Here is a 66809-nt window from a genome sequence, read left to right on the forward strand (position 1 = left end):
GACATCAACAATAAAGCTCGCACTTGCAAAACTTTCTAAACATTTGACAGCTTGACCTTGCTGTTTAATTGAGTGCTACTTATACATCGACGTTTATTGGAATATATCAATACCTTGACACGTTGGGTCATTCAGTCACTTTTTACGTACCTGCCTATATAGATAACTCAAGATTACGCTGACTGGCACAAAATCAATGCCCACCTTTGATCTTTGGAGAATTCGAGATATCTTTATCAACGAATATAGACGTTCACATTGCCTATACTTATTTGAAAAACTTGACTGTATTGTTTAGAATAATATCATGCAGACATTTATTTTACACTACCTTTTGCCCGCGGCTTCGCTCATGTCAAATTCGAAAATTGCGGAATGCTCCATACATACTTCCACCCCTCATTTTAGGGAAGTGGAGGATTAGAAAGAGACAAAAAGTAGCTTCTCCGTCCCTTCAACTATCTCCACTTAATAAATCACGATAATTTGTCTGTCTGTTTTGCTTTGAAAGACGGACAAACAAACAGACACACACACTTTCCCATTTATAATATTAGTATGGATTGACCTCCACATATGAAACGTGTTTTAAACCCAGAGGCAGTAATTTGAAAGTAATCTATTGTTTGACAAAAATATCAACAGACAATATAAGTTATCGAAGAGAATTTAGATGAGTTGAACAGAGTCGTAATAAAAAAAATAGCGAATATTTTCAATACTCCACGATACCTGAAATCGATTAAGTAAAGCACGCACGCCCTTATATTTATTAAGCCCCAAAGCTACGACCTTGAACATAAAGACTATAGTAGCTATAGTTACAGGATCCTTCGTAGGTACGGGTAGTGACAGTTATACCAATTAGTCATACCAACAAAGAAAATAAAAAATAAAATAACATGGTATATGGAGCCGAGACTTAATACGTCCCGATTCGAACTTTAAAAATTAACTCTACATACGATATTAGTTAAGTCACTTTTGACAATGACATATCCATTTATATCGTATCTCCATGGTGATATCAGCATACGATATTGATCGAATACATCTTCAAGACCGAGTGCGAAACGTCAAAATTAAAAGCTGCACTAAGATGGTAAGAATTCTTATTTACAAAAAAAAGTAATTTTTTGGTGATTGTCGCAACTGTTATTTAAGATTTCAGCAGCTGAGTTACCTAACTCAGAATGAAATTGGAACAGAATCGTGCGGGTATCCCAAATATTCCCGGACTCGCGCCACATATTGTTTAAAAAGAAAGATCGTATCTGACTGACTACTAAAAAATACTCCTCGTTACGGAGCGAAACATGTCGAGCGATCTTCGACAATTTTACGTGAGTTACCCGATTTTACATGTAACATAATATGTCCGTGTATCACGGTAGTTTTATTATTAAAAAAATACTCGACTATAAATTGAACCTTGCAATTCGGTTAGGCACCAACAATGTAATACACCACATACCACCGCATATGAGTCATGAATGACGTTAAATATAACTTCAAGTAGGTATTAAAGCATTGTGTATGGTAGTTATGGTACACCATAACTTTATAATACATACTCGTATATTGAAGGGAAAGTTTCGTAAATTTAATTAGCCATATCCAACTAGATTACTAAACTATTGTACTATAATATCACCTGGGGACCACAATTATAACCTCAAATACAAAACATAATAATGTTATGTAATTTACAATATATTATATACCTAGGTAGTATGATGTCAATGATGTGGATGTTCTTTAGTACAATAATAAAATAAAAATAAGTAACATATTAATTATTCAAAGATAGTCCGAAATAAAAATCAGGAAACATGTCAAATATTTATTTATATTAAACTGTAAACCGTCTTTTAAAGCAATGTAATTTAGTATAGCTCAGGAATTATACTACTGAAATTTTGATAAGAAGTATGTATAAGTTTGACCTGTTTGTTTGTGTGTCTATCTGTGGCAGCGTAGCTCCCGAACGGATGAACCGCTTTAGATTTAGTTTTTTTTTTGTTTGAAAGCTGAGTTAGTCGGGAGTTTTAGCCATTTTTCATGAAAATCGGTCCACTATGTCGGGGGTTTTTAAAATGTTAATTTTGTGGTTAGGTTATTAGTTGGTAGATCAGACTTATGTCATCATTCGCCTGCCCTTATTCCCAGTCTTACCAGTCATTTCAGTTTCCGGTTCATATCATCTTTCACACAGTCTAACCACCTCAGACTTACACTAGACCTAGATCAAACTTATGTGTAACAAAATGTGAGTGTGTTTAGTACAACGTCGAGATTTACTTGTATCTTTATATGAATAAACTGACAAAGCGACTTTATAGCAATCGACAAAGTGGGACGTTTTCCTGTGCATACTCAAATATTTTATAAACACGCTACAAGCCTAAAAATGTTAAATGTTATTTAGACTGATATATTCGAGGGAAACGGTTAAAATAAAATTACTAAAACAGGTTTTTTAAGTTTTATGAATAAGACGATACATGAAGATATAATTTCGCTTCCATAAACAGAAATCTACGAGTATTGCAAGTTGGTTGAGCGAGCCAGTGGCAAGCGTGCATTGTCCGCGCGGGCGGCAGTTAGGAAACAATCTGTCGCAAGCTCACCTATGACTCCAATGCTTTGAATGTACCTCATTTGGCCCATCATCTGTTAGGTGACAAGTTCTAGGCTACACGTCAATCTCGCGATATTTATTTAGGTGGGTTTCGATTTCTTACACTCGCACCTTATTATCAATTTACGTCATAGTATTTGACCTTAACGTTCATTTATTTTTACTTGTAGTATGCTACAATTGAATTGCCGATACATACTATTGCTTATAGTTTGGTCAAAGCAATGTCAAGCGTATCTGTGATGCAGGTAGTATTAGTAGAAAAGAGAACAGCCAAAAGCGAGCCTTAGTAATGTTAAGTTCTGTAAAAACTTTGAACCGATTGCCAGTTTTCCACTAATTAACCGGGGGCACTGTTCACATTTTCCGTACAATAAGTTTCACATTATCTTTTTGGTTCTCGTAGGTAAGTACGAGTAAATACATGCTTGCGCTGTTCACTTACTTTATACATACAATAATGTCGTTATCGAGTAACGTATTTATTAGTAACGTACACTCATGGCAGAGTCAGGAAGCCAAGTGATCTGATGTAGCAACGCAAGAATATTCGCTTCCTAGGGATGTTGTTCATGAGGATGAATTCTACGCTACGGTACGCATATTATGGAAATTGAATTTAAACACGATATAAAACTCTTAAGCTTATTAGTTCATACAATATTACTAGTAAAGGACTCCCACAGACATGACACCATATTAATGTTATGTGACGCAACACACGAGCAAGGGCTAGAACACTTGACATAGAGTAAAGTAGAAAAGCTGTCACGTCAGCGGACCGGCGTGACGTGCGACACATGCGCGACGGGACAGCAGCACCCCGGGCTCGCTCACCATCGTGTCGCCCGTATCGCTTTCACGTCGTGGTTATCGCCGCAATGATAATCTGCATAGTGCGAACCGTTATTGAAAGCCACGGTACTAGTTTGTGCGTGAAGGCTACAATAGCGGCACTTTAATCTGATATTTATTGGCCGAGAGACCGAATGAGGCTATGTGAGGTGACCCAAATCTGCAACTAATAATAATGTATGTAATGCGCTGCTCTAGTGAACTTCGCTAGCCTCGTGGACCTAGTCGAAATCTAGCCTGCTACCTCGGAGGCGTAAATTGCTTAACCAATAAATGTAATGTAGTATCGATTTCAAATGGAGCTTAGCTATAACTACTCCTGTGCCTGCGTATTTGCTTATTTACGCGTAAAACCAGTCGACGATTAAGGCTCTTAAAGTGATTACAATAACAGTAAAGTGAAGTTCAAATCCTTCGCCTGAATAGATACCATGTTATCTACGACTAAATTATCACTGCAGCCAATCAGACTACACTGAGTGACATTTCACAATGATTCACAAATATAGGTACATCTAATATACCTCTAAAGTTTGTGTAAATACAAAGGTTTTTGTAAAGTAATATAAAAATAAACTCTAGATTATTAATAGGGCATTATATATTTAGACTTCAAAAGAAGAAGCGCTGGTAGCTTAGTGGTAAGGGCGTGCGGCTTTCGATCCGGAGGTCGCGGGTTGGAACCCCGCCCCGACTCGTACCAATGAGTTTTTCGGAATATATGTGCGAAATGTCGATATTTGCCAGTCACTTTTCGGTGAAGGAAAACATCGTGAGGAAACTGGACTAATTCCAATAAGGACTAGTTACCCTTTGGGTTGGAAGGTTAGATGGCAGTCGCTTTCGTAAAACTAGTGCCTACGCCAAATCTTGGGATTAGTAGTCAAAGCGGACCCCAGGCTCCCATGAGCCGTGGAAAATGCCGGGTTAACGCAAGGAGGATGATGATGACCTATTTAGACTTCAAGTATTGAATGAATTTTAACGAGCAAACTAAAAATTAATTTCTACAGTTGTGCTTTTTAGTTTATTATCATGGACGTTGACACGAGTTTAACAAAATAATGCGTACTTGGTCCATTGAGTAATTATTACTTCGTATAGAGGAGCTATAGCAAACAACGAACGTGTCACAGCCTGTAAGCTGAAGGCGGGGCGAGGGGGCGGGGTGTGAACCAATGGCCTGCTTCCGTAACGTCGCAAGCGCTACGATTTTACTCGGCGCTTACGACCTTTCGGTCGCGATGATGAGCCCTGCATAGAGTGCATAGATTAGAAGTCGTAGTATAGAAGTGACATGGGTTTACATGGGCATTTTTTTAATTTATGACTTTCAATTAGCGTGAGTTGTTAACAAAAAACATAAATCGCTGTTAGTTTTGTAATGATAATCAAGCTTGAAATCTGTATTTAAAACTAAACTTTTTTCACGTTCTGAATTTAGATTATAGCTTAGTATAATTCACGATGTTTTTATTGAAATTCCATGCTTAATTATCGTTGCAAAACCGACAGCGATTTAACTTTTTTTAACAACTCTGTGAGTTCCAATTTTTTCAAATGCCCACATTTTTTAAAGCTGTATACGGACTGAGCGTACATGTGTACACGTAGCCGCAACTGGATATTAGTTATTTATGTGACATTTGCATAATGGTAGGCATTAAAAGATGAGTGTTGTTTTTGTTGTGTTAATAAGATAACATGAGTGTTTTAATGCCTAATTATACACATATAACTTTATCTACATCCATGTATGTATGGGCGCGGGTTTATCGTCCCATAGAAAATTTGAATTTCGCGCGTTTTTATACTCTCATAATTTGCTTGACCGTCTACCTACCCAAATTCATTAAGGCAGGTTAGGTACTGCACTTACATTTACATACTCACATGAAATTCGACACGCGTATTGAGAATCTGTTATAGACCGACATGTCGGAAAACTGTGCAATTCTGACAATAATAATTAAATAACCTTTTTTGCGTCGATAAATATATATAATTTAATGTATGATAGGAAACTTGAACTAACTTGCGATATTGTCACGTCTGCTTTTGTTGCATTTTTTACTCTTTGGTTTCAACGAAACATGGCCGCCGCAACATGGCGCTTCGGCATGAGTTTATATTGATACATTTTTTAAAAAGTAAGCGTGTTTAAACAAAAATGCAGTAAACCTACGTATGAAAAGTCACTCCTTAGCTTTTGTTAGATTTTCCTGAGCAGTTTGTGCAGTACCTCACTACACATGACGGCATATTTAGACGAAATATTTTTCATTGCGATACGTCAATCTACCACAGCCGTTCGGCACAGACTAAGCGCGTTTGTGCTGATCAGCTCTAAGTGTTGTTACACAAAATCAAGTTGAGGTGCCCTCTCTAGTTAACATAATTACTCAAAGTACTTGGTCAAATAAAATCGTGTGGCTTACGGGTGTTTGCTGTTGAAGTGCTAAAGAAGTATACTGCTATATATAAAGAGAATATTTTATATATTCCTGATCAATAAGTACCTACAAAAGAAATACAACCGCTATAACACTGCGAGGATGCGACACGTTCTGGGTGTTAACGAAATAAATTGCCAATTTTAAGGTACAAAGCTCTTGAAATTAAAAAAGAGTTAAGCATTGACGTTGGGCGTGGGCTGACGGCAGGGCGCTATCGATGAGCAATTTTGGTTCCGTTGAGATTATCTTTTGATCGGAGCAATTTCTCTCCGGTCTTGTTCTTGATAACATCAAGAGAACAACGGTTTGCATCGTTCTGCATAATTATAAACCAGGGATTAAATCCGTGAATTCATGCAACATATACGCTGGCGCTGCAAGCGCCATAAATATCGCTCTCTGTGCAGCCCAAAGGAATACGGATGGCAAACATATTTACATAAGGCAAAAATATTAACGGACTAGATCTGTGTTGTATGTTGTACCTAAGGTTTAAACATAATATTTCATCACAAGATACGCAAGCTTACAAAATATGTATTATGTAGGTACAGGTATTTCTATCACAGAATCCTTTCTGAAAATCCTTAGAGCGTTTTCACTTTTCACATTATCCAATCCAATCCGATGTCGGATGTAGGAAGGATGTCACCACGCGAAAAGTGAAATAGTCCTCAGAAAATTAAATTTTCCTTACAGGCAACAAATATAATTTGAGTAGATCTTGTTTGATCTTGCTAATTACGTAATATATATTTCGTAAATCTTACTATTACATTTTTTTTAAGGTATTAAAGAGTGGTTCGGACAAAAGTAGCAGCACAGAATGTAAATTATTCATTATGTTTTGTGATAATTTTAAAGCAATGCATTTTAAGGGTTCCGTAGTCAACTAGGAACCCTTATAGTTTCGCCATGTCTGTCTGTCCGTCCGTCCGTCCGTCCGTCCGCGGATAATCTCAGTAACCGTTATCACGAGAAAGCTGAAATTTGGTACCAATATGTATCTCAATCACGCCAGTTAAAGTGCAAAAATAAAAAATATTTTTTTTAGAATTTTATACCCCGTAGTTATAAAAATAGAGGGGGGGGACATACTTTTTACGACTTTGAGAGCTGATATCTCAAAAACCGTTCACTTTAAGAAAAATGTTTTTTAGAAAACTTTATATCATTTTAAAAGACCTTTCCATTGATACCCCACACGGGTATGTACATCGAAAAAAAATTTTCATCCCTCAGTTACATGTATGGGGGCCCCACCCCCAATTCTTTTTTTTTTTACTATTTAGTGTCATAATTTTGTAGCGGTTCATACAACACATATTCCCATCAAATTTCATCACTGTAGTACTTATAGTTTCCGAGTAAATCGGCTGTGACAGACGGACAGACGGACAGACGGACAGACGGACAGACGGACATGACGAAACTATAAGGGTTCCGTTTTTGCCATTTTGGCTACGGAACCCTAAAAATGGAAAAAAAATGTTTTATTAGGGTACCCCTACATGTAAATTGGGGGCTGATATTTTTTTTTTCATTCCAACCCCAACGTGTGATATATTGTTGGATAGGTATTTAAAAATGAATAAGTTTTAACTATAAAACTCCCGTGAGACTCATACATATTTAAAAATATATTTTAAGCGGGTTACTCACGTATTAAGTCGATATAGCGTTCGACATGTTTCGGCTCAATTTCGAGAGCCTTTCTCAAGAGTAGCGACACCCCGCCTTTACATGTCGAGAGCGCGACGCATACTGCGGGCGCTTGCTCGGTGCGCGCGGCTGCTGAGGACAGGCGCAGGGGGGGTCGGCGGCGCGGGCGACGTCACCGTGGCGAGATCGGAGCTACCCACTATGTTACTTTTGTCAAAAGCAGGATTGCACACAACACTTATTACGTCACTTGTTAAGGGTGCGTTTACACTGGGGACCGACGTAGTGCCTAGAACTGTTTTCCAACTCGGTGGCACCGACCAACCACTGTCACGATTGAAATTAGGATGACGACTAATTTCTATAGCTTCCCGTATTTTCCGCTGAACGAAGAACTTTTCTCGCGCCAGTACGGTTACCCTATCAAATCTTACATAGTGCGTCGTGTCCGAATCCAATACGTGTTCTGTCACCGCAGAGCTGTGGGTGTCCCGGCCCTTCATACTACGTATGTGTTCAGAAAGCCTTGTCGAGATGTTCCGGCCGGTCTCTCCAATGTATGACTTCCCACAGGAACACGGGATCCTGTACACCCCGGGAACATTTAAGGGCTCCTTGTCTTTTGGCGAACGCATCCATTTCCTGAGTTGCGTGTGAGGACGGAAGATCGTCTTGATGCTATATCTTCGGCGTAACAAGTGTCCGATCTTATCCGTCACTCCCTTGATGTACGGCAAGTACAAGGGCAGCCTTTCCACCGCCGGTGGTCGTGGTCGCGCGGATGCATTCGCAATTCGATTACTATGCCTCCAGTTGTAACCGTTACTTTCTAAAACACCCCTAACATGACTCAATTCCCGGTTTACGTGCTGAGGATCACACAAACTCAAGGCGCGGTTGATCAATGTTCTCGGTACAGACGACAAGTGAGACGGGTGGTGGTGTGAATCTGCCCTTAGGTATCTGTCAGTGTGAGTTGGTTTTCGATACACTGTAGTATGTAACCGTCCCCTGGGATCTCGCATGACCAATACATCCCGGTGTACAGGATCCCGTGTTCCTGTGGGAAGTCATACATTGGAGAGACCGGCCGGAACATCTCGACAAGGCTTTCTGAACACATACGTAGTATGAAGGGCCGGGACACCCACAGCTCTGCGGTGACAGAACACGTATTGGATTCGGACACGACGCACTATGTAAGATTTGATAGGGTAACCGTACTGGCGCGAGAAAAGTTCTTCGTTCAGCGGAAAATACGGGAAGCTATAGAAATTAGTCGTCATCCTAATTTCAATCGTGACAGTGGTTGGTCGGTGCCACCGAGTTGGAAAACAGTTCTAGGCACTACGTCGGTCCCCAGTGTAAACGCACCCTTAACAAGTGACGTAATAAGTGTTGTGTGCAATCCTGCTTTTGACAAAAGTAACATAGTGGGTAGCTCCGATCTCGCCACGGTGACGTCGCCCGCGCCGCCGACCCCCCTGCGCCTGTCCTCAGCAGCCGCGCGCACCGAGCAAGCGCCCGCAGTATGCGTCGCGCTCTCGACATGTAAAGGCGGGGTGTCGCTACTCTTGAGAAAGGCTCTCGAAATTGAGCCGAAACATGTCGAACGCTATATCGACTTAATACGTGAGTAACCCGCTTAAAATATATTTTTAAAAATGAATAAGTTGTTACTAATATCGTTTTTTGATAATATTAATATTTTCGGAAATAATCGCTCCTAAAGGAAAAAAAATGCGTCCCCCCACCCCTCTAACTTTTGAACCATATGTTTAAAAAATATGAAAAAAATCACAAAAGTAGAACTTTATACAGACTTTCTAGGAAAATTGTTTTGAACTTGATAGGTTCAGTAGTTTTTGAGAAAAATACGGAAAACTATGGAACCTTACACTAAGCGTGGCCCGACACGCTCTTGGCTGTAGATCCTTTCTGTATGAAAAAACCCCCGACCGCGACATAATTTTCATGTAAACATGGCTAAGATCCCGACTAACTCATTCAAACAAAAAAAACTAAATCGAAATCGGTTCAAAATCAAACTTAAACACCCCGTCGTTTTTGCGTCGGGGGTTAAAAATTAAATAGAATGTTATTTAAAGTAAAAGGGCGAATTCAAGTTTTCACCTTTTATATTACATACACATCACCCAAAGATTTTTGTCATTTTTGTACACGATCTTCTGGAAAATAAACTGTTTAACCCTTAAATGCATGAATTTTTCTTTTAACGAGATATTAATATATGTGATAGACAATGGTTTTCTGACTCTGGGAAAAATAATAAAAAAAATATTTAAGATCGATTTTTATACTAAATCAGTGTTAGCAGTTAAATAGGCCAAATCATATTTATATAAATATATCGTAATTGGTAAGTTTTATTGAAAAAAAATACTACTATTAAAAAGGTACACTATTTGTGAAACTTTTGTGATAAAATGTTTAAACATAAACTAATTACTAACTCCGAAAAAAAAACAGCCTAAATCACATACTAAAAATTGCCATCGTCCTGTTTTTTCACACTTTTCCGCCATTTCATCGTAATCCTTAAATAATAAATAGTAAATCATTATATTATTTAATTTATTTAATTGTATATTAAATAATAATAAATAATGAATAATAATAAAGCAAACTTTTTTTTACGAATTTACGTTACGACGTAGGACGTAGGGATCACAGTCAAGAAAGATCTGAACGGGCATGTAGGAAACACGTCCCAAACGCACAGGACAGTTCATGGGGGCTTTGGATTCGGAAGTGCAAACAAAGAAGGAGAACAAATCCTTGAATTCGCAACAAGACATGACCTGAGCATAGTCAACACAAACTTCCAGAAAAAGGCGGATCACTTGATTACGTACAGTAGCGGTGGGAAAAAGACACAAATTGATTATATTCTAGCCGACAACAAACGAAAAAAAGGTTTCAAGGATTGTAAAGTGATCCCTGGGGAGCCTCTCACGTCTCAGCATAGGATACTAGTAGGAATATACACACTGCCAAAACCTATTATACACAAAACTGATAAAACACCCAAAATCAAATGGAAGGAACTAACTAATGCAAGAGGTGATGCGCTCATTGAAGATCTAACAATCTACTTGGCGAAGGACATGAATAATAGCTATGACGGCTCAGAACAAATGTGGGAAAACTTTGAAAACTACTGCAGAAGCCAAGCTTCAACCCGGCTAGGTATCGCTAAAGGAGGTTTGAACATAGGGAAGGATCCTTCTTGGTGGAACCAGGAAGTCAAAGCGTGCATCGCAAACAAAAAGAACCTGTTTAAAAAGTGGCAAGACACAGGGCTGGAAGAAGACCTAATCGTGTATAAAACTGCAAAATCAAAGGCGAAGAAAACCGTAGCGCAGGCACGGGCCACTGTAAGGGATGAAACCTATAATAAAATCGAAAAAGCAGTTTCAGATAGCGAGATATTTAGGATTGCAAAAGTGAGATACAATTCAACACAGGATATCAAAACAAGTAAATTTATCAAAAGTAAAAACAACATATTACTAACAACGGATGATAGTATAACACATAGATGGCATGAATATTATAAGGAGCTAATGAATGAAGAATTCCCTAGCCTCCCTACAGACCCTCTCCCGCCAACCCAAGGACCTATACAGGAGAATCGACATTATTGAAGTCAAGGCCAGTGTAAAAAAGGCGAAGAAACATAAAGCCACCGGTCCCGATGAAATCCCGGCAGAGATTTGGAAATCTCTTGGCCCAATAGGGCTGGAATGGCTAACAAGACTCTTCAACCTCATCCTGCAAACTAAAATGATGCCGAACTCGTGGAGACTTAGCCATTTAATCCCGTTTTTCAAAAACAAAGGAGATGTGACGGATTGTAGCAACTATAGAGGGATTAAATTAACGTCACACACTTTCAAAATTTGGGAAAACATTATTAATAATCGCATCCGACTGCTTTCTACTATTTCACCAAATCAATTTGGCTTCACGTCCTCGAGGTCCACTACCGACGCCATACAAGCTGTTCGAATTACCACTGAAAAATACCGGCTGAACAAGGAAGATCTGCATCTTATATTTATAGATCTAGAAAAGGCATTCGACTGTGTACCACGCAGACTTGTATGGCGAGCGCTCAGAGCGCAACTTTTGCCGGAGATTTACGTGCAGCTAATACAGGACATGTATAGCCAAGTTCACACCAAAATAAAAAGCCCAGCAGGCCTCAGCGAAGCATTTGCCGTGGAGGTAGGGGTGCACCAAGGCTCTGCACTTAGTCCGCTACTATTCAACTTGGTGATGGATTTGATCACGAAAGGAATCCAAGCTCCACTTCCCATGAATCTCCTGTATGCGGACGACATAGTGCTGATTGCTAACACAGCAACTGAACTGCAAGGCTCCTTACATCGCTGGGTCAATGCTTTGGAAGAATCGGGCCTCAAAGTCAGTCGATCCAAAACGGAATACCTGCATTGTAGATTCAGCAAGAACAGCCAGCCATCCACTATTTGCTACTCTGACTTGAAACCAGTACCAAAGGTGAGGCAGTTTAAATATCTGGGATCACTTATCTCTGAGGATGGGAATATAGAAAAGGATGTAGCACATAGAGTAAATGTGGGTTGGCAAAAGTGGCGATCGTTGACCGGAGTCCTATGCGACGCTCACATGCCGGTTCGTACCAAAGGCACAGTATAAGGATAAATCAGTAGTTAATCTCCGGCAGCGGCGACGCGGTCGTTACTACTGCGCAAGGTCACGCAGGGTTGTACCTGTGCTACTGTCCTACTCGTAGTAACTGTGTATGGCGCTATGCTAGTACCAACGCTCTTTCTACCTTTTTATCTAATAAAGATTCAAGTACGTGTTTGTTTCTTAAATACTGACGAAATCGTATTTACATAAAATGTTTGAATAGATGTTTGCACAATATTTAAGTAGGTACCAAACTTTCGAGCTAGATAGATCGCAGCATCTACCTAAATGTCGTTACAGATAAATCCTTATTGATTTTAATGTGTCATTCTAGCTTTAAATCTCACTTTTACGCCATTTACGTAAGCAATAATGTACCTAACACTGCAAAAAATATAACAACCACTTACTTTTCTGGGTGTCTAGGAATTCTAAAGAACATTCTGACATTTCCGCATTTTGAGAACTGTTCTCCATACACCCATAAACACTACAGTAACGAAAATATGTCTTCGGTGCTGATGTCATTTTCTCCCGAACTCAACACGTCAACACAGCGCGCGAACGCGGCCCCGACTGTCCAGCCCAATACTTACCAGTTTCGCATGTATTCGGTGCATATGGAGAGTAGTTTTCGACACACCGCGCGGAGTGAAGTTTGTTAGAAGAGTTATTACTGCTTTATACTGTGCCAAAGGAAAAGTCTACAGGATGGCGGTAAGACCAGCGCTACTCTACGGATCGGAATGTTGGCCTGTGAACGTAGATAACGTGCAGAAACTTCACACGACGGAGATGAAGATGCTTAGATGGTCGGGAGGAGTCACGCGTCTAGACAGAGTCCGAAACGAGTACGTTCGTGGCAGCTTTAAGGTGGCTCCAATACCCGAAAAGCTTACAGAAAACCGTCTAAGGTGGTTTGGGCACGTGATGCGTAGGGATGATGAGTATGTCGTCAAAAGAGCTCTCGACCTGCCGGAGAAAAAGAGAGGCAGAGGACGCCCTCCGTCAACATGGTGGACCAGCATGGCCAAGCTCCTTAAAACCAATAATTTACCTGACCCGACAACCCTCGACAGAATGTCGTGGCGCACAGTAATTAGGAGAGCCGACCCCACTTAAAGTGGGAAAGAGCAAGGAAGAAGAAGAAGTGGTAGTCACATGAAATTTCTACTTTTGTCTATTTGCCATTTTTACATGTATTTGTATCCCATACCATACGTTTTCGAGAGAAACTACTCGAGTTACTTAAGAAAACACCGAAATCACTATATGCCTTTGTGCCTTTAAAAATTGACGAGTTCCCTCAACTCTTCATAGATCCCATCATCAGAACAGCTTCAGATTAATATGGGACCACCTTGGAGGTAGCTCCTTTTATTGAAATCGGACTACGGCTAATCGGTCAACAAGTATTGTTTAAGAAATCATCATCATTATCACCAAAACAATCAACATCATCAAGTCCACTTTCCACTTTATGAAAGTGCTCGTTTTCCAGAGAAACTGCTCAAGTTTGTCAAGGTAACACCGAAATCACCATACACGTGACTTTAAAATTTGAGGAGTTCCCTCAACTCTTCATCATCAGAACAGCTCCAGATTAATATGGGACCACCTTGGAGGTAGCTCCTTTCAAACAAAAAAAGAAATATTGAAATCGGACCACGGGTCTCAGAGTAATCAGGTAACATACATAAACAGAACCCGAATATATAACCTCCTTCTTTATTTTCAGTAAAGAAGTCGGTTAAAAAGTAATATACATATCACTACTTATTGTATTGTTTGTTAATTATATTTTAAAGTAAATAGTTCTACAAATAAGGTGGTTCCGTTACAACTTCTAGCTACACCAGAATTTGGATCACTGAGCTCGTAAGAACATTGGAACAATAAAAACGGGAACGCAAATCTCAAGAGGGCGCTTAGGAAGAGAGCGAGGGCAATCAGAAACAATTTTCTATTACTATTTTATCGTTGGACATATTCCGACAACAAACACGATCGTCCCGAGCCGTGGGAATGCCCCAGTCGAGTAACGGACGGACAAATGATGTTGGGCGATCTATTGCTCGTAATTGATGACGACTATTGTACGCTTTTGAAAGAGCCACGAATGTTTGTCTTCGTTCTGTTACCTTCTGTTTGTTGGCTCGATCCGACCTGTTATTGTATGGGGCAAACGAACTTAAGATTAATTCTTTCTCGGGTTAAGTACAGTTTACATTCTTCAGCGCCGACGATACACTTGACATCGGGTCATTGCGTAATCGCAGTAACAAGTAACCTCTTAGAGTTATTGGTTCAGATAGATCGGAACTTGTATACTTGAATAAATTGAGGTAAAGTAACCGCCGCGAAAGTTAGTATGTATAAGCGCATTGCCTCTTAAGTTTGTACACACAGAATTGGGTGTGCGTGTACTATACAGGGTGGCCCATTCAAATCGGTCAGTATGGGAAAGTCTGAAACTATAAGACATACGAAGATTTGTTCTTAGGAACCATGTCACCGACTTTGATAAAAAGAAAAACTGCATTCATACAATTAAAAAAAAAGTGTACCCAGCTGGAGAATCGAACCCGGTTGTTTTGAAAAAATAAACTTACACTATTTCTATTCAGATATCGTTTGTGTAGGTCTTAAGCAGTAAATATCTCTAAGAAACATAATGTCTAAAATGAATAAAATGCATTTTTTTCACATACTTTAATTTATCATAGTAGGTGTTCAAAGTGACCACCGTCTTTTTCAATACAATATTCAACACGTCTAGGTAACGATCTTACTATTGCATTTTGTATCTTCATGTGGTGAATCTGCGTTAAAGTTGACTCTATGGCTACTTTTAGGTCTTCAACGGTGTTATAGCTATTTTTGTACACTGTTGTAAAGATGAAGTGAACTTGCTGAATATTGTAACGGTGGTCACTTTGAACACCTACTATGATAAATTAAAGTATGACATTATGTTTCTTAGAGATATTTACTGCTTAAGACCTACACAAACGATATCTGAATAGAAATAGTGTATGTTTATTTTTTCAAAACAACCGGGTTCGATTCCCCAGCTGGGTACACTTTTTTTTTAATTGTATGAATGGAGTTTTTCTTTTTATCAAAATCGGTGACATGGTTCCTAAGAACAAATCTTCGTATGTCTCACAGTTTCAGACTTTCCCATACTGACCGATTTGAATGGGCCACCCTGTATAGTAACAGGTAGAATACCTTACAGCACATATTAAATATATAAAGATTTTCACACTTATGTGAATTATCTACTGGGTACCTATATATAGTAATGTAGTTCTGAAAAATCTTGAATTGACTGACTGACTAATTGGTTTAATCAAGCATGTTTTTCACTTTTTGTAACCTCTATTTTCCCCGAATGTGTCGTAAGACTCGTAAGATATCGACTTAAGAGTACCTATCGTATCTATTCACATAGAGCAGGACTATTCTAAGTAGCTAAGCACTCTGTTATATGACGAAGCCTGCGCTGTGGATGTTAACGTATGTATTTTTTAATGATTTCTTTTGTTCAATAATATATATTTTTGTATTCTGTAATATTAGACATAAGAAACCAATATGTAATGATTTTGGGTAATTAATGTTTTTTAGTAGCTAAGAACAAGTTGTAAAATTAGATAACACGAGAAGTTATGTTAAAACAAAAAATAAAAATATTACTTATGATTAACCCATACGTAAACCAACTAGCAACGAAAGCAAACTCGCATAATATAACCCGCCTGTTCTACAATCGAGGAGTTAAGCAAATGATAGGAAAAAGAAATGAGCGGGTTTAACTCGAGGAGTTATAAATGCCTTTATTCAGTAGTGTGCGGATGGTAGGCTCGCGGTGATAAATATAGAAAATAGCGCCGGGCGCCGGCGCCTGCGATCGCTATCGGGACATGAATCAGCGTCGTCGCATCGCCGCCGCCGGCGCGAGCGCGACCACCCGCACCCGCTACCAACTCCACTAGACCTAGACTACCTATGAACCTACTACTGCAACCTACTTTTAGAAACCCTCTTTGGGAGCATTCCAGCACTTCAGCAAAATGTACTCTTACACTAACCAAATTCCAGAAATCTTGCGATTGTACGGAACAACGGTAGATTATTTAATGGAATGTATAGTATCATATACATACAGGCTAAACCCTTTATATAACACAATAAGATGAGATACGTAAAAATTTAATACCTTTTCTTACACAACATTTTTGGACTAAAATGTAACAATGAGGTTTAAATTGAAGACTTCTTCTTCTTCTTATATTACCTACCTACCTAATATGAATCGTTGACGTACATACCGGCATCAGTTACATAAATTATGTAATCACTAATCGGATTTATAAATATATCCAAGACATTGCCACTGGCAGAGATGGGTCGTGGGTAAATACCCAATCTACCCACCCAGGTATTTACCCGGTAAATACCTATCTACCCGGTATTTACCCGTATCTACCCAAATTGACGGGTAGATTAATTTCATGTTGCACATGCTGATTTGTGTTAAAATGGAGATAAATACTAAGTTAATAGTGGTTGTATTTTTTTCATATTTCATGGAAACTATCATTAATATTGAAAAGTATTGTATGTACGAACCAAAGTAGACACAATTTCCTACAAAAAAGTTTTTATGGATTTTTGTCATAAAGCTTCAAAAAGAGACTTTTAAAATATATTTATTCACATAATTTTTATTTACAGTTTTAATTTATCAGACTTATAATTTATATTAAAAGCATTTTAAATTATTTCCGTATGTCAGAGAATGATATTACACGATTTTTATAGTTGGAGTAATACACTAAAATCACATTTTATCTCATAGCAACCTATTTGTTCTCAATTTGAATAAACATTATGTGTACAATTACAAAGACTGACTTAAATGAATATATTTTAGCCCAAACACCAATTTAAATCGTCAAATTTGGAAGAAAAATGAAAATACCCGCGTATTTACCCGCGGGTAGGTAAATATCGGGTATTTACCCGATAAATACCCACCGTCGGGTATTTACCTGGGTAGTTACCCATCTCGCCATTGCTGAACCACTATCAAAACTATTGTAAAAAAAATTAAGTAAGTACCTATTGACTGTCGCACTTACTCGTAATTATTCAAAATCTGAAGATTTTTTTAACACGAATTTTTTTTTTTGCACCCGTATATCATCCGCGTCATTTGATTATTTACTAAGTAAAATTGGAGTAATTATTTAATAGGTTAATTATAATCACGAATATTCGCTAAATCCTTATAAGTTCTAAAACTATAAATGTGTTGTCATGGCAACCAACACGATTTGACAGTTCGTGAACTAATAATAAAACCGGCCAAGAGCGTGTCGGGCCACGCTCAGTGTAGGGTTCCGTAGTTTTCCGTATTTTTCTCAAAAACTACTGAACCTATCAAGTTCAAAACAATTTTCCTAGAAAGTATTTATAAAGTTCTACTTTTGTGATTTTTTTCATATTTTTTAAACGTATGGTTCAAAAGTTAGAGGGGGGGGGACGCACTTTTTTTTCCTTTAGGAGCGATTATTTCCGAAAATATTAATATTATCAAAAAACGATCTTAGTAAACCCTTATTCATTTTTAAATACCTATCCAACAATATATCACACGTTGGGGTTGGAATGAAAAAAAAAATCAGCCCCCAGTTTACATGTAGGGGGGGTACCCTAATAAAATATTTTTTTCCATTTTTTATTTTTGCACTTTGTTGGCGTGATTGATATACATATTGGTACCAAATTTTAGCTTTCTAGTGCTAACGGTTACTGAGATTATCCGCGGACGGACGGACGGACGGACGGACGGACGGACGGACGGACGGACGGACGGACGGACGGACGGACGGACGGACGGACGGACGGACGGACAGACATGGCGAAACTATAAGGGTTCCTAGTTGACTACGGAACCCTAAAAACGTTTGGTATTGGGTTCAGGCAAAGATATATATAACTCCGTATAGACAGATAAAGTCTAAGAAAAAAACGTACCTCAGAACCATACCGACGACCGATCTGGCTAACGACCGGTCTGGCTCAGTCGGTAGTGACCCTGCCTGCTAAGTCGCGGTCCTGGGTTCGAATCCCGGTAAGGTAAGGGCATTTATTTGTGTATTGAGCACATATATTTGTTCCTGAGTCATGGATGTTTCCTATGTATATAAGTATTTTTTTTTTTTTTTATTGTTTTATCAAAAATTACAATTTGGGTACTTTACATTAATGTTTCGCCAAACTGCGGAGCAGTTTGTTGGCAGTATGTATTTATCTATTTAAGTATGTATATCGTCGCTTAGCACTCATAGTACAAGCCTTGCTTAGTTTGGGGCTAAGTTGATCTGTGTAAGGTGTCCCCAATATTTATTTATTTATTTATACAGAAAAAGGTACGGTGACCTAGATGGCGTTACACCTTTGGGGTACGCTCAGCTAGATGGCGCTAATATTAATATTTGACATTTTAAAACATATCAAGCTAAGAATATGGGCCAAATTGTCAAAACTGAGGTTCAAAAGTTTTAAGCCTGTGTCAAAAGATGGCAGTCTATGCACTGTGATTACACATTTTACTTCGACAGTAACTCTCTATAATAGTCGATCCTCTTTGGTTCAGGCAAGGACAATTTATATAGGATTTACATGTCACTTGTTCTTATAAAAAATAAAAACACGCAAAAATATTTCGGGAAAATATGATTTTGGCCACTTCCAGTGCGAAACAGCGCCATCTAGTTTTAAGCCTAAAAGGCCCATACATTTCAGGGGTACGCTTTTTTGTATGGGCTTTGTCTGTCCCGTATTATATGGTCCTTGGTTCAGGTAAGAATTTTTATAACCTTAATATAATAAAAATGGCGAAATGCCTTAAATAACTGAATATATCACAAAATATAAACAAATGTAGCACAAATTAAGATTATTTCAATTAGCCCTTTCATATTTATTTCGAGATACAATCTGGTTAAGCCAAAAAGTAACGAGCCTACGGGCCCCGCGGCCGGCGCAGCCGTCATTAATTTCCCTCTGTAAATATTGCCTGCGTATTAAACGCGATTGTTTTACGATTAACAATTTCTTTTCGAATGTATTTCTGTCGACAGTTAGCATTCCAGCAGATTACACGATACACATTAATCTTTACTTAATATTACAGGTTGTATTGCGGATTTAGGGTTCCGTGCCGTGTGGACGAACAGAAACAGATTAAGGTGAAATACCCCATAATGGACGGTGATGCCATTATGGACAAAAAAACACAAATCCTTAAAAATAAGTATCTAAAATTAGTTTCTAAAAACTGACATCTATGTACCATAAACTAGAGTTGTAGAGCTGTTTCATTTTGAAGTTTCAATTAATTCGGTTATTTCTGAAGGATTTGGCGACAAGATAAAATTCATCAGTTTAGTGAAAAAAATATCAAGACGAATTCTTAGTAATGTTGCTAAGAGAGTTGAGTTCATGTATAAAAATATAAAAAAATAATACTCGGTGTAAACTTGAATGCGTTTTACTTACTGCATTAAGCATAAGATAAGGTATAAAACATACTAGTTTGTTGCTCCAAAGATATAAAGAAATGCCGTTATTTGCGGGTGTCCATTACTGGAACCCAAAAACTGCCTACCTCCTATGATAGACAAGGAACAATTTACAAAACCAAAATTTACAAGCAACAATACTATGTTAAAATAACTCAAACTAATTGTATTTATGGTATATAAAATTTACTCATTGAGTATCAGTTGGCTTTAAAAGTAAAATTTTAAACTTATTTCACTGTCCATAATGGGGGATCCATTACTGGAGAACTGCCGTCCATAATTGGAGAAAAAACACCTAGTTTTAATTTGTTAAGTATGAAGAAACTAATAGGAGTATCCATTCTGCAATACGCTTGAAATGTAAAAGAAGGATAGGACATTCAAGATTTAACACGCTTAGCGGTAGAATTTTTACATTTATGAGTGAAATATGAAAAACAGGCAAAAATTTTTCTTAAACTGTCCATGATTGGGTCCGTTACCTTACAAAATCCTCAGCTGTCAGTATGACTACTACATTTAAAAATGACACAACGTAATATTAATGCTTAGGTATACATAATATCAAAGAGGATAGAGTATTATCGAGAGTTACTGTCAAAGTAAAACGTGTAATCACAGATCTGCCATCTCTTGACACAGGCTTAAAACTTTTGACCCTCAGTTTTGACAATTTGGCCCATATTCTTAGCCTGATATGTGTTAAAATGTCATATATTAATATTAGCGCCATCTAGCTGAGCGTACCCCAAAGGTGTAATGCCATCTATAAGGCCACCGTACCTTTTTCTGTATGATACTGAGGTACGTTTTTTTTACGACAAACCATATAATTCGTTATAAAATGTAGTATTATATTCTTTTCACCACACAGACTTTATCTTTTACCAGTTAGTGTGGTGAAAAGAATATAATACTACATTTTATAACGAATTATATGGTTTGTCGTAAGCAGCATTTTTGAAGTTTATTTCTTTAGCGCGGTGTTTAATATAATATTATCAAAGACATATATAACTCCGTATAGACGGATAAAGTTTAAGAAAAAAACGTACCTCAGTACCATACAGAAAAAGGTACGGTGGCCTTATAGTTAGAAATTTTCTCGTATTGGTGTGATGAAATATGTTGTTTCACTCGGTGTCAAAATTTGTTTAACCTTTGGAAACCCTCTCAACACTCAAAATTCCACCTCTCGAACCACTCGCAACGCTCGTGGTTGTAATTGGAATCTTTCTTTTACTCGGGTATCAATATTTACACGTTTCTTTGGAACCCTCGAGCGCGGAGCATCCGTTGCAGACATACGGCCAGATTTATACTACTTACGTCAAAGATTAGCACTAGATACGATATTGAAATATGTCTGAACTTAAGTACCTACCTAATGTACCTATACTAAACCCTAACATCTAGAAAACAGACGTGTTCTGTTCTGGTTTTAAAATCGCCTTATACAGAGTGGGGCCTGTAACAAAGGCGAAGAATTGAACTGTAGGCTATTCTCCTTATACTGATCAACATTTGTTCAGTGACTTTTAAAAATTATGAAGTCTTTAAATTTTTAATTTTTCATACAAAATAAATATTAGCTTCAATGTACGCCATTATTGTTGTCATTGACGTTGTCTGTCACACTTTAGACTTAACAGAATTCGCAATACATTACCTCTTAGAAAAAACTTTCAAGGGTGATAAAAATCAAAATACAAGTTATTTTTAAAAGTCGCCGAACAAATGTTGATCAGTATAAGGAGAATAGCCTAGAGTTCAATTCTTCGCCTTTGTTACAGGCCCCACTCTGTATAGTTACTAACAATGTTACCGGTTTTTTTAAATATTGCAGCAATATTGTTAGCATAAAACATCTAAGTGTTATTTTACACGTCAATTTCTGAAACTACTACTTTGTAATATCAAAATAGCGGCAGAGTTGGCTTGACTTGAATGTACTGAAACTACTGAATCTTCACTATTTTCTATTTTATCAAAAAATAAACGCTCATTCATTTTAGACGAACTCAAAATGTATGTATGTACCATACATTTTGAGTTCGTCTAAAATAAATGATTACACGCGTAAATACTTCTATGGTACTCCATTTACTGGATATATATCTCACTAAAAGGAATTAATTGTAATTTAAAAATTAGCATGATTGGTGAAAATAATCTTTCGAGATAGTGTACCAGTAATGGTCGATAAGTCATCGAAGGGACGTCCGAACGCACGAGAAAACCCGCGTATTCTAGTCGCTTCGTGTAGACGAGCGTTTTGCTAAATCAAAACTGTGCAACTGTGGAGTGGATACTTTACCTTTTATAATAACATTTAAGTAATGTTAATAATCTATCATTAATAATATGTTATAAAAAAGTTTTACACCAATACAAGTACTCTGTCTCTTTCACGTCTCTAGATATATATCTTAGGAATTTGATATTTCATCAGTCATGGTCATGACATATATGTAATGTACGTGTTTGTAAAAAAAAAAACAAATACTGTCCTAGACATATATCCACATTAATATATTAAGTATAAATGGGAAAGTGTGTGTGTGTGTGTCTGTTAGTTTGTCCGTCTTTCATGGCAAAACGGAGCAACAAATTGACGTGATTTTTAAGTGGAGATAGTTGAAGTGATGGAGAGTGACATAGGGTACTTTGTCTCTTTCTAACGCGAACGAAGCCGTAGGCAAAAACTAGTAATTTCATGTGTAAGTAGATGAATAAAAATTCAGTGTTACAATCAGCTTATGTGTGGTATGGTATTTACTCCTCCGTCCCCAATTCATCATTTATATGGCGCAGCCGGTAGGTTGTCTAAAATTCACTGGTACTTATTTAACATACATACACTAGCAAAGTCACACATGATATAATTTTTTTCTAAAATATATAAGGATTTTAAAAAGTCGTCAGTAATGTCAGTATAAATATACTATTATAACGCTTCATTGAATTGGAATACTAGACAAATTTGTATAGTAAATAAATGTACGAACAAGGCGTCGAGTTACGCTAAGGTCCCGCTTACACTGGTTTCCCAGAGACCGCGACCGCCTGCGACCCAAACGCGATAGGAACACCAGCGAAGCTCGCACTCGTCCAATCTCTCGGACGATTTATCTGAATATCGCGGACTGTAATTACGGAACTTACGTTCGATGGCTGTTACAATTAAACTAGCGGTGCACTCGCGAAATAATAAATAAACCAGATAATATCAACAACATACATTGCCGATTTCGAGAATAACAATACAGCTACCTTTTATGAATCTACAGTAACTGATGCGTTGAAATTCCACGAGGCTATTATACCAATTTTGAAACAGAAGAAAATGGGAGCATATAAATAATATGCGCCGATAAATTAAGAGCAGATAATCCATTGGATTTGTTTATGATTAAATCAAATGGATAGGGCTTATCGTAGGATAAGCTTATCGTAATTCGTCAAATCGTCACCCTGATTTATTCGTTCACATACTTAAAAGTTTGTTAGTAATACGCTCCTTATGCTTATACAACAATTATAAAATTTATGATTATGACATTTAATATATGTATTGTATTTTCTAAGGCTAAATTATTCAATAATTATAGAGCGGTATCAGCAAGAATGTGTATATATTTTAGGTCATCATTGTCATCAATCATCATATTCGTGCTTAGATAAAAAACAATCTAACTTCTTTAAGTACTGTCTTCTTCTTTTTTATTAATCACACGTAATTTAAAGATCTAAAAATTAGTTTAGAGTAAGTTATTTCCTACAATAAAACATTGCACAGACTGGGTCTCATAAAATTGTGAGTGCTCAATATTATGCTTAGCTTAATTTGCCTCGTAACCCTTTAACTGCCTTGCAACTTGCAATCATCGACGTATTATAGTCGCAATCAGTATAATAAAAGCATTACCGCTCTCTCTTAACTATATTAAACTTTATGTAGGTTTGAGTACGATAAACAAATATTATATTTGTATTTATCTATTTAAGTATGTCTATCGTCGCTTAGCACCCATAGTACAAGCTTTGCTTAGTTTGGGGCTAAGTTGATCTGTGTAAGATGTCCCCAATATTTATTTATTTATTTATTTTATATTGAAATGACAGCGTTATGGAAGAAAAAGATAGTTGCTTAACGATTTTTTTTTTATATTTCAGCATTGTAACCTTTAACAACAGGCAAGTTTTTGAAAGGGTATGTTGGGTTTGAAAGGGATATTTATCTGTGGTATTTGGGATTGTGATTGTGAAAGTGTGTGTTAAGTAAACGTCATTATTTCCTAGAACTTTTAAGTTTAATACATAAAATATAACACTGGCGGAGTCTGTGCTTTCAAAGCCGCTGCCAACTTAGATTTACCCAAATTTGTCTTAGGTATTAATAAATAATTAATGGTCCCATGATCAGGGGGGTTACCATGACGTACTAAAGACGTTCAGTTTAGGTTGAGAGAAAGGGACACAGCTATAGCAGTTACATAGCTCCGTTCCTCTCTCTCAACTAGGGATGTTACGAATATTTGCATTCGCATTCGCATATGCGAATGATTCGCATTCTTTTAAATATTTGCATTGACATTCGCATTCGCTTCAAACGATGCGAATGTTTTGCGAATGCGAATGTGTGGAAGTCGCAGCTAGTTCCTCGCCCGCGCCGGCCGCTCCAATTGCTACTTGTCGACTGTCGACTCGCGCATACGCAGATAGGTCAAATTCGTACGGCGTGAAGTTCGTACTCGGCATTTAGACCAATAGTAAGCATTTTAAATTTTTTACCTAGCGGGTTGTTGGTGATTGCTTGGTTTTTATTTTGGTTTTTTATGAAATTCAGCGATATTCGCATTCGCATTCGCACATTCGCATTCGCATTCGCGAATGTAACACATGACATTCGTGACATCCCTACTCTCAACCTTAACTGAACGGCTTTAGCACGTCATGGTTACCCCCCAGGAGTTATAAATCTAGTTGTTTGTATTACACATGAAATGCATTCACTGCAAATTGCAATTGAAACATAAAGAAAATCTGACATTAGTCCAGTTGAGCATCAGCATTTCATACAGTTAGATTGACGTTATTAGATCTACAGCAACTTCCAGTAACTTCCAGTGTTACTAAGAGCGTGCGCAGACAGAGAGCGGTCTGGAGTTCTGCGTTCCGCGTTCAGAGTTCTTCGTTCTTTAGAATGTACCGAGTCTGTAGCAACAACGCACACAGCGGGCAGTCTGCCAGCGGCGGTCAAGCGGAACGCCGCGTTCTAGCGTTCTTTTCCCGCCGAGACAGAGAACGCCGGAATGCGGGGATGTCTGAGGTTGCAAACACAGAAAAAATAATGAATTGGTTAGGAAAAGGAAGGATTTCTGAGGTCGAATCTACGGATAGTACACGACGAAATGCTGTTATGTTTATTTTATCCTTAATAAATAATTACAATGCCCTAAAAATTACAGACAGCCTTTATTTTTTCTGAATTAATGAAACTATTCATCTACATGCGAATAGAAATCTCGAATCGCTGTTCATCTGTAAGGAGAATTTAATACGTGAAATTTTTGAGCAATAATTTTTCATAGGAAAACGAACTTTTCAGTGACATGTTGCATGTACAAAGACACAAACGAAACTAGAACGCGAGAATATAAACGCCGCCTGTGTGCGTTGGAACTCTTGAGCGGTCAACGGTCCGGAACTCTGCCAGAACGCAGACCGCTCTCTGTCTGCGCACGCTCTAAACAGGGAAGTAGGACTCTGGAACATCATTACATCAATACTGCTATATTCTATCATCACCATATCAGCCATTTATCGCCTACTGCTGAGCATAAGTGCTCTCTTCTAGACGCCACTTCTCCCGGTCCTGGGCTAGTCTCATCCAGTTGTGACCCGCAATTTTCCGGATGTCGTCGACCCAAAGAAACATCATCGCATAATAATAAGCAATATCAAAGAAGCCACTTATGCGTTTACCAACCTTTGAGAACCCTAACTACCACTTTCATGAACCCGTGTCATAACGAAGTGGAAACACCGCAGAAGGTGAATGTTTGATTTCATCAAATTAAACCCTCATTAATTGGAGTTTTACGTATATTCTAATCAATATTCCACATATTTCTGTATTTGCCAAGATGTTTAATTCAGGCGCTGCAATGTTTCTGTCTTACAAAATGTTTATAGCATCGATCGTCAATCAGTGAATAATTATAATGATTATGTACAAAGCCATCTCTTCCAGCTAACCTTATTTAGTTAATCAACTTTATTTTTTAGGAAGTTTATTTTCTGTACTGTAGTAGGTAGGTACTATTATTTACGCGATATGGTACCTACTGCAATACCTACGTATATATATACTGTAATGTGTACGTTACATGCGCGAATAGGGATTTCTACCTATTTGTTGCGCTTGTATAGACCCTAATACAGATTACAATTAAGGACGCGAGCCAGTGCAAGCCAGTAAGGACAAATAAAAAACACAATCGTTTCTATGAAACATTACTTATTTAAGTTCATGAAAATTACTTTATTTAACAATTAGTAATACTCACAGAAGTTCATTATATCACAGATATTAGGAATGTTATAAGACATGTCAGTAAGATGAACTGCACGCACACAAGAGTAAATCAGTAGAAGATTTTTTTATAGGGTGTATAATACTTCCTGTCCGTCAGGTAGCTTTTATGAAATGCTGTGCAGGTTGTTAGACTGATAAGGAACGAATGACCTTTTCATTAGATTTCTGTGTGTTTCCGCAAATTAAATACCTAAGTATTACACAACCGTAGTGAACCAATTGCAAAACTTATAGAAGAATAAAATATTATATCTGCCAATTCGGATTTCTGGTTATAAAAGCCGTTAATAATAAAAACATCTTCACTCTTATATCTTACTATGTACCTACTTATAAGCTAAAACATCTGCTAGTTCTAACGAAAAAGCTTAAATAAAAATGTCAAAAAATATAAGTAAAACGACAAACAAAATATGCCCATTGTAGTGGAAATGGTGTCCGCTATACACAAAACTGACATGCTTCGAAAATGTAAAGACTACAATCAAGCAAACAGACAAAACAAACTTAGTACCAAACATTTAGGCCATACTTCACTGGAAACACCGATCTACGTAACGGAACACCTAACTGCCAAAGCGGCACGCCTGCGATTCCTGGCTCGTGATTTATCTCGTTCAAAGGACTATGACTTCTGCTGGACTGCACTAGGAAAGGTCTTCGTCAGAAAAAATCAAGCCTCTCCAGTCATACATATAACAAGTGAGTCACAAATACAAAGACTTTTGCAGCAAACGTGACTAGCTATAATAGTTTTTTGTTGCTATAACTCTACCACAAGGCGTTTGGCTATGTATTACAGGACATTGATCTGCCGCTCTCTGTTTAACCTAGTCTTAAGAAAATTAGAATATAATAATATCTCGAAAACAAAGTCATTACACATAACACATAAAATTACATATTTGTCACACTCGAACATAACAAATACCCTAACTCTATACATACACTCTTGTTTCTACATTCAAACTCAAACTTTACCAAAAATACACATTTTACATATAAGACGGAATATACACTCACAAAGGAAAAAACTCAGAACCAACTATAATTGCGGCCGCACTAACCCAGGCTCACTATTATATGGCACGAATAATATAGGAAATAATGACAATTTACAGCATAACAAATATTTAAGCCCGTACGCTACTCTATCTGACAAATATATCTATTTTATTTATGGATGACACACTTACAACTTTGAATTTAATAGACGATCTAAACATTGCGCAATCTATCGCATGTGACGTTGAAAACATCTTACAATATACAACTTTTCAGTCATCGGATTTCATTATAATTTCTCAAAATATAAGAAGCGTTTATTGTAACATGGATTCATTCTTAACAGTTTTAAATAATTTTAAATTTGAAATCGACATTATTATTTTAACAGAGTGCCGATTACACCCGGACAAACCTGTTCCCGGTATAGATAACTATACACATTTCACGTCTTCGAACCACCTTAACCAAAATGATGGGGTTGTTGTGTATATTAGTAATAGTCGTAAGTTTAAGCTAAAAGAAGTTATATTAACACATGCCTCGTGTATTGAAATTTCTACACATGACACTAAAATACTAGGTATCTACAGATCACCATCAAATACTAATGCAGATTGCTTTATATCCTCCTTGAGCTCTTACCTAGATACCATGAAGACTACTAAAAATATTGTCATAACTGGGGATATTAATATCAATATAGCAGAAAAAAGCAATGAACATTCTTATGAACAGGCTAACAGATTAAATTACCTTAACATGCTGGCAATGCATGGCTTATTACCTGGGCATACACTGCCTACAAGAGAGGGTGCTTGCCTCGACCATTTTATGTTGAAGCTTACCAATAATCTTTTGAACGCTAAAACTCTGGTTCTAGGTACTACGATAACCGACCACTACATGATACTGCTCAAAATTGCTAAAACTGACATCCCCAAATGCGGTAACAAAAAGAAAATTGAAGTTAATTATGAAAAGGCACACATTACTCTCCAAAATGGCAACCTAGCAGAATTGTTCGCTCTACATGATCCTAATGCACTAACAGATATGTTTATAGAAAAAATTAGGCGGTGCCTCTCAGAAAACACTACTATCACTTTAATACCAAGATCCAACCGCATCATCAAACCATGGATTACCCAAGGAATACTGAGATGCATCAAAAATAGAAACAATATGCAGAAATGTGCCCAAAAAAATCCTGACAACGTAGTATTAAAAATAACTTACAAAAGGTACCGAAATTTCTGTAACGCTATAATTAAAAAACAAAAAAGAAAATATGAAATGGAACAATTACACAAAGCTAATAATAACCCTAAGATGCTCTGGAATACGATAAATAAGATTACAAACCGCAAACCGTATAAAACAGAACATCTAGAGTTATTAGATATCAGAGGATCGTCTATAGAATCAATAAATGCCGTAAATCAGTATTTTGCTGACATCGGTAAATCACTTGCAGAACATGTCCCACCAGGTGCTAGCAACTCCACAACTTACGAAACACTTGATAACTCGATTTCAAATGGCAATATGGTGAACTCTTTTGCACTACTAGAAACAGATCCTAGCGAGGTAGGTTCAGTCTTGTCTAACTTAAAATCTAACAGTGCTCCTGGATGGGACAACATTACAACTAAATTTTTAAAGGTAGCCAGTAACACTGTGGTCCCTATAATAACGCGAATAGCAAACCTATGCTTTGATCAGGGGGTATTCCCTGATGCACTTAAACAAGCGATCATTACTCCTATTTACAAAGGGGGAAATAAAAGTGATGTATCTAATTATAGGCCGATATCGGTCTTACCCGCTATCTCGAAAGTTCTGGAAAAACTGATAAACAATAGGTTAACCAAGTACCTGAATAAATACAATATACTTTCAAACTCACAGTACGGTTTCAGAAAAGGTATTTCGACGGAGGATGCAGTTACTGCTCTATCTTCTCTTATAGTTAACAACGTAGATAAGCACAAAAAATGTTTATCAGTTTTTCTAGACATAAAAAAGGCATTCGATACTGTGTCTGTTCCCATCCTTGTAAACATTTTGGAAAAGACAGGAATCAGGGGCACCCCTCTATCTCTTTTTAGTAGTTACCTCCAGAACCGTACTCAGAAGGTCAAACTGGGTGATTACTTCAGTGATGCTCGTCCCATATCCTATGGAGTGCCACAGGGCAGTGTGCTCGGCCCTACACTGTTCCTGGTTTATATAAATGAGCTATGCAACATTTCTATAGAGGCAGGAACAATTTTCACTTATGCAGATGACACAGCAGTGGTATTCTCTGGAGACACGTGGGAGGAGGTTCGTCATGCTGCAGAACTCGGACTAGCAAAAATTGCTAACTGGCTACAAAGACATTTGCTCACCCTTAATACCAGTAAAACCAACTACATATGCTTCGCCAACTATAATCGGTCACAGCCAAAATGTGAGTTTTCTATAAAAATACATAACTGCTGTAATCCACTGTCCACCTGTTCCTGTCCAACGATTTGCAAAGCAGAATACACTAAATATTTAGGAATTACCATTGACCAGCGTCTTACGTGGCATCTTCATGCAGAGAACATTATGAATAGGATCCGTAAACTGATCTGGACTTTTAGTAATCTTAGACATGTGACTACAAAAGCTGTGCTAAATCAAGTTTACATATCACTGGCTCAATCAGTAATCACATATTGTATCTCTGTATGGGGTGGTGCGACTAAGACTAAGTTTCTTGAGCTTGAGCGGGCTCAAAGAGCACTACTAAAAGTTATGTATCAAAAGCCGTTTAGATTCCCAACCAATGAACTCTATTTACTCTGTGATCTACTATCAGTGAGAAAATTATACGTCCTCCATCTAATTTTAAAAACCCATAAACAAACCACGTACATACCAGATCATTCATGCACACGTAGGAGAAAGACTAACATTATTAAGACACATACAGTGAAAAGCGTATTTGCTAGGAGACAACAACAGGCACAGTCTTGTAATATTTATAATGCAATAAACAAACACCTTGACATTTATTCCTGCACTACACATGAGTGTAAGCGTAAATTAACAGAATGGCTGAAAACAAAAACCTACAACGATATAGAAAAGTTAGTACAAAATCAGTATAAATGAAAAACATTACATACGTACAAATATACATAAAGACACACACACACACACACACACACACACACACACACACACACACACACACACACACACACACACACACACACACACACACACACACACACACACACACACACACACACACACGCACACATACACATACACACACACACACACACACACACACACACACACACATATATGCATGCCTTAAAATATAAGTTATCTAATATCTATGCCACATTCTATTATGAGAATGTGTAGTTATAGGTAACAAACTCAAAAATTTTTGTTTATTATTTGTATAAGGTTAAGTAGTATAATTTTGTGTTATTAATCTAAATTTACATACCTACTTATAAGATAAACAGTGTATACCGTGGAAGAGCGGTGCTCTCTTAGCACAAGTGTTTCCTCACTTAAAAAGAGGCACCAGCGCAGATACTTTGTAAAACATTTGGTGATACAGAATAAAACATTTTTATTTTTTTTTTTTTTTTTTTTTACATAAGTACTTTAAAAAATTCTTATTTCCTTATTTCCTTGCTCCTTCTCGCTTATTTCCTTGATGGATAAATCGATGTCAAAAATGAAGTACATAAATGCACTTTTACGTATATCTTAGCCCTTAGACTACTTGACCCTTTTTTAAAGTCTGTCTTATATTATGATTAAGTACTGTCCAATTAACCAAAATAAAATATTAGGTACCATATTTTATTATGACCTAAAAACAGCATTTAAAATATACTTTTACGTAATGAGGCGAAAACAACACAGTCATGTTTATCTATAGATTATCTGTGCATCAGATCATTATATTCGAAAACAACATTTTCTGACTTTTAAGTATGAGGCATAAAGTTCATTATGTCAGTGATTGTTTTGACATGAAGTAAGTTTGAATTCGATGACGTCACTACATCGCTGACAGCGTTTTCGGCGACCAAAACAAAAATAAATTTCACATATTTTTAATCGAAAATATGTAAGTACTCATCATACACTTTTAATATCCAAAATCTATATGAGTCTAGTAGCTTATTATACACCGTGTACATTGATCTGACTTTTAAGGGTTTGTAGGGTCGGGAATTAATCCAGCTATTGAAAATATAGATTTGTAATTCAGGTTGTGGAAAGTTGCACCACATTACCAACATATATCAACATGCATAAGGGTGCTGTTGCTAGGGCGCCGTAAAAGGAGGATTTTAGCCCTTGACGAACCACATTGTTGTGCGGCACAACGACAAAGTTACGTTATCCAAATGCAAAATTATGAGTCTATCCGATAGTCCATAGCGGAGTTCCTCATAAAGCCAAAGGCGCAAAACGTCTGAGAGAGGCGCAATTTTGTGAGTCACAGGAGATTATGAGCGAACTTCAAAGGACTAGGATCCCGAAGGGCACTTAGTGGCAAAATACCGAAATGGGCATCCCGACGGTGACGATCGAGTTCGCAGTTAATGTCATAATTATAATAGTGATGGCGAAATATAAGGCCTAAAAGTCGGGAACATAGGCGCTGTGAAGTTAAAATACCCTAAAATATGCCAAAGACCGCAGCTCTGCAGTTGATCAAAGTACTCCATTTTGTTCGTTATTTTATGTACATGTCTTAGAAATAGTATGTGTCTGGCTTAGTAAGTTATTAACAATGCCTACTTTGTTCTATTGAGTTGATATGCAAATTTAAATCTGCGTTTACGAGCATCTGTATCTCCGAAAACTATTATAAACAATTGATTATGGAACTATTATATGATTATGGTACTATAGTACGCGTAACTCATAACGAACCTAATTTATGGAATAAACCTTGTAGTTGGTACTTGATACGTAAAAAAGATCTAAACTCTATGAGATTCATTCAATTGTTTTCTTGGCATAACCGTAACCACTTATTAGGTATCACATTTAATAAAATCGAAATGGTAAGTAAAATTAATTTCGTTCTTTTCGTTTAAGTTCGTTCGCCGTAGACTGGTCACCTATTTCCTAATACATTTGAGTACAAAAATCGTCTAGTATAAAAACGTATCACAGTTCGTCATGCCTCCTTCTCTCCGCGGACGCTTCGATAAAGTTCTTGAAGTCCTGTCTCTTCCTCACGTGAGTCGCACATTCTTCCACGAGACGCAGGAACTCTTCCACGTCGAACGAGTAGTTGGTGAACTTGGCGTGCGATCCACCGCCTGGTCCGTGCCCCTACAACATAACAGTCACAATAGTAAGAATGCTGTTGGATCTCCGTAACATAAATAAGTAAAACATTTGTATTGGTTACTAACCTTTTGACCGCACGCCTAAATAATTACAATTAATTCATATCGAACAGGTAAAACGTATGTGGCGGTCAAACGAGTAATAAAACCAAAAATAATGGTGCAAAATCTAAGTAAAAATACCCCTGCGTGTCACAGTCGAACTAGATATCTTTTTTGGAGACTGAAATGTTAAACGGTAACTTTAACCTCATGACAAAAGAACGATATTTCTTAGAATTTACACCTTCTCTTAATAACTTTTTGATAGTCTGTGCGGCTAGGGAAGAGATGAGTCGTAGAATGTATTTGTATATGACCCTGACCCATCTCTTTCCGCAGACTCTAAAACTAAGTATCTAGTCTACATATTGAAGCTGATAAACTTTTGTCTTAAACTACAATAACAAGCTAACACTTGTTTTCTAAACTCTAAACTAAAATATAATAAAAACACATAACACTAACAAACTAACTACGAATATTTTGATAAGCGAAGCTATTACTTTTTATACAGTATTTCTTCTTATCTATATACTATTAAGTATCTATTATCTATATCTATTAACTACTATAGTCTTAAGTTTTTTGATGCAATAGTAAATATAATAAGTATTAAAGGACATTCTTACACAGATTGACTGAGTCCCACGGTAAGCTCAAGAAGGCTTGTGTTGCAGGTACTCAGACAACGATATATACATATTATATAATATACAAATACTTATACTTGGGAAACATCCATGACTCAGGAACAAATATCTGTGCTCATCACACAAATAAATGCCCTTACCGGGATTCGAGCCCGGTACCGCGGCGTAGCAGGCAGGGTCACTACGCGCTAGGCCAGACCGGTCGTCAAAATAGTACCTAATAGGTATGCAAACATTGCAAACTACTCCAAAAATAAATCAAAAGTAAAACATAAGTTCGTTTACCGTAAAAGCTTCCTTGCATAAATCATAAGAAATAAGAAATCTGGGCCCATAACCTATATAGGTCACCTTTTAGCAGAATGCGACTGATGCCAAACTTTGCATGGAAATTCCAGATTTTAGAAATTTCTATGTAAAGCCACCCATGCATCGTTTTCGTTGATTTTCTTGTAACATATTTAAAGAAATATATTATAAAACAAAATAAAGCACAAAAATGTATTTTTATGAAAATTAAAATAGGTATGTTGCTGGTTTTTAATGTTATACGACCGGTGGTTGCAAAACATGGATGTTGCCTTATTTTTTATTTATTTTGCCTATTTGTATACATCGCCATACGATTAACAAAATAAATACATTTTGCGTGCTGCTGAATCGTCAATAAACACTATTGACATTAATAAAAAAAATGGGTTAGACAAAGAAAAAGAAGAGGCATTTACAAAAAAAAAACTTTCCTCCTACCTACCTACCGTTACCTATATCATTTTGGCTTGAGCAGGTTATTATGTTTCGTAAATAAAGAAGTAAACAATACAAGGTTAAGTTCTTTCCCGGTTTGTCAATAAAGATGCCTTTAAAGTACTAAGGCATAACAACTTACCTGATCTTGTTGAACTAGCTTGGTTTTGTCGCGCCAAGTAACGTACTTAAGTCCACGAAGCCGCGCTAGATCCGCGTAACAGTTCGGGTCTTCGCAATTGTAGCTGCAATCAATAGAATGAACATTTAAGGCTAAAATATTTTAACATTAACCAAAAATTACATAAATATGTCAACTAAATAAGCGGAACTGTATACATATTCACATACGATATTGGATTTATTTCCTTATGGATTGTTATGCTTCACTGAAAATCTAGTAGTATATACATATATTTGTGAATATTCCGTATTTAATACATAGGTTGCTAAGGCTCATTGCTATAATCGTCCTAGTATATCGGAGAAGCTGAGCCGCTCAATAATATCTAACTATGCACATTAACATTTTCATATAGAGTATTTGACTATGACTAAGATCATGACCGTGACGTCACATACAAGTGTTTTCCATAATATATAAGAAAATTGCTATTGAAGGTTCGAAAAATGAAACTTTATTTGAGTAGTCAAAATTTGGTCTTTTGATCCAAAAACCCAACATTATTTATGACTTTTATGGAGGCTTAAATACAAAAATAATTTTATTGGTTACTTACACTTCAAAAGCAGCAGCCCAGTCAGGTAAGAAGAGCAGGTGAGTAAGCCCGGCCCCGTGCATACCAATAAACACGTCCGTGTTATGAGTAATTTCCAACTGCTTGGCGAAGGACACACTCCTGTCATACACGACGCGTTGCACGTAATATCCTTTCACTTTGATTAACGCCTCCACTATTTCCTTCTCATTCAGTATAGTTCTATAGGTGGTCCCTCGGGACAATAATGTCACTCTTACTTTATCATTTTCCCTAATTTGAGGCTTTATGTTGAATGAGTGTAGGATATGTTTGGAAAAGGCGTGGAATAATCCACTTCGTTCACAGCCGTATATCTGAAAGGAAATTACACCCACATTATTTGTTGAAAGACTTGAAGGGTTATATCCAAAATTAAGAACAAATCAGGTGTAAATATACTGCAAGTATAATTAAATACTGCGCCACGAGTTCAAGTCACGTATTGCCGGTGTCACGGATATCGTTGTTAATTTTATCATCATCCTCCTTGCGTTATCCAGGCATTTGCCACGGCTCATGGGAGCCTCGGGTCCGCTTTGACAATTAATCCCAAGATTTGGCGTGGGCACTAGTTTTACGAAAGCGACTGCCATCTGACCTTCCAACCCGAAGGGTAACTAGACCTTATTGGAATTAGTCCGGTTTTCTCACGGTGTTTTCCTTTACCGAAAAGCAACTGGGAAATATTAAATGACATTTGGAGTAATTTACAACAAAATGGATTAGTTCAATCAATTTTCGAATCTCAACTTATTTTTCCTTTTCCAATTCTCTAAATCTCTGCTAGCCAAACTTACAGTTCCTCAAACTAGACTCAGTTCCTTAACATTTGAACCTGAGCTAAAACATAGTTCTACAACTAGATACTTACCTATAAAATTTAGCAATAAAATAAATACTTGGATAACTAATATAATTATATGCAAATGCAAAGCAAAATGTTTTCAAGTTTCAACTTACCAAAGGAGTATTGTAATATAAACCAAAAATCATTCTGGGTAGAAGAGGGAACACAACATTTTTAAAACACACCACCTTCCCTCTAAATTCCTTTAAGTCCCATATAGGATTGACTGTGAAGGCTTTGAACGTATCTTGAAATGCTGAACCATAAGTAAACGTCTCCCAAACTAGAATGTGGTTGTCCCTCGAGAATGTGGAGACGTGAGTAGAGTTGACATGAAGTGATGCATATAAATTGAAGAAGTCGCAGAAGTGGTGATACATGTTCACAGCTGAAATGATGAAATAAAATGGTTAGTTTTTGGATACAGCTTTAAGTATGATTCTCATTAATCAGGAGTCAAAATGCGCTCCTTTCGCTATTTGTTCGACAGTCGGAATGGCTACGGACGCAATCCATCGCTTCTGCAATGGATAATGTACTAGCACATTCTGCACATTAAAAATGTGCACCGGTGAGACCTGAATCCGGTCGCGATCGGTTAGACTCGTGCCGGTCGGTGGGAATTATACAATTGAATTCCCGACCCCTAGTTCATCAATTTCACCAACCGTACACACACCACGAACTCAGCCCCAGCCATATAACCCTCTATTTTTAAATTATTTTTTTTTTTTTTATTGTGTGGTGAACTGGTGACGGGTTAAGAATTTCACCACCCCCTTTCTTCCCGTGGGTGTCGTAAAAGGCGACTATGGGATATGGGTTAAATTGTGGCGTAGGCTGGCAACCTGTCACGCAGAAAACCAGCGCTGCGGATGTCCGCGGCATTATGCTGAGTGGGGGTCCTATTTTAGCGTCTAATGTTTTTTGTTTGCATGACTTCTGTTTTATTTGTACTTTGTTGTGGCGTTAAATAAATGTTTTCTATTATATTCTATTCAATGTCACACTGAAATCTTCTCGAGGCTGGGGCGTAGGGTTAGAGCCGGCGTAGCTTTATTTGACGTTCATATGCGCATTGTAATATGCCTACTTGAAAAATAAATATTTCATTTTCATTTTCACAGTTTCGTTTTCTTTCGACCCCTTATGCACCGGCCACATCAGAGCGTCGTAGTTTCATGTGCGCTGCAATGGACGTCAGGCGCCACGCCACCTGATGTGTAATTTTTAAAAACGTCTCCTCAGCCATTTTGTACAGGAAGGAACATTTAAGGCGCGCCGCCAAGCGGCGCAGCGCGCGCCACGCCGCCGCCACGCCACCTGGGGCGCGTCTTACGTCTTAAGTCACATAAAAATCACCATTTTTTTCATCACATCAAGATTGCCCTTTCGAAATTACCTGAGCATTTCTGTGCTTCGAAATTACCCCAATGCACCCTAGTAATTTGCCTTTGCTAGGATAGTGACATTAGTGACATAACAATACTTACTTGCATCCAGTTTCATAATATAAGTTGGTTTTTCAATAGTGATGTCACATAATCCATCATCCACAGGTCTGGATGGAGTCTTCACAAAATGTTGGAGCTCGGAAGCCCATGACTGCAGTTGGCTAAAATGCTCCGCCTCCTTTTTAAGTCTGTCTGAGTGGAACTTACAGTATCCACCTGAAATTGTGTAAAAAATGGCTTTTAAACATGCAATTAGGTACTTAGTATTAGTAACTACTGGATGTGACATGAGAACTTAAAAATAATTCAAATATTTTGACTAAAATATATTTTCTGCTGGTGAATTGACCCATATCACTTAAACTGTATGATCTTTAAAGTCTAGTATTAAGATCCTAGGTAATATTAAAGTTATAAATAACAACAACAGAGTAACCATACAGATATGTTTACAGACAGAGACTACAAGTCTGACTGAATATTGCAAATAAATAAATACCACACTTACCAATTTGTCCAGGACCAAGAATATCAGATTTGTACCGCAGATTATCCCCGCGGCCAATCAACCCAGTGAAATTGAGCATCAGGTTACGGCCCCTACAAAACCTAAAATAAACAAAATAATATTCTATGCAATAAAGATATAATAGAGAGCTTTTCAGTTGATTACCATGTAAACTGTGCAATAAAGATATAATAGAGAGCTTTTCAGTTGATTACCATGTAAACTGTGCAATAAAGATATAATAGAGAGCTTTTCAGTTGATTACCATGTAAACTGTAAAGGCCACAAAGCTTTCCAGATGGTAGAAATAGAATAGAATTGAATTTTCTCCCTTTATGCAGGCCTACGTCACTCGCTTGCGGTCGCGCGTTGAGTACCTAGCCGCTTCTAGCCTACACGCTAGCCTTCATTCGAGTGAGCAAGTGGCCGAGGGGCGCCACGCGTGTAGTCGCGAGGCACGTAGCTACTATTCTTCTGTTGTACGTAGTAACTTATTAGTATTAGATATAAGTATTTGTCGTTTTGCGGGCAAGTGAAGGATCTGTTACGTTAGTAACTTAATCTGTGCTTCATGTGCCATGCTGCCGTCAAATGGTTGTGATGAAAATTTGCTCAATTTAAATAAAAACAATAACACACTAAGGCCGATAGTCCACTATCATATGTTTATCATAGAAATATGATCATAGGCAACATGCCGTTCTTTTTCTTCACGTTAGAGAAAAAGAGAGGCATACAGACCTATGATCATATTTCTATGATAAACATATGATAGTGGACTATCGGCCTAAGGCCCACTTGTACCAACCACTTAACTCAGGGTTAGTGGGCTTTCATCTGTCAAATTCCATATAAAACGGTGAGTTAACCCTCGGGTGAACCCTCCATTTTCGTTGGTGCAAGAGGTCCTAAATGGCATATTGAGATTACTTATTAATTTTAAGATGATTTACCTTAGATACTTTGAGCATTCCAAGGAAGAATCATGTGGATATGACGCCTCACACATCACCATCAGTTCACTGATTTGCTCCTTGATATAGCCTGGAAAGACATAAATTTAGAGTTAAGAAATTACATTTTGTTAAATTAGTGTAAATAAAAATAGGAACTTTGAAAATCAATAAAAAAAATTGATTAACACCTTTACTGCAGCAATTAATTCTTAATTAACAATACATTGTAAGAGGTCTTATGACCCTCTACTGCAATGAACTTGTTAAAGGGCATAATTATAACAGAATGCTTTTATACTGTTCCTGTATATAATATCTTCCAGAGAAAGGTAGATATCATAACAATAAAAACTCTACATATTTAAATCAAATTTTCACAGATGAAGGAATAATCATATCACAGGATAGGCAGTATTTTGTTAATATATTGAAGGCAAACTAGGAAACCTGATGGTAGGCGATTATCACCACCCATAGATCCCGCAACACTAATGGTTGTTTCAAGTGAGATAGTGTAATGTAATAAATAACATTATTCCCCATTGGTGACAGATTAAGAATTTCACCACCCCTTTTCTGCCCTTGGGTGTTGTAGAGGTGGAATGTGGGATATGGGTTGAATTATAGCATAGGCAGGAGGCTGGCAACTGGGAGTGGCACTGAAACTTCAGCAGTTTCATGTGCTCTGTCTACCCCTTATAGGTATGTACTTACCGAAATCTGCTTGAGTAAAGAAAGTGTCATACTGCGCCTCCTTAGTTTTGACCCAACCCCGATGATCGCCAGGACATCGTGGTCGAACATGATATGAATTACTTCGTTCACAAGTGGGCTCATAACCCCAACAAGCTTTAATTTCAGCTAGTGCTTTAAAGGGGCATTGCGGATCTTCAGCACACGATTTGGCGATATAAGGATATGCATTAAAGACATAAGGAAGATGCTCTGCAGGTACATTTAAATCCTTTAAATTGATCGAGCTAGTTGCACGAAAATTTAACAAACACAGACTTAATATTATTAACATGATTGTCGAATTCGTTACCTATATCTCCAAGGGTAAATAATTACTTTTGTCATTCAATAAGATACCTTACTTAATTCATGAATACCGACAAAACTCGTTTATGTTTATAAAACAAAGGTTAAGGTTATGTTTATTATGTAGGCCGTGGCTTGTCTATGCGGTCTATGCTGTACATTCATTCATGACGTTGACAGCTACCACAGGTAACAACAGACTTCTAATTTATTTCGAAACATACCGAATGAAATTATATTGATTATCAGGTAAGCCATCATCACAGTTCAACATAATAAACATTTCTATTCGCCAATTTACTTCATTATACTTACACTAGATGGCATTATTCTTTCGCGCCTTTTCCGGAACGGACATAAAATTCCCGGGCGTGGGATTATACGGGTACCACGTGAACAGCGTCATCCAATCCAATCAGCTGGTATTTGGGCCCGTTCGATGAGTTTTAACTGTAGAGTTTGCCTTGTTGCCGCGTTTATATTTGTATTTTTATTAGTTTAAATAGTGATCATGTTACGTTAAAGTTTACAAGAGACTTGAGACATTTATGTGGTTTAGAAAACGTACATTTTGACTTTAGGATCAGTGTCTTTCAATCAAACTGGTACCAAAATTATATGTCGCCATTTTGATCGTACAGTATCAAACTAATTTGTTTGGTCTTCAACAAACTTATATTTCTGTTAGACCGTCCCTGTGAGAGAAATGTAAATGGATGCGCAATTGCTAAGAGTACAAAGAAAATGTCCCAGAAAAGTAGTACAGTAAATTTTCTTATCCGTGACGCCAATGGTTAGTAATTACGCCAGCTCTCGTTTACCTATATGAATATTACTTGTTGTATTTAAATTTCTGCTCATATTTTATCATAATTTACATCGGAATACTCTTTGACTTCGATCTACTAAAAGCTTTTTCTTTCGTGACTGTTTAAACAAAGATTCCGCCTGAAGCGCCAAAGGCGCGATCCCGGCATTTCCTTTTCGTGTGTAAACAGGCTATGGTATAACCTTTAAAATTGTGTTTAAAATTAATGTATTTCTGTGTTATTAATGATAATATCCTAACTTTTGCACTCTGCAAGGTATTTGACACAGTATGAACACCAAGTATGAGAAAAAAAACACATAATTAACCCCCTGCTAAGTGTAAAAAATCTAATTGTTTTAGGACAGCCTCAGATGGTTAAAGTAGTGCAGAATACTAATCAAACTATTGGTCAAATAAAACTTAAACAAAATCCTGTAAAAATTATTAAGCTGCCTGCTGCCTCAGAGGTCAATACACAGGTAACCAATATTCCTTCTTCCTCCATTCCTTTTTTAATTGTAAGATATGATAATGCATATGCCAAGTTTTTTGATTTCTCTAATGCTAGGCAGTAAAGCATAATAGAAATTATACATATCATTTACAATCAATAACCAAGGTCAGTGTGTTAACTTATTATCTTACTCTACTACCTACATTACCTTATGTGATTAGTAGTTCAATGTTTATTTCTGTTTAGGTATATTGCACCTTTATACCTTAGATAGGTATAGTAACTAAATTGGTCATCTGTAATAAGACATGATACCTCAGGTTCAGAAGAAACTCATCCTAGTATCTAATGCTACATATTGATTAACTAACTGTAAATATTATCTGTTATTGGGAACTTGAAATTGTAGTAAATTGCGCTTTCTTTACAGGCTCCTGTATACCGGACTGTTAAGTTGAGTGGCATTAAATGTGCATCAAGTAAGTAGGATTTCATTCTGACTAAGTTGCTGTTACATTGTTTTTTGGCTTGTACTACACATTATACACATAACAAATTTGTATGCTGCTAATTCATTTGATAACTGGAAACAAGCGCGGATCCAGCTTCGTGCCCAGGGGGGTCACGTGGTAAAGGCCCAGGCCCCCGAGGGGGGGTCACGTGGTCTATTTGTATGGCCAGCCTACAAGCAATTGTTTTGGATAAAAATGAATACATAGGACATGCAACATTCCTGTTAACATACTTTTTTAATTTTATAGTTGTGGAAAATGTAAACTATAAGTTACTTTGAGCTAAGATTTTGACATAAACTAATGACTTTCCTTTCCTATTTAAACATTTTTATACTTATATTATATTTCCCGAACTATAATAATGTTTCAATTGTTTATGTTTGAACAAAACATTTCTGTTTTTGGAATACTTTCAAGCAAGTTGGTATGGTCATGTACCTATTAAATCATTATTATACCTAAATATTTTTCTAGCACAAATGAAGTGTCACTTAGTGACTTCCTTCCAATATTTAGTTACATCAATAACTTACATTGCAATATGTCATTAATTATTATAATTATGCCATTAATTATTGCTGTGGCATTGAATCTTGAGTAGTTTCATGCTCTGCCTACCCCGTTTAGGGAATACAGGCTTGAATTTATGTGTATTATAAAAAATGTTTCATACAAATGTCACATGTTTGAAAATAAATGGACAATAATAATACGAACCATATTGTTTTATCGCATCTACGTCGACTTTACTACTAGGCCTATTTACAATATATCAGTGGCCGGTTTATGAATTAATTAGTAGTTGCAAATGTTGCAATACAGCTCAAATATATTTTTATTTTTGTCAACCATTCGACAAACATCAATCAGTCGACTTAGCCAGTTTTTTGCTCTGAAATTTCTTGGCTTATCTTCAAAATTGGTGTCACACAAAACCTATTGCAAAAGATAGCATTACGTAAGCATCACAGTTGTTAATGGTACTAATACTATGTTAATAATCTAAATGCCTTTTTGTTCTACTTAGTAACAGCACACACCTGTCTACTATAGAAATCTAATTACTAATATTATTAAATGCTAAAATAAGTGGGCTGTCTCACACTGTGGCGTGTGATATGCCTTGCATGCCTTCCTAGTCGATTACTTTATAGCAGTCATATCTCTCACTCTATGACGTTATTCATTCATGTTAATAGTGCAACAGAAACATATTAAACGTGTCGTTCACTACTCACGCAAAGGGTTGCCGTTTTGGCTAGGTAGCTACTTTTAAGTACCAAGTTAAAGGTAATATTAAAATGTGGCGTTAATAGAAGAAAAGAACATTCTTCTTCAACCTAGCGTTTTCCTGGCTTAACGCCAGGGTCCGCTTTCCTGCTCAGTCTTCTCCACTTTTCCCGGTCTTCGACATCCGTAGGCGTGAGATACGTCACGGATTCCGAGGCCGCCACGGATGTGTTCGTTACGTATGCGATCTAGTCGCGTAACGCCACACATCCATCGCAAATAACATTAATATTAAAAATTCGATATGATGGAGTCCGACCGATTTCGGCCATGGCGACCACTTCGACCCCTAAATAATGTTCCGACGCTCATGCGCCCGAAGATGGCTAATGTAGCCTATCTTTGCGGCGAAACTCCGTCCACGTTGAGGACACGTAAGTACGCCGTGAGTGTAATTATAGGATATGGCAGCGGGTGGGCGGGCCTTGAGCTGGTCGCGTCTAGTATCGAGGTCAACTTTACGTTGATCCTCGAAATCCCGCACTTTATTAAATATCAACCTGCGCCATTCTGGCCGTTGTGCTGCCAAATGCTCCCATTGAGAGGGCTCTATGCCACAACTCTTCAAGTGACGCTTTTGGACATCCTTGAACCGAAGGAGTTGTCCGCCATGCTTTCGCTTGCCCTCCTCCAGTTCAGAGTAAAATATTCGTTTTGCCACTCTCTCCTCCGGCATACGCGATACGTGACCACACCACCGAAGCTGCCGACGCATTAAATAGGCCTCAATGCCACCAACATTGGCTCGTCGCAAGACTTCGGTGTTGCGCACTCTGTCGGACCATCTGATCTTCATGATGGAACGGAGACATTTCAGGTGGAAACGATCCAGAGTTCGTATATGGCGACGGTATACACACCACGCCTCGGAGGAATATAGGAGGTTTGGCAGCACAACTGCCATATACACTGATACCTTGGTGGCTAACTTAAGCTCATGAGAGCAGAAGACCTTGGAATGCAGCTTGCCAAATGCTGCAGCTGCAGCACCGACCCTGCTGTTGATCTCGGCATCAAGATCACACTTTGATGTTACCGTGTTCCCCAGGTAGCGAAATTTATCGATCTGCTTCAGCACATCCTCACCAAGCCTGATGGCCAGTGTCTCGTGACCGTGAATGTCCAGAGACATTACCTCTGTCTTCTTGACACTGATCTTCAGGCCAAACTTACAGCAGGCTTGGTGAAAAACGGACATCAGCTGTTGCATGCCGTCTGGGGATTCTGCTAAGAAGCACAGATCATCAGCATACATAATCTCAGAGATCACTGCATACGAGACCTTTGTATGAGCCTTAAGTCTAGCCAGGTTAAAAAGATTGCCGTCTGTGCGAAAGCGGATGCGGACTCCTTGGGAAACCGTTTGTAAGACCTCTCTAACTACAACTGCAAAGTATAAAGCGAACAGAGTAGGTGCTAAAACGCAACCTTGCTTCACCCCACAGGTAACGGGGAAGAAATCACTCTGTTCACCGTCTACCGCGACGCAGCACTGCATATCGTCATGCAGGAGTCTAAGAAGCCTTACAAACTTTTCCGTGCACCCGAGCTTTCCAAGCACGACACCGAACGTACCAAATGAGCATCACAGTACCTATTAAAAAACCTGTATAAATGTAGCATGTCCATTTATTTTCAGAATTGGTTCAAGTACCTGTTGATACATTCGCTCGTCTCCAAAAAGTTGTTCCGAAAACTGAGCCTGTGGAGTTGGAAGAAGTTACAGTAAGCAGGTTTTCATATTCATTCTCCTTGATAAAGTACAGTACAGTCAACCAATTACAATCCTAGGCCACTCTACAACCATGTCAAAATGATAAGCAGTTAAGATATTTCTTACAATCTGATTTATATCGTTATGTACTATGACTTAGTCTTACAGTGGCCTAGGGTTCCAATTGGTTGACTGTACCTACTTGCACGGAGTTAGGAAATACCTACTCCAGCTCCTTGAATGTAGATACAAAATACTTGTTTACATTGACGTCCACTATTAAAACTTGGTGAATTGTATCCACCCCAAAAAAATATGGGGTCCCCTTATCGCCTTTAAAAAAAAGCGGTTAAGCAAAAAAATCCTAAAAATCGTTTGTAACGTATTTTTCGCCACCCTACCTGTGCCATATAGCACGCCCAACGAACACTTAACTGCCTGTCGGGGGAAATAATTCGTGTATAAGCTAATTTTGTCATAGTTGTAGGGAATGGTGTTTTAATTCATATACTCAAAGTACTCGGTGATGGGGGTGGAGGGGGGTGAAAGGTCCCTTTTTTAGTTTTTCGTGAATACCTCTTAAACTGTGTCACGTAGCAAAAAATGTTCTAAGACACAAGTAATCTTTATAAAATTCTCTACAAAAAAAGTATGTACACTTTTTATCTGGGATCAATAGTTCATGAAATATGGAGGGGAAAAGATGGACAATAATAGTACATTGTGCAACAAGGGGGGGGGGTTGAATAATACTAAAGAGAGTAAGTTGGCTTGCCGGAGCGATTTAAAGACTCGAGTTAGTAATATTCATACTTCCCGAGTTACACAGTGTTTTTCATTACACTTGCATTATAAAAAAAAAAATCTTTTCTGTCCATCTTTTCCTCTCCATATTTCATGAACTATTGATCGCAGATAAAAAGTGTACATCCTTTTTTTGTAGGGAATTTTCTGAAGATTACTGGTGTCTTAGAACATTTTTTGCTACGTGGCACAGTTTAAGAGGTATTCACGAAAAACTAAAAAAGGGACCTTTACACCCCCCTCCACCCGTTATCTCCACCCCCACCCCCGAGTACTTTGAGTATGTGGATTAAGACACCATTCCCTACAACTATGCCAAAGTGTTCGTTGGGCGTGCTATATGGCACAGGTAGGGTGGCGAAATCGCTTATACACGAATTATTTCCAATGAGGTATGCTTCGTTGAGTGTGCTAATAATGTTGTGTGCCACGACGTAGGTATTTATCCCAATAACTTTCATAAAACCAAACATAATTTCACAGGAACAAGAAGACGAGCAGAACACCTTCGAAGAGGTCAGCGGTATCGAGAGCTTGCCCACCGTGGTGCCAGTGGCGTCGAAGCTACAAACAAGTACAAGTACAACCAACGGCAAGGCCAGCTACTTGCCCACCATGTCCAGTGCGTCCAGGCGGAGACACGACTCGGATAATGATCCACCGCCAGAATAGTAAGTTCATTATTCACGTAAAGTTAACTTTCAATGTAAGTACATATTGTGTTTGTTTCTATTAATCTCTTACCTACTTTCAATGAAGCTGAAAGAAAGTGTAAGTACATAAATCGGGAACAACGCAATATTTCGCTACGGAAAGCGCTCCCGCCATCTGTATCCCCTGACGAATATGAGCTTGATCTCTTTGAAGCACGAGTGAATAGGTTACGGCTACCTGCATCTAAGGCTCTTTCTTTACTTCTCAGATTTCAACCTGGCTAGGTTGAAATAAATTTTAAGCAAACTAATAAGACCAAGCAAACCCGATCACTTCCGCGCGAGTTGTGAGGCAACTCATAATGTAAACATCATTACTAATGTTTGATTATTTTGAATTACAGTACCACAAAACGACGTAAGCATGCTGATAAAGTTGGAAAGGGTCTGCGGCATTTCTCCATGAAAGTGTGTGAAAAAGTGAGGACTAAAGGGTTTACGTCGTACAATGAGGTGGCAGACGAGTTAGTGTTGGAATTCTCGGCTGGCATGCATGGATCAGCTGACAGTCAAGTATGTAGACTATGTAGCATTTCATTATTTTATAATGCATTCATATTTATACTCTATAAATTATAATCTTGGCATTACAAAAGCTAATAAATATGCTAATATGATACAGGCCTTAACCTACAAATTTATCTTAATCTAAGAGGATAACATCAAAATTAGATATGTCATTTAGTACCTATAAACCTATACGAATTCAGTAGTACAGTAGTACAACACTACTCAATAATTGATTTTTCATTCAATTAACATAATTTATAAGCCTGCTAGTCTATACCTACTGGCTCTAACATTGAACACTGTTTGTCAGTGTCTGTTACTACATCGAATACTTAATTCTTGTGCTAGATAGAAAAGAACCATATTGTTAAGGGGGCGTCCATTAATCGCGTCATACTGCATAGGGGGGGGAGGGGGTCATGAAAAAATCACCAAATATCACCATGGGGGGTGGGGGGGTTAGGAACATATCACGTGTATTTTTTTGTTACACTAACGTAAAGAAAAAAACATAATTATTTCTGAACTATTTTTATATCAACTTTTACAGTCAGAACTTGCGTTGTGCAGTGCAAAGAGAACAGAATAGAATAGAATATAATATAATTTATTCGTGAACACAGTCAAGATTAATTACACATTACAACACAAACAGAACGGAATGAAGTGCCACGAAATGGCCTCATCTCAGCGTGTTGCTGGTGACTTCCAGCGCTGATCTTCCGATGAGACCATCAAGTGAGAAAAAAAGAGCTGTGTGCAGTCGGTTATTTTTAATTCTCAAAGATTTTTTTAGTTTGCCCTCATCACGTGTACACGGACAGTCGTTTATAGACGGTCAACCTAATCATGGCACTGAAAAAAGGCGGCAAATTTGACAAATTTGGCTCACCGGCCAACTGTATTCAAAAAACGCGTGCCTTCCTAACGGCCTAGCCACGACAATGGTCTAAGGCGGCGAGCGGGGCGGCTGGGCTGCGCGGGAAACGCGCGCGGGCGCTAGCCATGCCACGTACTTTTAGAAGCGGCGGCAGGGCCTAGGAGCGGCCAGAACGTTTTCATATTTAAAAACATGTTTTTTACTGTCGAATATGACTCTAAAGTGCATAGAATGCTTTAATTAGTCAATTACGTCTTGTACAAGAGAATATGTGTGATGACTAAGTACATGGAATTTATTTTATGGCTAGTTAAATGATACTTAATATAAATAAACACTTAGAAAAAACATAACAGTAAATACGAATAAATACTATACAAAAATATGTTTAAAAACATTATTACATACTACATACGCGAAAGTACAATTCAATTTTCATTAAATAAAGGTTTCGGGTTCAAGACGCTCATAATAAAAACAAAATATTTTGTTTCGCGCGGAATCGCTAGCCCCATCTAGCCGCCTAGGCCGGTCGCGCCGCTGTAATGTCGTGGCACCGCCCGCGCGGCGCGCTACAGTTGTTCGAGTCGCGCGCCGCCCCGCGCGCCGCTCCCGCGGGTAGGCCCGTAAAAACCCGCGCGCGATTTCGAACAGCGGCAAGGTCGTGGCATGCCTCGCGCGCGCTGCGTTTTTGTTTTTGTGACTTACCGCTTGCCGCTGCCGCAAAACGCCTTAGACCATTGTCGTGGCTAGGCCGTAAACCTTGACGTTGGCGGAATCATAGACGAGCCATAACACTTAAAAACCGGCCAAGTGTGAGTTGGACTCGTGTTGCAAGGATTACATCACAAGAAGAGCTTAAGCGCCTTCTGGCGCTAAGTCATTTTTGAAAATAAAATAATAATATTTTGAACAATTTATAAAAAACCGGCCAAGAGCGTGTCGGGCCACGCTCAGTGTAGGGTTCCGTAGTTTTCCGTATTTTTCTCAAAAAAAATTCCACTTTTTATTTTACCACTTTGGGATCATCCACATATTACGTCACACCAAATTTCAGGTTTTTGGACCCCTCCCCCCCCCCTATGTCACGCTTTTTTGTATCCCTTTAACAGGGATTGTCACATTTAGTATGACCCCCCCCCCTCCCCCTTACACTGTGACGTAATATATGGATGACGCCTTTGTTGGCGTGATTGATACCAAATTTCAGCTTTCTAGTGCTAACGGTCACTGAGATTATCCGCGGACGGACGGACGGACAGACAGACAGACAGACATGGCGAGACTATAAGGGTTCCTAGTTGACTACGGAACCCTAAAAAGACGAAACAAAAATGAATATACATGCAATATTCAAACGCACTCAACACTTTCAAAAGATTTGGTAACTCCTTGCAGCCCCAGTGAGTGAAATTCGTAATTTGAGTTTTTTTCCTTTAAGTCTAATTTAGGCTTGACTATATATTTCTAATAGGTTTTCTTGTAATCTATACATTAAAGGCTTACCCCGGCAATGTTTTGAAAATTTTATGCTAATTAGTTTCGGAGATAAGGGAATGGTCATTTTTGCCTGTTTTCTTAAATTACTTGACTGAAAATTATTAAAAACATATATTTTTGAAATACGTATAAGGGCCATTTTTTTCAAAGTTGTCCACCCCACTTTTTTTGTAACATGGGTATTTTTTACGCGATTCATATTCAGAATCGCGAGGTCTTTTGATCGTGATAGGAGAAAAAATGTCCCAAGATTTCCATATTTTTTTAGACCTTCCATTCCGTTACCGCCATACAAAATGTGTGAAAAACTGGTAACGGAATAGGGAAAAACCTTGGGACACTTTTTTACTCCTATTAGGATTGAAAGAGCTCGCGATTCTGAGTGGAAAGCACATAAAAAATTCCAAATAAAAAAAAAGTGGGGTGGACAACTTTGGAAAAAAAAATGGCCCAATTAACGCTCTTTCATTTGATATGTCACACGCTAAAAAACTATTTCAAAAAACTTTGATTTCTAATTTTCACTTTTACCCCCCAAACGTGTATATAGTTGTTTTTTTTTTATTTTATTTAAATTACATGCCCGTCTTTGGGTCACAAGTTTACATATGTGTGCCAAACAAGTTAATCGGTTCAGTAGTTTCGGTTTAGTAGTTTCGGTTCAGTAGTTTCGGTTCAGTAGTTTCGGTTGAGTGGTTTCCTTTTTGAGGTACGGAACCTTAAAAATGAGGGGGCGAAGGTTTAATTCTCATAGAAAATTTGAATTTCGCGCCAAGATTTGGTTGATTCGTGGGTTGGAAAAAAATCTATTTAAGTTGCCAAAAAATTACACGTCATATTGGCCAGGGGGGGGGGTCCTGAAAATATCACCAAAGATCACCATGGGGGAGGGGGGGGTCTAAAATAAGCCAAAAACGTATGACGCGATTAATGGACGCCCCCTAACCGCGCGCTTAAGCCGCTTAGGTTTCGCAGCGTTTCAGCCATATGGATACAAGATTTAAGAGCCTTAGGGTTGGTTGCATCAAATTGTCTGTCTGCATTTGTTAAATTTTATTGTAAGAGAAGTTCCATAGACATCTGCTGAGCGACGATGATGTGTCTGTCAAATGTGGTTGAGACCCTTAACCCTATAAAGATCTTTGTCAGACAACATCAGTACCTGTTTGAGAACTCAGAGAAATTCACGTTTCAGCAATACGACCAAAAGAATATTCGCCGGAGAGTATATGACGCATTGAACGTGTTAATGGCTATGAACATAATCTCAAAAGAAAAGAAAGAAATTCGGTGGTTAGGACTTCCAACAAATTCAGTACAAGAATGCACAGCACTAGAAAAAGAGAAGCAAGCAAAATTGGAAAAGATTCAAAAGAAAACGCAACAATTACAAGAACTTATATTACAGGTAACTTCTTTCAGATATAAAATATACCCATGTATTGTAACTTTTCTTTATCAGCTCATTTCTTTACAGCTGGGCAAAAACCTTCCCCTGTGGTCTCCATTCAAACATTTTGCATATAATGTGTTATAGTCATCGACAAGCTTCCCTCAGTACTCTGTATGGAAAGTGAAGAGTTGTAGAATGTATAAGAGTCTAACCATATTGTTCCACCTTTTCGGCTGCAAGGGGTGCACATGTTCAACTCAATGCTTCTTAAGCTTTGCAGTATTGGCACCTACAACTGCATTTTGGTAAAAGACGAATGCTAATCATCGTAAACCTTCTTCCAGCACATCTCATTCAAGAGTTTAATAGAAAGAAATAAAGAGGCCGAGAGCAAAGGTGTCAAACCATCTCCATCCTCGGCCATTCATCTGCCGTTTATAGTTGTGAATACTAGTGATAAGGCACTTATCGACTGTAGTATATCAAATGACAAGTAAGTTTATCTCTGAATATTATCGATTTTTTTACATAATTAATTAACACGCCAGTGCCATATAAAACCTGTCCTTGTTATCTGAATATAATTATGTGAGTATGTGTGACTAACTATAGAATAGCTAATGATGACGATTGACGATTTTTTAAACAAGGTTATTGGCATTTGATTTTCATTAGATAATTGGTTAATCTTCTGATTATAAATGATTATTATTCACAAAAAAGGAAAATCGATAGAAGCCACCACAGAATAATTTATCCTCTGTACCTTCCACTTTACCCAAGTATTTCATATTTTCCCAATATTTCACTACCCAATTTAGACCACAAACCATAATATAGTTTTTTATGTTTTCAGAACAGAGTATATGTTTAATTTCAACAAAAGGTTCCAGATTCATGATGACATAGACATATTAAAGAGAATGGGACTTTTATATGGTAAATATCGAATTAATATTTTTATTGTACATATGCAAAGTAAATACTTTTTCACCACACCAACTGTTAAAGATCAATTTTGCTATTCGAAAACGGATAGCAAAATTGCATTTTATCCACAAGAGTGCAAAGTAATTTCATACAAATTTCAACTTGATGCCTTGAGCTGGCTGGTAGAATTTACCTAGAAATAATTATTTTGAATCTTAAATATTGAATAGATTGCTGGATTTGATTTAGTTTGATGTTTTATAGTCAGTATTTTGAAAATGAAAATGAAATATTTATTTTTCAAGTAGGCATATTACAATGCGCATATGAACGTCAAATAAAGCTACGCCGGCTCTAACCCTACGCCTCAGCCTCGAGAAGATTTCAATCCCCCCTCAGGTGGGAGGGGGGTATCCACTATGGGACCGGCAAGAAACTCGGCGGGCAACTTCTTTTCAAAACATTACATCTTATAACTAACATGCATTAAATAACAAGATACAATTTAACATGCAAAAGTATTCATCAAAGAATATGAACAGACTAGGTACTCTATGGAAATTAATTTCAATAAATTATATTATTGCTTAATAATACGTCGTTCTTCTTCAGAGAAAACATATCAAATTGTCACAGAAGAAAAAGATAATATGAATCTCAATATCATTAAATATGTAATTTACCTACACAACATAAAATATAAAATATTTGATGTGCTTTCTTATCTGAACTGTGTCCTCTATACATAATACAATTATTTTAATTGCTATTCGTTTTTTGTAGTTTCTGGTCTTTGTTCGTGTTGGTGTGGTGAAAAAGTTTGTGTTTCACTCGGTGGCAAAGTTTGTTTAACCTACGTACCTTGAAACCCTCGCAACTCTCAAGATTCAAGTTTTTGAACCACTCGCTACGCTCGCGGTTCAATATTGGAATCTTTCGCTTGCTCGGGTATCAATATTGGCACGTGCGGTTAAACAAATACTTTGTATAACAAATAACTATTAACCACTGAATATATGTATGTACATACTGTGTATATGTATGTAGCTACTATTTAGAGTGAGAGACCGTCCTTTTTTAACTATTTATTACACTGCAATAGATCGTAAATAATCTGTATTTACGATCTTGACAGAAGTTAAATCTCAACCAAAGTGGTTACATACTCTTTAAATTATTTTCAGGTAAAACTCTTGCGTCCCATTTCTTATTTATCAAAGAGAAAATAACGTATTTTAAGAATTTGGAGCCCCAAAAAAGTGCCGCCCGGTTGACCCTACGGTAAAAACGCCCCTGTGTATTCATTGTATTTTCCTTCTTTTTCAGGTTTAGATAAAGGAGAATGTTCAGAAGAAGAAATTGAAAGAGTTAAGAGCATGGTACCGAAATCGTTAGAGTATTATGTAGAACGTGAGTAGTCGAGCTGCCTATGTAATTTTAGCACACTAGAAACACGAAAACAAAGGTTACGATTCTACTTCAAAAACCGATTCCAAAGGATTTAAGGCTCAAATTGTCTTCGACGACGTGAATAAGGCCTAGTCACCCTTCGGGTCGGAAGGTCAAAACTTATGGCAGTCGTTTTCGTAAGACTAGTGCCTACACCGAATGATCTGTGGGATTAGTTGTCAAAGTGGACCCCAGGCTCCCATGATGATGATGAAATAGCTCGAATACGTTACTGCAAGAACGTAACTCGCGCTAGCGGGTCAAACTGCAGAGATCCTACTAGGCACGTATCGGTTTCAGAAATGGGTCGAGGCGTGACATCGAAGCTGTCCAGCATGCTGGAGGAGGCGCTGGACGACGACGACGGCGACGAGGGCGGCTCGGGCGCCGCGGGCGCGGACGCGGGCGACGCGGACGCGGACGCCGACGACGCGGCCGCCGAGCCCGACGACGAGCCCGCCGACTACAGGTACCCGCACCGGCGGCGGCGCACACTACCTAGGCGCGCGAGTCGCGGACGACTTCGCAATTGTTTAGAGAAATCTGGGCCATAGGACATACCCAAGAACCTTGTCATATTCTATCGATTAAAACTAACACGATTTGCACTTATAATTTTAGAAATAAACGGGACTTAATCGCGTAAACATTTATAGTTGGCCCGACTTCGAACATCACGTTATGTTCGTGGTCACGGGACTCGAGTCCCGGAGAGTCTAAATGTGCGTTTACGTGATTAAGTCTCGTTTAGTTCTAAAATTATGATATTCTATCGAATTTGCGATAGAACATCATAATTTTTTTGTACTCCCTCAGGTAAAACAAACATCTGTTGAAACTCACGCACGTATCAACTAATATTACGTGAGCGTCAGAATGGCGGGTGTACATCAAGCAATCCTGGTGTGGTATACGTCAGGAGTTAGTGCTAGCAATGTGCCAAATGTGCGCCAAAATTCGAGCAATGTGCTCTTTGAACTCCAGAGATATTTAAGAAATTAATGACACCCGCCATTCTGACGTCAGGTTGGCGGGTGCACTTCCAGTTCTAGCTAATGGTTGCTTACTCAAGGGTGAAAGTACTGCCTAAGGTTAGTGCTCGCAATGTGCTTCCACATGTATGAAACACACACTAATTCAGAGAGCCGTTGAAGAGTAATATGGGATTGAATAAATATATCTATAACGCCTGCTGAAATAAAATAGCAATGTTCATTGCCTGCAATGCAGCATTAACATGCAGGCGCTTTTCACAAAAAAGTGATACTTATAGATATAATTATTCAATCCCATATTACTCCGGCTCTCTGAATTAGTGTGTGTTTCATACATGTGGAGGCACATTGCAAGCACTAACCTTATGCAGTACTTTCACCCTTGAGTAAGCAGCCATTAGCTAGAACTGAAAGTGCACCCGCCAACCTAACGTCAGAATGGCGGGTGTCATTAATTTCTTAAATATCTCTGGAGTTCAAAGAGCACATTGCTCGAATTTTGGCGCACATTTGGCACATTGCTAGCACTAACTCACCAGGATTGCTTGATGTACACCCGCCATTCTGACCTCACAATATTACAGATAGAAATATCTGGGTACTGGTACAAAATTGTTTGCATATGCACATAAGTAACGCAAGTTTTGACAGAGGGACAAATTACTGCCAGGCTGACGCGGCCGCAAAAATTAAATTAGCTCGCGGATCCCAGTTGCATTGATTGTATCCCAGATTGACTGATCAAATCGAGAGGTACTGAATGTCAATTCTTAATGTGTCTATGGATATGATAGGAATTCAAAAGGACTTTCCAAAACCGATTCAAAAAAATTGGTTGTCTGTAAAGTCGGTGTACGGTACGGACGGTAGTTTGACGTGATAACGTCAAACATTACCGTAGTATAGATTAAACGATGAGATTTTCAAATGCAAGAATTACTTACCTACCTCTATAATTTTTGGCATTGTATGACAATTTCAATCATTTCAATTTTCAAATAAAACCATAGACCTATATATAGGGACAAGACATGTTGTTCTATGTCATAGATTTATATATATTAAGCTATATTGAGTTGTTAGGCCAAAAACTTTTACTAGTCTGACAAAAACGCCTTTCTGCACCGGTGATAAAGTTCAATTTAGTATGCCAAAAAAGTGTGAGCTCAGTCCCTATTGTGCCATATTTAGCGGCCCAAATGTCATTGTCAGTGAGTTCCAAAGACCTTTACAGGGGACAGCGGAATCACATTTTTTGCCATACTTTTGCCATACTAAATTGAACCTTATTACTGAGATAAAAAGGTGACCGTTTTCGCTAGTCTGAACTAGCGAAAACGGTCCACATGAGAAGGCATTGTTTGGGCTTGTGTCCCTCTCGCACGTGTGGCGTGTTAGGCACTAGTCCCACCGCGAGCTAGTAAACTATGAGCTATCGGCTATAAAAACGAACAAAAGATAAATCACTTCCGTGTAAATGAAAGAGACACGGCGATGTTTATAGTTACTCGCCCAGCGGTGAGCTATTAATATCGCCGTGTCTCTTTTATTAGGGTTCCGTAGTCAACTAGGAACCCTTATAGTTTCGCCATGTCTGTCTGTCCGTCCGTCCGTCCGTCCGTCCGCGGATAATCTCAGTAACCGTCAGCACTAGAAAGCTGAAATTTGGTACCAATATGTATATCAATCACGCCAACAAAGTGCAAAAATAAAAAATTGAAAAAAATGTTTTATTAGGGTACCCCCCCTACATGTAAATTGGGGGCTGATATTTTTTTTCATTCCAACCCCAATGTGTGATATATTATTGGATAGGTAGTTAAAAATGAATAAGGGTTTACTAAGATCGTTTTTTGATATTATTAATATTTTCGGAAATAATCGCTCCCAAAGGAAAAAAAAGTGCGTCCCCCCCCTCTAACTTTTGAACCATATGTTTAAAAAATATGAAAAAATCACATAAGTAGAACTTTATAAAGACTTTCTAGGAAAATTATTTTGAACTTGATAGGTTCAGTAGTTTTTGAGAAAAATACGGAAAACTACGGAACCCTACACTGAGCGTGGCCCGACACGCTCTTGGCCGGTTTTTTACACGGGAAAGCTTATCTTTTGTTCGTTTTTATAGCTGATAGCTTGCTAGCTCGCGATGGGACCAGGGCCTTAAGGCTGCTTTAAAAAAAAACGTCAAAATAATGTAAAATTGATAGTTTTAGTCTGTGAAATACTACACTTTCCGTTATCCAATAGATTTATTTAATTAAAATTTCAGTTAGAGCATCTTATTATCTTGATTTTTATAAGACTGGATTTTTGAAAACCAAGTCACTAAATTAATTATGATTTTTTCTCTAATGCACGTTTAGAAAAACTCACGTATAGAGCTGAATTAGTCGATCTTATTTGTAAAATTTGGACGATTTTGATTACGAAAACAGGTAAATTTATAATTCGTATACCCTGTACTACAAACTTCTCAGACTACATTTTGATTATAAGGTTTTAAAAAAGAGTAAACGAGGCTAAGACGAAATCATTTTTTTTTTTTTAGAAATTACCTAAAATTAAGTGACAATTTCTTTGAAAATCTAAATCACATCGAAATAATTTTTGTACTTAATTAATCTGCAACGTTAACTTAAATTGCTGGTATGCCTTAGTGATTATAAATTGCTATTATTTATTTTTGGCAATTTTTTGAAAACGAGCCTTCACCGGTACAATTATTACCACTTTTGGACATTTTCTCATATTTTGCTAGACCAAGTAGAAAAAGTCCTATAATGTGATATATATTTATAAACTAAACGCAAAGCCCTTTAATTTGATACCACACACGGTATGATCAAGCGCTCGGTTGCGATTTCACTGTTTTTCACACGAAAGCCCTCTTAATGAGGTTACCATAGTAGTAGTAATTTTTCATCACACCCGCACTTTAAATGTACTATTGCACGCAGGTGGAGCGTGAGTTATAGAAAAATCGTTCTCCCAAGGGAATAATGAAATTTCTTGTACCGTACTTAACTTTTTTACATCTATTTACATATTTTTTACATTGCGAGTGTGATGAAAAACATTGTGTGTAACTCGGAGTATGAATATTACTAACTCGAGTCTTTAAATCGCTCCGGCAAGCCGTCGCGATTTAACTTACTCTCGTTAGTAATATTCAACTTCCTCCCCTTGTTGCACAATGTACTATTATATGTATATTACCTGACTTTATAACTTCTTATATTATTTTAGTGTTATATTCAAACTAGGGTTTCGATATATTTCAAAGAATTGGAAAATAATTACAATGTAATTATTTTGATGCCAATAAATCAAAGATTTGTATAATTAAAAACGACGTTCACTGAATGATGTTGACATTGTCAGTAAGTGCGAGAGGGACACCAACCCAAACAATGACCTCTCATGTGGACACACTTTTTGACCTAACTACACAATCTAGTTTAATAATTCTAAATCTATGATGAGTTCAGACGGTATATGTTCTGTCAAAAAGTCGTATAAATTAAAATAATTAATTTTCTTTTTATTTAACTTATGAAATGAGAACACTTTCATATTGGAAGCCTCCTTTTCTATTTTCACTTATCCCACCGCTGCCACCATGTTTTATGTTATTATACTTATTATTTATTTAACTTATTAAATGAGAACACGTTCATATTGGAAGCCATCTTTTTATTGGCAGCATACACAAAGATGGTCCATACACAAACCACTAAACTTGCTTGGTGGCCTTGAGGAACGGGACAATGACGTCATCTTTTTCGTGCATGCAGCCCGTAGTAACGAGTTATTAGACGTTATCACGTCAAAATGTACATATTGTTTGTTGTTTTACAGTGACGACAGCAGCGACGTCGACGTGTAGCGAGCACCCGCGCCGCGGCGCGACTCTTATATCACCACGGGCTTTACTTATATTCATACACAGTTTTATCATATGTCCGGCGACCGGTGCGGCCTCATTTTATACAACTATTGTACAAAAGTTTCAAACAATATGTTGCTGACGTGCATGGTCAAATATCAAAAATGAAGTGAAAATAAAACGATTTTATGAATCACGTACTGAGTTTTCTTATAAACTACCTGATGCTTGCCATGACAACCGATAACACGGACAATAATATTGAATGTATTAAACAGAGGAAATGTCCTCTTGCAACTTTTACTGTAAATACGCTGCGTTCGCTCTAGGTGGTCTAAAGTAGCCATAGATAACAAGCCACGCCAAGAACCCTTTCGTACATTTCGTACTCATTTAGGAGGTAAGGGCCCGCGCACACGGATGCAGCATGTCGCCGTGCAACTGTTGCATCCGTGTGCGGTGTGCGCGGAGCGTAAACTGTATAATAGTTAGGGCCCGCGCACACGGATGCAACAGTTGCACGGCGACATTTTTTGTCTCTGTCGTCACTCCTTAGACGCACGACAGAGACAAAAAATGTCGCCGTGCAACTGTTGCAGCGTTATTGATAAGGTCGTAAATCGGTCTTAAACGACCGATTCGTTGTGATATCTCACTCTATTCCAAAAGAGACAATTCCTAAATAGAAGTGGTCGATTAAACAGTTGACGCATTCATTACCAACGCAAGCTGCGAGCGTAGTTAATAACACGGTTTTTCCTGATTGTTGTGGGTTGTAGATTAAATGAGTTACCTATAGATTTTAGTTTCGTATTCTCGTGCCACCCAACAGACAGCTGCAGAGGAAAGTATACCTCCCTGCATAAAGGTTTATACAATCAGCGTCAATAGTAGCAAATCTAATCACGATTTAGTAAGAACTACCATTCTGTAACCACTAAACAAAAGGAGATGTGTGTTTCTGTTTATACAAACATAGAAATAATAATTAAACTTTGACATTTCTGACTGCAAACTGTACAGATATTTAGAAAAGTTATTCAGGATTGTAGATACTTTTGGTGTCTTGTTACTTCCACAAGTAGGTACTAATGCTGACTGTATGCAAGAGCCATGTACATGTTTCAATGAAATCTCAACTTTAATGTAAATGAACCGGGTAATTATGAATACAATTGAAAGGAATAATTTTCATTAGACTTATATTGAACGGGATATAGACCGTGATTACCTTTTTGATTTTTGTCGAGCTCCCGATATTTCGACGCAGTTGCATGCATCATGATCACGGAAAACTGACGAAGGCGGGTGGATGTTAAAGTTGCATAGACAGCGCGCGGTCTATATCCCGGTCAATATAAGGCTCCCCACAGACAGTCTTAAAAATTCATAATCTTAAAAAAAACTTGTATGCAATCTGACAGTTCAAACTGACACTGACAAGACACTGACAGATCTGAACTGTCAGATTGCATACAAGTTTTTTTTAAGATTATGAATTTTTAAGACTGTCTGTGGGGAGCCTTTGTCTAATGAAAATAACCGTCAATCATTCAAAACTCTTAGGCTTCCCACAGACAGTCTTAAAAATTCATAATCTTAAAAAAAAATTGTATGCAATTGACACTGACAGATCTGTCAGTGTCAGTTTGAACTGTCAGATTGCATACAAGTTTTTTTTAAGAATATGAATTTTTAAGACTGTCTGTGGGGAGCCTTAGGAATAATTTTGTATGCTGGGTGACATGCATTGATATTGATAAAGGCAGAAGCGAGCCCTGGTGGAAACGTGATGACGGCATGAAGCGAAGGCGATATGTGGTCCACTAAATAAAAACGTCTTGAGCACTCAACAAATTGTTTTATTTATTCCATATAAATAACGATACAATTTGCTTACATCCTTTAAGGATGTATCACGATTAAACTTCACATAATAGATTTAAAAATTAGACTAGAACTATAAATCGGCCATTGCAGAGCTCAGATAAAAAGGAAGTGACAAAGCCGGAAGAGAAAGCCAGTCTAGAACTGTCAAAAATATTGGTATTGCCAGTACAATTATGAAAAGGGTATATTACACGTTTTCCAATACTCCTCCTTACACTTTACATATTGTGATATCAATACTAAGTGAATATTTTTATATAAGCATGGCTCTACATATGGCTTACTTATAAAATACATGCTGCACGCTTAGAGTTTAAAAATAAAACAGGTACATATATTCTAAGTCATGCGGCTAAAATTATATACAATAGGAATGAATTTCAAATTTAAAAATAATAACATAATACATAAGAGAGATGAACTTTAGTTAATTTTGTAAAGATTTCACATTAAGACCTTCTCTAAATTTACAATGCTTTTCAGTGCACAAAGGTTTTGTTAATACATCAGCTATCATTTCATCAGTTCGCAAGTATTTTACATTTAAATGTCCTTTTTGGATTAGATCCTTGATAAAGTGATATCTTAGGTCTATATGTTTTGTGCGCTTATGGGAGTACTCTTTGACTAACAGTAATTTTTGTGCTGATTGGCTATCATTAAAATGCAGGTTTCTATGGTTTTATCGAAAATTTCTGACAAGAAATTTCGTACAAAACATATATCCTTACAACAGTCACCAATAGCTACATATTCCGATTCACAGCTAGAAAGACTTATACATTGTTGCTTCCTAGCCTCCCAATTAATAACGGAGTTGCCTAATTTAATCACAAAACCAGTATAGGACTTGCGATCTGAAAGGTCATTGGCCCAACTTGCGTCAGCAAATGCTGTAAGGTTAAAAGTATTGCTCTTTGTAAAACAAAGGCCATAATCAATAGTACCTTTTAGGTATCTCAGCACTCGCTTCGCTATGCGCCAATGATTTTCATCAAAACATGTGTTAAACATACTGAGTTGGCTACATGCAAAAGATATGTCAGGTCTAGTACAGACGGATAAATACATTAAACTTCCTAATAATTGTCTGTACTGATAGACTTCATCATCTAAGTGAGTCTTGTTAGATTTTTCAAGTTTACAATTGACCGGTAACGGTGTAGAAACAGATTTAGACTCTGACATGTTATATTTAATTAGCAAACGCTTAACATATTCTTTTTGGTCTAAGGTTGTAACACCATTCTCTCTATGAACATTCATTCCTAGACAATTGTGTAATTTCCCTAAATGTCGAATTTCAAAATTGGTTTGTAAAAGTAGTAAAATACCATTCAAGCAATTATTATGAAAAATGTAAAAATCATCGACATAAAGGGCAATTATAATATACTCTTTATCATTTTTCTTAAAATAAATACATGGTTCACATTGGCTCTGTATAAAATTGTGACTAGCTAAAAAATCATGTATTTTTATATTCCACATTCGGCTTGCCTGCTTAAGGCCGTATAAGCTTTTCTTAAGCAAACAAACCTTATCACAGTTCTTAAAACCAGATGGCTGTTCCATATAAATCTTTTCATTAAGATCGCCATTTAAAAATGCGGTTGTTACATCAATATGGTCTATCTCTAGGTTCAGTTGTGTAGCTATAGAAAACAATATCCTCAAAGTGCTATGTCTTACTACAGGAGCAAATGTGTCCGTGTAGTCAATTCCCTCAATTTGACTGAAACCACGGGCAACCAATCTCGCTTTAAATTTAGCAGGCTTACCTGAAGTGTCTTGCTTCTTTTTATACACCCACTTGCACTTGACGATATTTTCATCAGCTGGTCTGTCTACCAAGATCCATACTTTGTTTTTAATTAAAGAGTCATACTCACACTGCATGGCCTTCAACCATTCTTCCTTTTCAGAGGATTGAACGGCCTCGCTATATGTGGTAGGCTCCTCTGGCGAATAGCCTTCCGCCATCAATGATAAATCATAGTCTCTGAGATGTTGTGGCACATTACCTCTTGTACTACGCATGGGACGTGGCCTCAACGCGTCGGAAATAACCGATAGCGTAGGCTCATTGTGTGTAGACTCCGGCAGAGAAGAGACAGCACCCGTTGGAGCACCCACTTCATCACCATCGTCACAACCATCAAGTGATGACTCTGGCAGAGAAGACAAGGCGCCCTTCGGGACGCCATCTTCATCACCATCGTCACTTGCACCATCATCGCCCGTGCAGTAGTGTTCAGACAGCGGCGACCACGCCGGTGGCGTTGGTGACTCAGCATCTGAAACATTTTTAAAAGAGGATGAGCACTCAGCTGATTTATCAATTATATTGTTTTGAATGACATCATTAAATTCATTATTAATAATTTGATTTAAATTAGAGTCATTATTAAAATTATTCTGAGCATCACAATTATTTTCATTATTTGGCAAATGAATATTAAGGCCATCAATTTCATAATTATAAAAATAGTTTCTACAAGTCTCTTTACAACTGTCATGTTTTCCTAAAAATTTATCCTCATTAAAAATAACAGACCTAGACTGCACAATTTTACGAGGATTATTTGGATCAATTAAACGGTATCCTTTAAAAGTTTCACCATAACCAACAAAGATGAGAGCTTTTGCTCTAGCATCAAGCTTTTGACGTTTTTGACTAGGTACATATGCATAAGCAGTACACCCAAAGACGCGTAAATGACTGATGTCAATAGGACGACCAGTCCACATGGTCTCGGAAATTCCACCCGCAAGCGCTCTGGTAGGAGATCTATTTTTAAGATAAATGGCTGTCATAACAGCCTCTCCCCAGTAGCGATTGCACAGGCCGGACTCCTGCAGCATAGCCCTAGCTTTATTAAAAATCGTTAAAAAGGCCCTTTCTGCAATGCCATTTTGAGCAGAATTGTAAGGGACAGTGGTTTGGTGTATGATACCATGGTCTTTAAGATAATTGGCCAGTTTAGAATTAGTAAACTCAAGGCCATTGTCACTGCGCAAAATTTTAATAAATAAACCAGATTGTTTTTCTATCATATTTTTAAAGTTAATAAAATGAGATCTCACCTCTGATTTATGCTTCATAAGGTATCCCCACGTTTTCCGGGTGTGGTCGTCTGTGAAGGTCAGAAGGTAACGAGCTCCACCCCAAGTTTTGACTTGCATAGGTCCGGTCACATCTGAATGGATGAGTTCCAAGGGCTGGGTAGTGCGCTTCGTGCTGACAGCAGGATACGGTGAACGCACCATCTTGCCAGTCAAGCACGGCTCGCAACTACCATTCATGACATCTTGTTTCTGTAAAAGAAAGTTCATGCATTTCTTCCCATCACCTAGAACCTTCATACCTGCTTCAGACAAGTGTCCTAATCTCCTATGGATTAAGTCCATTGGGACAGTCGAAACAACGTGAGCATTCGCTGTCTCTTGCCTAGAGTGCAAGAGCTTAGAAGACTCCTCCTCAAAGGTGTGTCGTCCTTGAGCCTTATATTTATACAAACCATTATCCTTCGAAGCGATTATGATTGGATTGCCAGTGACTTTAACATTATCAAAGACTTTACAATGATCCTTATCGAAAACAACAGTGTAACCTCTATTAGTGATTTGGCTTACAGACAAAAGATTACTTGAAAGGTCCGGCACATGGAGGACATTGGTCAAACTAACATTAGAGCAAAAAGGGACCCTACCAGTACAATTACTATGTAATTTACTACCATTAGCAATTAAAATGGTTGAATTTTTACCTATAGGATCTTCCAGTAGCTTCCTGTCAGAAACCATATGTTGAGAGGCACCACTGTCAACCACAAAATCGTGGCTGCTGTCGCCTCTGCTGCAAACCATGGCCGATGCTAGCATTGTGTGGTTTTCCCCATTCTTCAGCTCCTTCTGGCGTTTGAAGCAGCGCTTAATTGTATGTCCGCTCTTCTTGCAAAATTGACAAAACATAGGTGATGATGATTTCTTCTTCTTGTACCCGAGGTAAGCCTTCAAACCTTCCTGATCACTTGCATTCCGTCGGTGTTCTTCTTGTAGCAACCTTGTTCGCACAACTTCCACCGATAGTTTACTTGTCAGACAGGCGGTCTCCAGGCCGGATACTAGGTTGTCGAACTCCTGTGGCAAACCGCTGAGCAGGATCTCCGCAACCACTTCATCCTCTATTTTCTTGTCTATATCAGAAAGCTGTTGAACCAGCCGCATAACGGCCTCAACATAGTCAGACATGTTGCCGTATTCGTTATATTCAATTTTGTGAAGTTGCCGCAATAAGAGAACTTTCCTGTAGAGGCCCTTAGACTCAAAGGCGTCGGAAAGCTTCTTCCATGCATCCTTTGCAGACGTGGCATCTCTTACATATTGATATAGGGACGGCTTGATCGTCAAACATATCTTGGCCAAAGCGCGGCTGTCGTGGGTCTTGTCAGTGTCTGTTCCATCCACACAACCCCAAAGACCATCTAGGGTTAGTAACATCTTCATTGCAAACTTCCAGTTTGAATAATTCTGTAAGCCATCGAGCTTCTCGACGGGAATGTGCCCGCCATTATGCTCGTTCTGTGAGTTTGACATCGTGACAATTTATTTGTTGAGTGCAATTGGGTTATATGCCATGAGGGACTGACATAACCTCAAAAAGTTAATTGACGTTTGAAAGTGAACAGCGTACCTTTCTTGGTTTCTTGAATCCGCCTCGCAGCATGATCTTCTGGGCTAATAACCTGATAAAGGCAGAAGCGAGCCCTGGTGGAAACGTGATGACGGCATGAAGCGAAGGCGATATGTGGTCCACTAAATAAAAACGTCTTGAGCACTCAACAAATTGTTTTATTTATTCCATATAAATAACGATACAATTTGCTTACATCCTTTAAGGATGTATCACGATTAAACTTCACATAATAGATTTAAAAATTAGACTAGAACTATAAATCGGCCATTGCAGAGCTCAGATAAAAAGGAAGTGACAAAGCCGGAAGAGAAAGCCAGTCTAGAACTGTCAAAAATATTGGTAGATATGCTGGGCCTATTGGCTGTTGGTACCTGAGACACAATGCCACCAAGCATGGAGTTTATCATTATCCAGTTAAAAGTATAAAATAAAATGAAATAAGTTTTAAAGTACTTTATTTCTTAGATTAGCATAGGTATTTTACAATAATTAGTCATAACAGGTACAGCATCCAACACTACTTTAGATCATCATCATCAAACAAATCTTCAAAATCTGCAAAGAAATGAAAAACAGTTATGAATTTGACTTGTTACCACAAAGGAATCAACTATTTATATTCACAGAATAGAAATATTAAACACTAGCTTTTGCCCGCGGCTTCGCTAGCGTTAGGTTAGAAAGAGACAAATAGTAGCCTATGTCACTCTCCATCCCTTCAACTATCTCTACTTAAAAAAATCACGTCAATTCGTCGCTCCGTTTTGCCGTGAAGGACGGACAAACAAACAGACTCACACACACACTTTCCCATTTATAATATTATAAGTATTGGATATGGATGTATTTGATAACTTTTCCATGAGGTATGGTAATGACCTGATGAGTTACGAATTTCAACACCCCTGTCCTGTGGGTATTGTAAAGTCAATTATGGAATATGAACTCATATTGTGTAGTGGGTGATGGGCTGATGGGCTTTCGCCTGACATACAATTTTGTTTTCTTACAAGCCCTTTAACACTTTCACAACCAAGAACCCGCCTGGTGGGCACTTGGGAACTTTGCTCAGATGCCGGAGAACCCGCTGTGTGGGACATTCTCGCCATGCAATTGGCTGCTTGTATAAATTTATGACTGGTTTCTGACGTAGTCTGCCATTTTTTGTCTGGTAGAGAATGTGATAATAGCTAAGAGTGGGACTGAAACTTGAACTTATTTGTGCTGCTAGTAGTTTTGACTTCAAAGAATGTTTTAAGTTTAAATTTAGAAACTGATACAATACAAAGATTCTTTATTTCTTTAAACACATGGTCATAATTAAGGGGATGGAGCCGCCCGGTAAGCAAGGATTTGCCTGTGTTGGGAGGCCCCGCTCTTCCCTAGGTTAACAGTATCTACAATTATTTTTGATAGGTTTATGGTTAAGATTCTCAGTACCGAAATGAACTCTATGAGAGTATCAATAAGGATCATACAATTCTCGGCTAGACTAGAAAAGTATCCACTAAAGTTGTATGTTTGTAAAGAAAACAATAATAAGGTACCATTAAAGAAGTCGGCATGGACTGCTTTTTCATTTGCAGCCAAATCCATAAGAAGATTGGATGGACCACCAGCCTGAAATATAGATACGATTTGAAGTAAATCCAACCTAGTATTTAGTTTGAAAGACTTATTTCAAACTAAATACTAGGATTACTAGGTTGGATTTACTATAAACTGTAGTACATACTTCTTCTAAATCCATCCATGGCCCAACTCCTTCGGGAAACATTTCGTCAGCGGCAACGGTAGGTTTCATGGTTATTGAGTGTCACTTAGACAATTTTACTTAAATAATGAACTACGAAATAAAAATAAATTATATGATCTGTTCGTGCTACAGTCGCTCCACGTTCGCAACAAAACAACACCGAAACCATTAACAACAAAAATCAAAAGGTAGACAACAGGCCGTCAATCTAGATGACATTTGACAGCAGTGTTTTTCTCTCCATAATTCATTAAATTTAATAGTGTGAAGTGGTTTGGAGGTGGTTACACATAAATTTGTCAAGCCTTTTCCGTCACAATTAAAATAAGTAAGCGAGAAAGAGATATCTTTTTTCACTCTCACATAAGAGTTAAGGGTAAAGCTCGGAACACACTACGCGGACGTCCGTCGTAAATCGACCGCGACCGATCAGTGTGCACGGAACATTACATCGGTCTACGTAGATAAACAAATAAGCTTTAATAAAATTATTAAACACGTTTATCAGTTATCACTGACATGATAATATGCTGACAATATTTTTTAAAGGTTTTTGTCCATAGTACAAAAGTACCGAGTAAAGGTGCGTACTCTTTTTCCTGTTGTGGTTGCATGTGAAGCTAGGAACATACTACGCGGACGTCCGTCGTAAAACGACCGCGACCGCGACCTATCAGTGTGCACGGAACAAAACATCCAGAGAGCCAGTTTTCGATC

General features: G+C 37.9%; 3 protein-coding genes across 6 annotated transcripts; 1 reads left to right on the forward strand and 2 right to left on the reverse strand.

Moving 5' to 3' along the window:
- Positions 1 to 32520: 32520 nt before the first annotated feature.
- LOC125227201 (EGF domain-specific O-linked N-acetylglucosamine transferase) lies at positions 32521 to 40028 on the reverse strand. The gene is made up of 8 exons (XM_048131450.1): positions 39574 to 40028; positions 38857 to 38947; positions 37904 to 38004; positions 37435 to 37611; positions 36055 to 36329; positions 35074 to 35408; positions 34476 to 34578; positions 32521 to 32877 (listed from the first exon to the last, which is right to left on the reverse strand). Exons 1-8 carry the CDS (start codon positions 39884 to 39886, stop codon positions 32710 to 32712), a joined length of 1563 nt encoding a protein of 520 aa, XP_047987407.1. The 5' UTR covers positions 39887 to 40028; the 3' UTR covers positions 32521 to 32709.
- A 248-nt stretch (positions 40029 to 40276) lies between these two features.
- LOC125227455 (transcription factor Dp-1) lies at positions 40277 to 57943 on the forward strand. 4 transcript variants are annotated; one of them, XM_048131780.1, is made up of 12 exons: positions 40277 to 40693; positions 41072 to 41190; positions 41596 to 41644; positions 44610 to 44695; positions 45972 to 46159; positions 46546 to 46714; positions 50302 to 50499; positions 50829 to 50977; positions 51341 to 51423; positions 52741 to 52824; positions 53164 to 53332; positions 57720 to 57943. In XM_048131780.1, exons 1-12 carry the CDS (start codon positions 40645 to 40647, stop codon positions 57745 to 57747), a joined length of 1371 nt encoding a protein of 456 aa, XP_047987737.1. In that variant the 5' UTR covers positions 40277 to 40644; the 3' UTR covers positions 57748 to 57943. The 4 variants fall into 4 exon arrangements, with proteins under 4 accessions (XP_047987737.1, XP_047987738.1, XP_047987736.1 ...); XM_048131781.1 differs by having other exon boundaries at positions 41077 to 41190; positions 50287 to 50499; XM_048131779.1 differs by having other exon boundaries at positions 40278 to 40693; positions 50287 to 50499.
- A 6831-nt stretch (positions 57944 to 64774) lies between these two features.
- Positions 64775 to 66284, reverse strand: LOC125227350 (COP9 signalosome complex subunit 9). Its single transcript, XM_048131640.1, has 3 exons — positions 66072 to 66284; positions 65884 to 65956; positions 64775 to 64891 (listed from the first exon to the last, which is right to left on the reverse strand). Exons 1-3 carry the CDS (start codon positions 66138 to 66140, stop codon positions 64854 to 64856), a joined length of 180 nt encoding a protein of 59 aa, XP_047987597.1. The 5' UTR covers positions 66141 to 66284; the 3' UTR covers positions 64775 to 64853.
- Positions 66285 to 66809: the final 525 nt, after the last annotated feature.

Source organism: Leguminivora glycinivorella, chromosome 6 (genome assembly GCF_023078275.1).
Source record: "Leguminivora glycinivorella isolate SPB_JAAS2020 chromosome 6, LegGlyc_1.1, whole genome shotgun sequence".
Lineage (NCBI taxonomy): Eukaryota > Metazoa > Arthropoda > Insecta > Lepidoptera > Tortricidae > Leguminivora > Leguminivora glycinivorella.

Excerpts from the sequence above, each read along its gene's own strand:
- LOC125227201 (XM_048131450.1), bottom strand. The coding sequence starts at position 39,886 with ATGTTAATAATATTAAGTCTGTGTTTGTTAAATTTTCGTGCAACTAGC. Across the intron at positions 37,612-37,903 it reads TCTTGGTCCTGGACAAATTG|GTGGATACTGTAAGTTCCAC; the intron begins GTAAGTGTGGTA and ends ACACAATTTCAG. Across the intron at positions 34,579-35,073 it reads TGGGCTGCTGCTTTTGAAGT|CTACAATTGCGAAGACCCGA; the intron begins GTAAGTAACCAA and ends TATTGATTGCAG.
- LOC125227455 (XM_048131779.1), top strand. The coding sequence starts at position 40,645 with ATGTCCCAGAAAAGTAGTACAGTAAATTTTCTTATCCGTGACGCCAAT. Across the intron at positions 40,694-41,071 it reads TCTTATCCGTGACGCCAATG|GACAGCCTCAGATGGTTAAA; the intron begins GTTAGTAATTAC and ends TAATTGTTTTAG. Across the intron at positions 50,500-50,828 it reads TACAAGAACTTATATTACAG|CACATCTCATTCAAGAGTTT; the intron begins GTAACTTCTTTC and ends ACCTTCTTCCAG.
- LOC125227350 (XM_048131640.1), bottom strand. The coding sequence starts at position 66,140 with ATGAAACCTACCGTTGCCGCTGACGAAATGTTTCCCGAAGGAGTTGGG. Across the intron at positions 65,957-66,071 it reads CATGGATGGATTTAGAAGAA|GCTGGTGGTCCATCCAATCT; the intron begins GTATGTACTACA and ends TCTATATTTCAG. Across the intron at positions 64,892-65,883 it reads CCATGCCGACTTCTTTAATG|ATTTTGAAGATTTGTTTGAT; the intron begins GTACCTTATTAT and ends ATTTCTTTGCAG.